Consider the following 71619-nt stretch of genomic DNA (forward strand, 5'->3'; position numbering starts at 1 on the left):
TATTGTTTAATTGTGTATGTTTTCCTCGAGCATACATCATTATATTATTTGATCTGACAAGTGTTACCTCTTTGTTCTCATAATTGTGGAAATCCATCCTAGTGAAACCTTGACGAATTGTCGCTGAGTTCACCAGCCACCTCCTCATCATGTCATTGGTTTAATGATGAACTCATGATTCGGGACTTGCTTCCATAGTTCATTCTTCAAGGATCTTGCAACACCATCTCGTCAAATTGTGTTGCACCCCTTCCTTCTTAGGCATCCTGTGTCTAAGGTATCCGGACACAATCCAGATCTAAATCTCGTTAAATATGATGGTTGGAACATTTTCCAAGCGTTATAACATTGGTCTTCATGTAACCCGGTAAGGTGATGTCATGCCTAGCACACCTGGCTGGAGGACATATTGTTATAGTTTCCTTTTTAAGAAGGTTAATCATTCTTTCATGAGGAAATTGAATGACTTGTTTAATAAGTTTTTCCTGATGGATCCTTTGTGTATCCAAGGACTAATCTTTGCTTGAAGACCTTGTCAATGCTATCTCGAAGCATGTCTGTGATACTCCGATCTTCGATAAGAACATTTGAAACAAAATGTTATGTTTTCTTGCTCAATTATCCAAACACCGTTGTATGGGTAATGTCATGAAATTTCTCTCCCCTTGCCTAAGGGGTTTTCTACATGATATCCTGCCACGGATATCATGCTCTGCTTGTCCTTGGGAAGGATATATCCCTGAATTATGTGTTTAAAACATATTGTCCTTTCCATTCTTCTGTTTAAACCTGATAATCGCATTTTCCTTTCCATTGTCTTGTTAAGCTTTCTTGTAATCTGACTTAACTGAGCAGTGATAATTCCCTGCTTAGTAAGCACCTCGTTGTACAACTCTGTCAGTAAGACCCTGTTACCATTGTTGATAGCATCCCGGTAACCACCGATGGACGAGAACTTTGCCTATTGGTCCGCCTCGTTCAACGAGCAGGAAAATGGTTCTCTTCGCCCCTCGCCCTTGGTATCGATGTTGTTGCCGACATAACTGATAGGCTAGCCTCTGACATGCCTTGCTATCGTGACCATGCAAGATGTCACAACTCCTACTTTTATCCCACATGGTGGGCCCATAACCCACAGTTCCACAGGATCGAAACCTGACTCTCCTGTACACCCTGTTGTCAAAGTTATTCCTCGCGCTTGACTTTGTATGTAATTCACGGGCCACCTGCCTGTTGATCTATTCAGGTATCAGATGCAATGCTTTTCACATTGCTCTAAACCCCTTCAACACTTTGTTTCAGGCATCGAACGATTGCCTGCCCGCTCGAAACTTCCCATGATACCTCCTTACTTTGCTCTCGGTATTTTATTAAGTTTCGATTCGAGAGTTACTTTCCGCCACCTTCCTCGATGTTGTCGACCCGATAGTCAACCCTGCCGAGGTCCGTTCTCCCAGAATGCCAACCCTTTATTCTTTCATAAGTACGATGGAGTTCCTGAGGAAAGGTGTAACACCCTCGATGCGACTATAGCTCCCACGTGTCGAGGCACGACTTAGAGACATAATCGCATTGAAGGCATATGTCGCAAGTTAGGCAATCTTCACAACATCCCATGTAATATGAATAATAAAGGGGAGAACATAGTTGGCTTACACTCGCCACGTCAATCAAGAACATAAATAACATTACATCATCCAAAACACTCATGGCCCGTCTACGGTGCCAAAATAGAAGAGAACCCAACATGCGACACGGTCCCAATCACCCCCAACTGGGCACCACTACTGATCATCGGGAAAGGAAACGTAGTATCGTTGAGAGTCTTCGTCGAACTCCCACTTGAGCTCATACTCGTCACCTGGAGCGGAATCACCTGGACCTGCATCTGGTGTAATAGTAATCTGTGAGCCACAGGGACTCAGCAATCTCGCACCCTCGCGATCAAGACTATTTGAGCTTATAGGAAGGATAGGCAAATATATGTGGAGCTGCAGCAAGCGACTAGCATATATGGTGGCTAACTTATACGCAAAAGAGAGCGGGAAGAGGAGGCAAAGCACGAGCGAGAAGCTAGAGAACAACCTGCGCAAACATTACTCCAACACCGTGTCCACTTCCCGGACTCCACCAAGAAGAGGCCATCACGGTAACACACTCAGTTGATTCATTTTAATCAATTAAGGTTCAAGTTATCTACAACCAGACATTAACAAATCCCATCTACCCATAACCGTGGGCACGGCTTTCGAAAGTTCAATCCCTGCAGGGGAGTCCCAACTTAGCCCATGACAAGCTCTCACGGTCAACGAAGGAATAGACCTCCTCCCAAGACATTCCGATCAGACTCGGTATCTCGGTAACTCAAGACACTTCGACAGGTTAAAACAAGACCAGCAACACCGCCCGAATGTGCCGACGAATCCCGATAGGAGCTGCACATATCTCTTTCTCAGGGCACACTCAGATGAGCCAGACGTCGGGTAAGCCAGCCCAGAGTTGCCCCTGGTAGCCTCGGACATCGCTCGGTGGGACCAACACTCAGAGGAGCACTGGCCCGGGGGGGTTAAAATAAGATGACCCTTGAGTCTGCAGAACCCAAGGGAAAGAAAAGGGGCTAGGTGGCGAATGGTAAAAAAAATGTTGGGCATTGCTGGAAAAGCTTTAATCAAGGCGAAATATCAAGGGGTTCCCATTATAACCCAACCGCGTAAGGAACGCAAAATCCGGGAACATAACACCGATATGACGGAAACTAGGGCGGCAAGAGTGGAACAAAACACTAGGCGAGAGGCCGAGCCTTCCACCCTTTACCAAGTATATAGATGCATTAAGATAACATGGCAATATAATGATATCCCAACAAATAAATAAAAGGTGTTCCAACAAGGAACGGCCTCCAATCTTCACCTGCAACTAGCAACGCTATAAGAGGGGCTGAGCAAAGCGGTAACATAGCCAATCAGTGGTTTGCTAGGACATGGTGGGTTAGAGGTTAGACATGGCAATTGGGAGGCTGACAAGCAAATGGTAGGCATCGTAGCATTGGCATAGCAAAGAGCGAGCAAACTAGCATAGCAAAGATAGTAGTGATTTCGAGGGTATGATCATCTTGCCTGCACAGTTGTCAGAGTTGACTGGATCCTCACAAGCAAACTCAACGGGATCCTCGGTAGCGAACTCGTCTCCCGGCTCTACCCAAACAAGACAAACAAGCAACAAGGATACAATCAACCACGTGCAAGACCAAGCAATATGATGAAATGACGATATACTATGCGGGATGCGATGCGGGATGCAAAATGCAAGATATGACAGGAAATACATGAACCTGGCCTCAACTTGGAATTCCAAGGGTGCCACTGGAAAAATGAGATGAAATCTCTTGAAAACGATATAAAGAACGCCGGAATCGGAGTTACGGTTTGGAAATGGCAAGCGATTTAAGAATAACACCGGTCTGCGATTTACAGCAAATAGGCATCTAAATGCAATGAAATGAACATGCTACAGCACCCAAACATGACAACAAAATACATGGCAGGGATGCACATAAGATGATTAACAAAAGACTAGCACTGAGCCACGGCCAATTCATCCAATAAGAGGTTCAAACAAGCATGGCAAAAACGCAAATGCAAAACAGATTCCAGACAGTGAAATTAACACTAGTCTGAAATCTCAGATCACGAAGCCCTCTTCGGAGCAGCAAAACAACATGATACGGGACCTGATTAAGACAAGTAAGAACATGGCATGGAGATACTCAACAAGCTTAACAAAATACCCAAAGTGACCTGGGGCCAAAAGGGTTCACAAAATATACTAACAAGCCCACGAACATAGCTAAAACACAATCAGTTTTCAGACTTGGTGAAAACTGAGACATGCTGAAACATAACTCACGAAGGCATGTAAACGAGCTCGATGCACTCACCACGGTGCAAGTCATGGAAAGACAATCATACACCCATAAATAAGGCACAAATTACAAGCTAGACATGGCAAGAACAATGGCATAGCATGCACGGAGCAACCACAATAACATCGGCAAAATCGCAAACAAGTTGACGATCTGCCCAGATTCACAACGAAGCAAAAGTAGAGCTTGATTGACTCAATCTAGGGTGCTCCATAATTGCAAACAAAGACATGGATGGATAGAGCATAACATGATTAACAAAACTCCTTTACTGATCATCCTCAAAAGAGGCACAGATCACTAGGAAACAAGCTGAATATGTGGCATCATGAACTAAATAATCCCAGACTTAGTGAAAACTAGTAAGTCCCTGAAAACAGATTTACCGGGTGCCTCACTTTGCAAGCTTGCACAAGTCACCACACACATCCTAAAAATGCATGGGTTGCACCTCTGGATAGATGACAAAATCCTTAACAAAACATATGAAGGACTCACAGGCATAGCATGCACACAACAATCATGGCAAAAATGACAAAAGTCTAAGATGAACTAGCAGATCTGACAATTAACTCACGAAGCCTCCTTCTAACAGCATTTCGGGCATCAAGATGAACTCAAATGAAAATGATGCAATGGAATGAAATGATGTACTCTCTGAGATGAACATTTTGATATGCTATATGCCCAAATCGGAGCTACTGATGCAAAGTTACGGAGCCACGAACATGAGCATGTGAAGTAAAAATTCTGGGACTTAGTAAAAAAACTACCCCGGATCAGATCTAGGGTTCCGGGCACGCAACCCGAGGCGCGGCCGGATCTGCACTGTAGCTCCTCGCCGGAAATGGCGCCTTGGCCGGAGGAAGACGGGCGGCCGCCGGAGGGAGGCCGCGATCGGGGCGGATCCGGGCGACGGAGAGGCCGGCGCGGCCGGTGGCGGCGATGGCGGCGACCGGGCGGCGGGCGGCAACGGCGGGCGGCGCGGCGAGCTACGGCGGGCGGCGGCGAAGCGGCAGCGGCGGGGCGGCGGCCGGAGTGGCGGCTCGGGCGCCCAGGCGGCGACGCGGGGGAGCAGGCGCGGGGAGGCGGGAGCCTCGGGCGGCGGCGGCGACCGGGCCCGCGCGGGCCGGATCTGGGCCCCGCGGGCCGCACGGAGAGAGAGAGAGCTGCCGGGTGAGGTGGCGGGCGCCTATTGGCTTGGAGCGGCGGCGGGGATGACGTGGCGCGATGCCACTGGCCGGAGCGAGGTGGAGGGCGGACGTGTCCGTCGGTGGAAGAAACATCCGGGCGCGAGGTGGAAGAGGACTAGGGTTTGTACCGCGAATGTTTCGGAGGGGATCACATATATATAGGTAGAGGGAGCTAGGAGAATCCAAATGAGATGCGGTTTTCGGCCACGCGATCATGATCGAACGCTCTAGGACATGGAGCAGAGTTTGGTGGGTTTTGGGCCAAATTGGAGGGGTGTTGGGCTGCAACACACACGAGGCCTTTTCGGTTCCTCGGTTAACCGTTGGAGTATCAAACGAAGTCCAGATGGTACGAAACTTGACAGGCAGTCTACCGGTAGTAAACCAAGGCCGCTTGGCAAGTCTCGGTCCAATCCGGAAATGTTTAATCCCCACACACGAAAGAAAGCTAGAAGTGGCCACCGGAGGAGAACGAAGCGCCGGAATGCAAAACGGACAACGGGGAAAATGCTCGAATGCATGAGATGAACACGTATGCAAATGCAATGCACATGATGACATGATATGAGATGCATGACAACGAAAACAACACACGGAGACAAAGAACCCGAGAAATAAATATAACTTAACGCCGGAAACGGCAAGAGTTGGAGTACAAATTGGGAAAGTTACATCCGGGGTGTTACAAAAGGATGCCGGCTTCATCATGATCACTGAAGCATAGGGATGAAGACATCAACGTAATGGATCAACCTCTTCGAGAAGGGCAACCTGGACCGAGAAGATCCGTTAGATTTTTCGTAACCAAAACCTTTCCCCTTTCACTACCTCTTAAATCTTGGGACGAGATTTCTTGTAGTGGAGGAGAATTGTGACGCCTGGATATTTAAGCTACGGTAATCTCTGCTAACAATGCCACATCACCTCGATTACCGTTGTTAATCTCGCGATGATTAAACCCCGTTCGGATTCAAAATTCAAATTCAAGATAAAAAATAAAAGTTTTCAAATATTAAAACCAAAATGTTCTGGATGTGACAGATAATGCATAGGTAATTATGGTGGAGAAACCACACTTTAATAAAAGGTTTAAATATTCAAATGTTAATAAACAGTACCAAAAACTATTATCTAAATACTTTTAAATAATAAATAATTACAAAACTATTTTATTTAGGTGCCAAAGTTATTGTGGTAGAGGTATATTGAGTAATGCAAATTTGGGTGTTAATAACATATTTTGCAAACAAACATAAATTGAGAAATCAAATAAAATCAGTAAAAGAATAATAAACTAAAAAAAGTAAAACCAGAAAGAGAAAAGACCCCGGCCCAACTGGGCCATCTCCCAGCCAGGCCGGCCCACCCCCGGCCTACACATACCCCCCATCGAACCTAACCCTAGCCCCGCACCCCCCACGACCCCCACTCTCTCTCTTGTCTCCACCCCCACTCTCTGAGATCTGGATCGGGAGGCCCGATGCCGACGCCCCTCGCCGGAGCTGCCATGCCATCGCCGCTCGCCGGACCGTCGCGTCCTCGTCTCCTCCCCCAACGAGCTACCACGAGCCTCTCCGCCCCATCCGCGACCGCTCCATCGCCGGATCTCGCTGGACAGCCTCGCCCCCTTCACCCGCGCCGCCGCCTGGACCTCGCCGGAGCCTCCCCACCGGACCTCGTCGTCTCCTCCCCGAGCCCACCTTGTTCATCTACAGGCTCAAAGTGAGCTCCTCCTCCATCCCCCAGCTTGCCCCCTTCGAATTCGTGGCCGTACGCCACTGTTCCACCATGCGCCCGAAGCTTTGCTCCCGCTTGCACGCACCTGATCTCTGCCCTGTACGTGCGCCAACACCGCGCTCACTTCACCCCCGGCCTTATTGGGGATCGTAGCAGAAATTTAAAATTTTCTACGCATCACCAAGATCAATCTATGGAGTCATCTAGCAACGAGGGAGAGAGGAGTGCATCTACATACCCTTGTAGATCGCTAAGCGGAAGCGTTCAAGTGAACGGGGTTGATGGAGTCGTACTCGTCGTGATCCAAATCACCGATGATCCTAGCGTCGAACCGACGGCGCCTCCGCGTTCAACACACATACGGAACGGAGACGTCCCCGTGCCTTGATCCAGCAAGGAGGAGGGAGAGGTTGAGGAAGAGGGCTCCAACAGCAGCACGACGGTGTGCTGGTGGTGGAGCTGCAGTACTCCGGCAGGGCTTCGCCAAGCTCTTGCGGAGGAGGAGAGGTGTTGGGGAGGGTAGGGGCTGCACCAGGGATCTCAGTGCAGCCCTCCCCTTGCCCCTCTATTTATAGGGGAAGGAGGAAGGGGGCCGGCCCCCTCTAGATGAGATCTAGGGGGGGGTGGGGGCCAAGGGGAGGGGGCTTGGCCCCCAAGCGAGGGGGGCGCCCCCTTTAGGGTTTCCCCCCCAACCCTAGGCGCATGGGCCCAAGGGGGGGATGCGGCCAGCCCATGTAGGGCTGGTTCCCTTTCCTCTACAGCCCATTAGGACCTCCGAGAGAGGTGGCCCCTCCCGGTGGACCCCCGGAAACCCTCCGGTGGCCCCGGTACAATACCGATATGCCCCCGAACCTTTCTGGTGACCGTATGACAACTTCCTACATATAAATCTTCACCTCTGGACCATTCCGTAACTCCTCGTGACGTCTGGGATCTCATCTGGGACTCCGAACAACATTCGGTAATCACATACAAGTCTTCCTAATAATCCTAGCGTCATCGAACCTTAAGTGTGTAGACCCTACGGGTTCGAGAGACATGCAGACATGACCGAGATGACTCTCCGATCAATAACCAACAGCGGGATCTGGATACCCATGTTGGCTCCCACATGTTCCACGATGATCTCATCGGATGAACCACGATGTCAAGGATTCAATCAATCCCGTATTCAATTCCCTTTGTCTAGCGGTATTGTACTTGCCCGAGATTCGATCGTCGGTATCCCGATACCTTGTTCAATCTCGTTACCAGCAAGTCTCTTTACTCGTTCTGTAACACATCATCCCGTGATCAACTCCTTGGTCACATTGTGCACATTAAGATGATGTCCTACCGAGTGGGCCCAGAGATACCTCTCCGTTAACACGGAGTGACAAATCCCAGTCTCGATTCGTGCCAACCCAACAGACACTTTCAGAGATACCTGTAGTGTACCTTTATAGCCACCCAATTACGTTGTGACGTTTGGCACACCCAAAGCACTCCTATGGTATCTGGGAGTTGCACAATCTCATGGTCTAAGGAAATGATACTTGACATTAGAAAAGCTTTAGCAAACGAACTACACGATCTTGTGCTAGGCATAGGATTGGGTCTTGTCCATAACATCATTCTCCTAATGATGTGATCCCATTATCAATGACATCCAATGTCCATGGTCAGGAAACCGTAACCATCTATTGATCAACGAGCTAGTCAACTAGAGGCTTACTAGGGACATGGTGTTGTCTATGTATCCACACATGTATCTGAGTTTCCTATCAATACAATTCGAGCATGGATAATAAACGATTATCATGAACAATGAAATATAATAATAACTAATTTATTATTGCCTCTAGGGCATATTTCCAACAGTCTCCCACTTGTACTAGAGTCAATAATCTAGTTCACATCGCCATGTGATTAACACTCACAGGTCACATCACCATGTGACCAACATCCACAGAGTTTACTAGACTCAAAAATCTAGTTCACATCACTATGTGATTAACACTCAATGAGTTTTGGGTTTGATCGTGTTATGCTTGTGAGAGAGGTTGTAGTCAACGGGTCTTGCCATATTCAGATCCCCATGTATTTCGCAAAACTTTATGTCACATCGTAGATGCTGCTACCACGTTCCACTTGGAGTTATTCCAAATTGTTGCTCCATTATACGTATCTGGTATCTCTACTCAGAGCTATCCGGATAGGTGTTAAGCTTGCATCGACGTAACTCTTTACGTCAAACTCTTTATCACCTCCATAACCGAGAAACACTTCCTTATTCCTCTAAGGACAATTTTGACCGCTATCTGGTGGTCCAGTCCTAGATCACCTTTGTACCCTCTTGCCAGACATGTGGCAAGGCACACATCAGGTGCGATACTCAGCATGGCATACCGTATAGAGCCTATGACAAGAGCATAGGGGACGACCTTCGTCCTTCCTCTTTCTTCTGCCGTGGTCAATCTTCGAGTCTTACTCAACTTCACACCTTACAACTCAGGTAAGAACCCCTTCTTTGACTGATCTATTTTGAACTCCTTCAAAAACATGTCAAGGTGTGCGTCCTTTGAAAGTATCATCAGGCGTCTTGATCTATCTCTATAGATCTTGATGCCCAATATGTAAGCAGCTTTATCCAGGTCTTCCTTTGAAAAGCACTCTTCAAACAACCGTTTATGCTTTCCAGAAATTCTACATCATTTCGAATCAATAATATGTCATCCACATATACTTATCAGAAATGTTGTAGTGCTCCCACTCACTTTCTTGTAAATACAAGTTTCTAGCAAACATTGTATAAACTTAAAAGCTTTGATCACTCTATCAAAGCATATATTCTGACTCCGAGATGCTTGCTCTAGTCCATAGAAGGATTGCTGGAGCCAGCATACCTTTTAGCATCCTTAGGATCGACAAAACCTTTTATTGTATCACATACAACTTTTCTTACGAAAATTTGGTAAGAAAACTTGTTTTGACATCCATCTGTAAGATTTCATAATCGAAAAATACAGCTAGTGCTAACATGATTCCGACGGACTTAAGCATCGCTACGGGTGAGAAATTCTCATCGTAGTCAACTCCTTGAACTTGTGAAAAGACTCTTTCCCACAAGTCGAGCTTCATAGATGGTAACATTACCGCCCACGTCCGTCTTCTTCTTAAAGATCCATTTATCTCAATGGCTTGCCGATCATCGGGCAAGTCCACCAAAGTCCATACTTTGTTCTGATATATGGATCCTATCTCGGATTTCATGGCTTCTAACCATTTGTCAGAATACGGGCCCACCATCGCTTCTCCATAGCTCGTAGGTTCATTGTTGTCTAACAACATGATATCTAAGACAGGATTACCGTACCACTTAGGAGTAGTACATATCCTTGTCGACCTACGAGGTTCGATAGCAACTTGATCCGAAGCTTCATGATCACTATCATTAACTTCCTATTCAACAGACGTAGGCGCCACAGAAAACATCTTTCTGTGTTGCATCACTCTCTGGTTGAAGTAAAGGTTCGACAACCTCATCAAGTTCTATCTTCCTCCCACTCAATTCTTTCGAGAGAAACTCCTTCTCGAGAAAGGACCCGTTCTTAGCGACAAACAATTTGCCCTTGGATCTGAGATAGAAGGTATACCCTACTGTCACCTTTGGGTATCCTATGAAGATGTGTTTGTCCGCTTTGGGTTCGAGCTTCTCCGGCTGAAGCCTTAAGCATCGCAGCCCAAACATTAAGAAACGACAACTTTGGTTTCTTGCCAAACCAATGTTCATACGACGTCGTCTCAACAGACTTAGATGGTGTCCTATCTAAAGTGAATGCAGCTGTCTCTAACGCATAACCTCAAAATGAAAACGGTAGATTGATAAGAGACATCATAGATCGCACCATATCTCATAGTGTTCGATTACGACGTCCGGACACACCATTACCTTGTGGTGTTCCAGGTGGCTTCAACTGTGAAACAATTCCATAATGTCTTAAGTGATTGCCAAACTCATAACTCAGAAAATCCCCTTTTGATCAGATCGTAGGAACATGATCTTATTGTTATGATGATTCTTAACTTCACTCTGAAATCGCTTGAACTTTTCAAACGTTTCAGACTTGTGCTTCATTAAGTAAATATACCTATATCTACTCAAATCGTCAGTGAAGATGAGAAAATAGTGATATCCACCGCACGCTTCAATTCTCATTGGATCACACGCATCAGGATGTATGATTTCCAACAAGTCACTTGCCCGTTTCATTGTACCTGAAAACGGGGTCTTAGTCATCCTGCCCATGAGGCATGGCTCGCATGTGTCAAGCGATTCAAAATCAAGTGACTCCAAACATCCATCGACATGGAGTTTCTTCATGCATCTTACGCCAATATGACCTAATCGGCAGTGCCACAAGAAAGTGGTACTATCATTATTAACTCTACATCTTTTGGCGTGAACATGTGTATTACCACGACCGAGATTCAATGAACCATTCACATAGGGTGCATGACCATGAAAGGTATTATTCATGTAAACAGAATAACCATTATTCTCTAATTTAAATGAATAACCGTATTGCAATGAACATGATCTAATCATATTCATGCTCAACGTAGACACCTGATAACATTTATCTAGGTTCAATACTAATCCCGAAGGCAGATGGAGCGTGCGATGGTGATCTCATCAACTTTGGAAACACTTCCAACACACATCGTCACCTCGCCCTTAGCCAGTCTCCGTTTAGTCCGTAGCTTTTGCTTCAAGTCACCAATAATAGCAACTGAACCGGTATCGAATACCCAGGTGCTACCAGGAGTACTAGTGAGGTACACATTAATAACACGTATATACTTTGTTGAAGTTTCCAACCTTCTTATCTACCATGCATTTGGGGTAATTCCGCTACCAGTGATTGTTCCCCTTACAATAGAAGCACTTAGTCTCGGGTTTGGGTTCAACCTTGGGTTCCTTCACTGGAGCGGCAACTGGTTTGTTATCCATGAAGTTTCCCTTCTAGCCCTTGCCCTTCTTGAAACCAGTGGTCTTCTTAAACCATCAACACTTGATCCTCCTTCTTTGATTTCTACCTTTTGCGGTCTTAAGCACCGCGAACAGCTCCAGGATCAACTCCATCCCTTGCATGTCATAGTTCAGCACGAAGATCTAGTAGCTTAGTGATAGTGGCTAGAGAACTCTATCAATCACTATCTTATCTGGAAGTTTAACTCCCACTTGATTTAAGTGATTGTAGCACCCAGACATTCTGAGCACATGCTCATTAGCTGAGCTATTCTCCTCCATCTTGTTGGCAAAAGAACTTGTCAGAGGTCTCACACCTCTCAACACGGGCATGAGCCTGAAATCCCAATTTCAGCTCTTGGAACATCTCATATGTTCTATGGCGTTCAAAATGTCATTGGAATCCCGATTCTAAGCCGTAAAGTATGGTGCACTAAACTATCATGTAGTCATCAGGATGTGTCTGTCAGGTGTTCACAACATCCACAGATGACGTTGTAGGGGTTTGCACATCGAGCGGTGCATCAAAGACGTAAGCCTTCTGTGTAGCAGTGAGGACACTCCTCGGACTATGGACCTAGTCCGCATCATTGCTTACAATATCTTTCAACTTAATCTTTCTCTAGGAACGTATTGAAACAGGGAGCTACAACGTGGGCTATTTATCTACAACATATTTGCAAAGACAATTTAGACTATGTTCATGATAATTGAGTTCATCTAATCAAATTATTTAATGAACTCCCACTCAGATAGACATCCCTCTATTCATCTAAGTGAAACATGATCCGAATCGACTAGGCCGTGTCCGATCATCACATGAGACGGACTAGTCATCAACGGTGAACATCTCATGTTGATCGTATCTTCTATACGACTCATGTTCGACCTTTCGGTCTTCCGTGTTCCGAGGCCATGTCTGTACATGCTAGGCTCGTCAAGTCAACCTAAGTGTTTCGCATGTGTCCCGAGGCCATGTCTGTACATGCTAGGCTCGTCAACACCCGTTGTATTCGAACGTTAGAATCTATCACACCCGATCATCACGTGGTGCTTCGAAACAACGAACCTTCGCAACGGTGCATAGTTAGGGGGAACACTTTTCTTGAAATTTTAGTGAGGGATCATCTTATTTAAGCTACCGTCGTTCTAAGCAAATAAGATGTAAAACATGATAAACATCACATGCAATCAAATAGTGACATGATATGGCCAATATCATTTTGCTCCTTTTGATCTCCATCTTCGGGCTCCATGATCATCGTTGTCACCGGCATGACACCATGATCTCCATCATCATGATCTCCATCATCGTGTCTTCTTGAAGTTGTCTCGTCATCCATTACTTCTACTACTATGGCTAACGCTTTAGCAATAAAGTAAAGTAATTACATGACGTTTAAGTTGACACGCAGGTCATAAATAAATTAAGACAACTCCTATGGCTCCTGCCGGTTGTCATACTCATCGACATGCAAGTCGTGATTCCTATTACAAGAACATGATCAATCTCATACATCACATATATCATTCATCACATCCTTTTGGCCATATCACATCACACGTCATATGCTGCAAAAACAAGTTAGACGTCCTCTAATTGTTGTTGCAAGTTTTTACGTGGCTGCTATAGGTTTCTAGCAAGAACGTTTCTTACCTACGCGAAAACCACAACGTGATATGCCAATTTCTATTTACCCTTCATAAGGACCCTTTTCATCAAATCCGATCCGACTAAAGTGGGAGAGACAGACACCCGCTAGACACCTTATGCAACTAGTGCATGTCAGTCGGTGGAACCAGTCTCACGTAAGAGTATGTGTAAGGTCGGTCCGGGACGCTTCATCCCATGATGCCGCCGAATCAAGATAAGACTAGTAACGACAAGTAAATTGATAATATCGACACCCACAACTGCTTTGTGTTCTACTCGTGCATAGAAACTATGCATGGACCTAGCTCATGATGACACTTTTGGGGATCGTAGCAGAAATTTAAAATTTCCTACGCATCACCAAGATCAATCTATGGAGTCATCTAGCAACGAGGGAGAGAGGAGTGCATCTACATACCCTTGTAGATCGCTAAGCGGAAGCGTTCAAGTGAACGGGGTTGATGGAGTCGTACTCGTCGTGATCCAAATCACCGATGATCCTAGCGCCGAACGGACGGTGCCTCCGCGTTCAACACACATACGGAACGGAGACGTCTCCCGTGCCTTGATCCAGCAAGGAGGAGGGAGATGTTGAGGAAGAGGGCTCCAACAGCAGCACGACGGCGTGGTGGTGGTGGAGCTGCAGTACTCCGGTAGGGCTTCGCCAAGCTCTTGCGGAGGAGGAGAGGTGTTGGGGAGGGGAGGGGCTGCGCCAGGGATCTCATGTGTAGCCCTCCCCTTGCCCCTCTATTTATAGGGGAAGGAGGAAGGGGTCCGGCCCCCTCTAGATGAGATCTAGAGGGGGGGCGGCGACCAAGGGGAGGGGGCTTGCCCCCCAAGCAAGGGGGGCGCCCCCTTTAGGGTTCCCCCCCCCCAACCCTAGGCGCATGGGCCCAAGGGGGGATGCGGTCAGCCCATGTAGGGCTGGTTCCCTTTCCTCTATAGCCCATTAGGCCCTCCGAGAGAGGTGGCCCCTCCCGGTGGACCCCCGGAAACCCTCCGGTGGCCCCGGTACAATACCGATATGCCCCCGAACCTTTCCGGTGACCGTATGACAACTTCCTACATATAAATCTTCACCTCCGGACCATTCCGGAACTCCTCGTGACGTTCGGGATCTCATCCGGGACTCCGAACAACATACGGTAATCACATACAAGTCTTCCTAATAATCCTAGCGTCATCGAACCTTAAGTGTGTAGACCCTACGGGTTCGGGAGACATGCAGACATGACCGAGATGACTCTCCGATCAATAACCAACAGCGGGATCTGGATAACCATGTTGGCTCCCACATGTTCCACGATGATCTCATCGGATGAACCACAATGTCAAGGATTCAATCAATCCCGTATTCAATTCCCTTTGTCTAGCGGTATTGTACTTGCCCGAGATTCGATCGTCGGTATCCCGATACCTTGTTCAATCTCGTTACCGGCAAGTCTCTTTACTCGTTCCGTAACACATCATCCCGTGATCAACTCCTTGGTCACATTGTGCACATTATGATGATGTCCTATCGAGTGGGCCCAGAGATACCTCTCCGTTAACACGGATTGACAAATCCCAGTCTCGATTCGTGCCAACCCAACAGACACTTTCAGAGATACCTGTAGTGTAACTTTATAGCCACCCAGTTATGTTGTGACGTTTGGCACACCCAAAGCACTCCTACGGTATCCGGGAGTTGCACAATCTCATGGTCTAAGGAAATGATACTTGACATTAGAAAAGCTTTAGCAAACGAACTACACGATCTTGTGCTAGGCTTAGGATTGGGTCTTGTCCATCACATCATTCTCCTAATGATGTGATCCCGTTATCAACGACATCCAAAGTCCATGGTCAGGAAACCGTAACCATCTATTGATCAACGAGCTAGTCAACTAGAGGCTTACTAGGGACATGGTGTTGTCTATGTATCCACACATGTATCTGAGTTTCCTATCAATACAATTCTAGCATGGATAATAAACGATTATCATGAACAATGAAATATAATAATAACTAATTTATTATTGCCTCTAGGGCATATTTCCAACAGGCCTCCTCTTCCTCCTGCGACGCCGTCCTCCACTGGACCCGCTACCGCGTCGCGCCCTCCCCTGCTGACGGCGCTCCGCCTCCACCCCCGCGCTCGGCTCCGCCGCCCACCGCCACCCGCTGACAGCCGCGCCCGGCCAACCCCGCGGCGCCCCGCCTATGGACTCCCCTGCCACATTTGCGCGCCATGTCGCCCCGCCTCCCACCTCTACGCCCCACCTTCCGCCTCTGCTCCCCGCCGCCTGCTAGCGCGCCGCCGCCCTAGCACGACTCCGGCAGCTCCTCTGGCCGCCGCCCCAGACCACCAGGCCGCGCCGGCGCCGCTCCTCGCCTGATGCCGGCTCGCGGCGCCCGCTGGTCGTGGCCAGTTGCGCCCCTCCCGCTCACCGTAACGGGCGCCCACGCGCCCGCACCCTTCGCCCGATGCCCGCACCCGCATCCGCCCCTTTGGGTCACAGACAGGTGGGCCTAGCCCCAGAATGTTATAAAAAAGGAAATAAATAAATAATTAATAAATAAAAATATTAATTAAGTTAATTAACCCATTTAATTAATCTAATTAACTAGTTAGTTTAATTAATCCGTAATTAGATTAGTTAAACCCTAATTAGACTAAACAGTCAATGACGAACGGGACCCACACGTGAGCTGACCAGTCAACTCCTCTATTGACTGCTGACGTCATGCTGACGTCAGCATGCACTGTTCTGGATAATGTTGAATTAAATTAATTAAATAAATTCTAAAAATGATTTAGAACTTTAAAAATCATATAAAATAAACCGTAGCTCAGATGAAAATACTTTCTACATGAAAGTTGCTCAGAACGACGAGACGAATCCGGTTACGCAACCCGTTTATCCGCCACGCATCCCTAGCATAGCGAACACACAACTTTCCCCCTCCGGTTCATCTGTCCGAAAACGCGAAACACCGGGGATATTTTTTTGGATGTTTCCCCCCTTCACCGGTATCACCTCGTACCGCGTCAGGTCACCCCTAGCACAACATAATGCCGCATCTTGCTTTTTGTTACATTGATTGCTCTGTTATTTATTGTGTTCCCCCCTCCGTTACTTCTTTCTAGTAGACCCCGAGACTGTCGGAGACCCCTAGTACGACTACGGTGTTGATGACCCCTCTCTCTTGCCAGAGCAACCAGGCAAGCCCCCCCCCCTTGATCACCAGATATCGCCTATTCTTCTCTATACTGCTTGCATTAGAGTAGTGTAGCATGTTACTGCTTTCAGTTAATCCTATACTACTGCATAGCTTGTCCTTGCTACTACTGTTGATACCTTACCTGCAATCCTAAATGCTTAGTATAGGATGCTAGTTTACCATCAGTGGCCCTACATTCTTGTCTGTCTGCCATGCTATACTATCGGGTCGTGATCACTTGGGAGGTGGTCACGGGTATATACTTATACATAATATATGATACTTGTGGTGATTAAAGTTAGGTCGGCTCGTAGGAGTACCCGCGAGTGATTCCGATGTTGGGGGCTGAAGGGGCAGGTGGCTCCATCCCGGTAGAGGTGGGCCTGAGTTCCCGAAGGCCCTCGACGGCTACTTTGTGGCGGAGCGACAGGGCAGGTTGAGACTGAAGGAAATATGCCCTAGAGGCAATAATAAAGTTATTATTTATTTCCTTACAATCATGATAAATGTTTATTATTCATGCTAGAATTGTATTAACCGGAAACATAATACATGTGTGAATACATAGACAAACAAAGTGTCACTAGTATGCCTCTACTTGACTAGCTCGTTAATCAAAGATGGTTATGTTTCCTAACCATGAACAATGAGTTGTTATTTGATTAACGAGGTCACATCATTAGTTGAATGATCTGATTGACATGACCCATTCCATTAGCTTAGCACCCGATCGTTTAGTGTGTTGCTATTGCTTTCTTCATGACTTATACATGTTCCTATGACTATGAGATTATGCAATTCCCGTTTACCGGAGGAACACTTTGGGTGCTACCAAACGTCACAACGTAACTGGGTGATTATAAAGGAGCATTACAGGTGTCTCCAAAGGTAGATGTTGGGTTGGCGTATTTCGAGATTAGGATTTGTCACTCCGATTGTCGGAGAGGTATCTCTGGGCCCTCTCGGTAATACACATCACATAAGCCTTGCAAGCATTACAACTAATATGTTAGTTGTGAGATGATGTATTACGGAACGAGTAAAGAGACTAGCCGGTAACGAGATTGAACTAGGTATTGGATACCGACGATCGAATCTCGGGCAAGTAACATACCGATGACAAAGGGAACAACGTATGTTGTTATGCGGTCTGACCGATAAAGATCTTCGTAGAATATGTAGGAGCCAATATGGGCATCCAGGTCCCGCTATTGGTTATTGACCGGAGACGTGTCTCGGTCATGTCTACATTGTTCTCGAACCCGTAGGGTCCGCATGCTTAAGGTTACGATGACAGTTTCATTATGAGTTTATGCATTTTGATGTACCGAAGGTTGTTCGGAGTCCCGGATGTGATCACGGACATGACGAGGAGTCTCGAAATGGTCGAGACGTAAAGATTGATATATTGGAAGCCTATGTTTGGACATCGGAAGTGTTCCGGGTGAAATCGGGATTTTACCGGGTTACCGGGAGGTTACCGGAACCCCCCGGGAGCCATATGGGCCTTCATGGGCCTTAGTGGAAAGGAGAAAGGGGCAGCCCAAGGTGGCTGCGCCACTTCCCCCTCCCCTAGTCCTATTAGGACTAGGAGAAGGTGGCCGGCCCCCCTCTCTCTCTTTCCCCCCCTTGGGGAATCCTAGTTGGAATAGGATTGGGGGGGAGTCCTACTCCCGGAAGGAGTAGGACTCCTCCTGCGCCCTCTCCCTGGCCGGCGCCCCCCTCCCCCCTTGGCTCCTTTATATACTGAGGTAGAGGCACCCTAGAAGACACAAGTTGATCCACATGATCTATTCCTTGCCGTGTGCGGTGCCCCCTGCCACCATATACCTCGATAATACTGTAGCGGAGTTTAGGCGAAGCCCTGCTGCTGTAGTTCATCAAGATCGTCACCACGCCGTCGTGCTGACGGAACTCTTCCCCGACACTTTGCTGGATCGGAGTCCGGGGATCGTCATCGAGCTGAACGTGTGCTCGAACTCGGAGGTGCCGTAGTTTCGGTGCTTGATCGGTTGGATCGTGAAGACGTACGACTACTTCCTCTACGTCGTGTCATCGCTTCCGCAGTCGGTCTGCGTTGGGTACGTAGACAACACTCTCCCCCTCGTTGCTATGCATCACATGATCTTGCGTGTGCGTAGGAAAATTTTGAAGTTACTACGAAACCCTACAGTGGCATCCGAGCCTAGGTTATTTATGTTGATGTTATATGCACGAGTAGAACACAAGTGAGTTGTGGACGATACAAGTCATACTGCCTACCAGCATGTCATACTTTGGTTCGGCGGTATTGTTGGACGAGACGACCCGGACCAACCTTACGCGTACGCTTACGCGAGACCGGTTCCCTCGACGTGCTTTGCACAGAGATGGCTTGCGGGCGACTGTCTCTCCAACTTTAGTTGAACCAAGTATGGCTACGCCCGGTCCTTGCGAAGGTTAAAACGGAGTCTATTTGACAAACTATCGTTGTGGTTTTGATGCGTAGGTGAGATTGGTTCTTACTTAAGCCCGTAGCAGCCACGTAAAACATGCAACAACAAAGTAGAGGACGTCTAACTTGTTTTTGCAGGGCATGTTGTGATGTGATATGGTCAAGGCATGATGCTGAATTTTATTGTATGAGATGATCATGTTTTGTAACCGAGTTATCGGCAACTGGCAGGAGCCATATGGTTGTCGCTTTATTGTATGCAATGCAATCGCGATGTAATGCTTTACTTTATTACTAAACGGTAGTGATAGTCGTGGAAGCATAAGATTGGCGAGACGACAACGATGCTACGATGGAGATCAAGGTGTCGCGCCGGTGACGATGGTGATCATGACGGTGCTTCGGAGATGGAGATCACAAGCACAAGATGATGATGGCCATATCATATCACTTATATTGATTCCATGTGATTTTTATCTTTTTATGCATCTTATCTTGCTTTGATTGACGGTAGCATTATAAGATGATCTCTCACTAAATTATCAAGAAGTGTTCTCCCTGAGTATGCACCGTTGCCAAAGTTCGTCGTGCCCAGACACCACGTGATGATCGGGTGTGATAAGCTCTACGTCCATCTACAACGGGTGCAAGCCAGTTTTGCACACGCAGAATACTCGGGTTATACTTGACGAGCCTAGCATATGCAGATATGGCCTCAGAACACGGAGACCGAAAGGTCGAGCGTGAATCATATAGTAGATATGATCGACATTATGTTCACCGATGAAACTACTCCATCTCACATGATGATCGGACATGGTTTAGTTGATTTGGATCACGTGATCACTTAGAAGATTAGAGGGATGTCTATCTAAGTGGGAGTTCTTAAGTAATATGATTAATTGAACTTTAATTTATCATGAACTTAGTCCTGGTAGTATTAGCATATCTATGTTGTGGATCAATAGCTCGCATTGTTGCTTTCATGTGTTTATTTTGATATGTTCCTAGAGAAAACTGTGTTGAAAGATGTTAGTAGCAAAGATGCGGATTGGATCCGTGATCTGAGGTTTATCCTCATTGCTGCATAGAATAATTATGTCCTTGATGCACCGCTAGGTGACAGACCTATTGCAGGAGCAGATGCAGACGTTATGAACGTTTGGCTAGCTCAATATGATGACTACCTGATAGTTTAGTGCACCATGCTTAACGGCTTAGAATCGGGACTTCAAAGACGTTTTGAACGTCATGGACCATATGAGATGTTCCTGGAATTGAAGTTAATATTTCAAGCAAATACCCGAGTTGAGAGATATGAAGTCTCCAACAAGTTCTATAGCTAAAAGATGGAGGAGAATCGCTCAACTAGTGAGCATGTGCCCAGATTGTCTGAGTACAACAATCGCTTGAATCAAGTGGGAGTTAATCTTCCAGATAAGATAGTGATTTACAGAATTCTCTAGTCACCATCACCAAGTTAGTAGAACTTCGTGATGAACTATAATATGCAAGGGATAACGGAAACAACTCCCAAGCTCATCGTGATGCTGAAATCAACGAAGGTAGAAATCAAGAAAAACATCAAGTGTTGATGGTTGACAAGACCACTAGTTTCAAGAAAAGGGTAAAGGAAAGAAGGGGAACTTCAAGAAGAACAGCAAGCAAGTTGCTGCTCAAGTGAAGAAGCCCAAGTCTGGTCCTAAGCCTGAGACTAAGTGTTTCTACTGCAAAGGGACTAGTCACTGGAAGCGGAACTACCCCAAGTGATTGGCAGATAAGAAGGATGGCAAAGTGAACATAAGTATATTTGATATACATGTTATTGATGTGTACTTTACTAGTATTTATAGCAACCCCTCAGTATTTGATACTAGTTCAGTTGCTAAGATTAGTAACTTGAAACGGGAGTTGCAGAATAAACAAAGACTAGTTAAGGGTGAAGTGACGATGTGTGTTGGAAGTGGTTCCAAGATTGATATGATCATCATCGCACACTCCCTATACTTTCGGGATAGTGTTGAACCTGAATAAGTGTTATTTGGTGTTTGCATTAAGCATGAATATGATTTGATCATGTTTATTGTAATACGGTTATTCATTTAAGTAAGAGAATAAATTGTTGTTCTGTTTACATGAATAAAACCTTATATGGTTACACACCCAATGAAAATAGTTCGTTGGATCTCGATCGTAGTGATACACATAATCATAATATTGAAACCAAAAGATGCAAAGTTAATAATGATAGTGCAACTTATTTGTAGCACTGCCGTTTAGGTCATATTGGAGTAAAGCGCATGAAGAAACTCCATGCTGATGGGATTTTGGAATCACTTGATTATGAATCACTTGATGCTTGCGAACCATGCCTCTTGGGCAAGATGACTAAAACGCCGTTCTCCGGAACAATGAAGCAAGCAACAGATTTGTTGGAAATCATACATACTGATGTATATGGTCCGATGAATATTGAGGCTCGCAATAGATATCATTATTTTCTGATCTTCACAGATGATTTGAGCAGATATGAGTATATCTACTTGATGAAACAAAGGTCTAAAACATTTGAAAAGTTCAAAGAATTTCAGAGTGAAGTGGAGAATCATCGTAACAAGAAAATAAAAGTTTCTACGATATGATCGCAGAGGTAAAATATTTGAGTTACGAGTTTGGCCTTCAGTTAAAACAATGTGAAATAGTTTCACTACTCACGCCACCTGGAACACCACAATGTAATGGTGTGTCCGAACGTCATAACCGTACTTTATTAGATATGGTGCGATCTATGATGTCTCTTACCGATCTACCATTATCGTTTTGGGGTTATGCATTAGAGACAGCTGCATTCACGTTAAATAGGGCACCATCTAAGTCCGTTGAGACGACACAATCTGAACTGTGGTTTGGCAAGAAACCAAAGTTGTTGTTTCTTAAAGTTTGGGGTTGTGATGCTTATATGGAAAAGTTTCATCCTAATAAGCTCAAACCCAAATCGGAGAAATATGTCTTCATAGGATACCCAAAGGAGACTGTTGGGTACACCTTCTATCACAAATCCGAAGGCAAGACTTTTGTTGCTAAATTTGGAGTTTTTCTAGAGAAGGAGTTTCTCTCGAAAGAAGTGAGTGGGAGGAAAGTAGAACTTGATGAGGTAACTGTACCTTCTCCCTTATTGGAAAGTAGTTCATCACAGAAATCTGTTCCTGTGACTACTACACCAATTAGTGAGGAAGCTAATGATGATGATCATGTAACTTCAGATCAAGTTACTACCAAATCTCGTAGGTAAGCCAGAGTGAGATCCGCACCAGAGTGGTACGGTAATCTTGTTCTGGAAGTCATGTTACTAGACCATGACAAACTTGCGAACTATGAGGAAGCAATGATGAGCCCAGATTCCGCGAAATGGTTTGAGGCCATGAAATCTGAGATATGATCCATGTATGAGAACAAAGTATGGACTTTGGTTGACTTGCCCGATGATCGGCAAGCCATAGAAAATAAATGGATCTTCAAGAGAAAGACGGACGCTGATAGTAGTGTTACTATCTACAAAGCTAGAATTGTCGCAAAAGGTTTTCAACAAGTTCAAGGTGTTGACTACGATGAGATTTTCTCACTCGTATCTATGCTTAAGTCTGTCCGAATCATGTTGGCAATTGCCGCATTTTATGAAATCTGGCAAATGGATAAACAAAACTGCATTCCTTAATGGATTTACTAAAGAAGAGTTGTATACGATGCAACTAGAAGGTTTTGTCGATCCTAAAGGTGTTAACTAAATATGCAAGCTCCAACGATCCATCTATGGACTGGTGCAAGAATCTCGGAGTTGGAATATACGCTTTGATAAGTTGATCAAAGCATATAGTTTTATACAGACTTGCGGTGAAGCCTGTATTTACAAGAAAGTGAGTGGGAGCACTACATCATTTCTGATAAGTATATGTGTATGACATATTGTTGATCGGAAATAATGTAGAATTATTCTGCAAAGCATAAAGGAGTGTTTGAAAGGAGTTTTTCAAAGAAAGACCTCGGTAAAGCTGCTTACATATTGAGCTTCAAGATCTATAGAGATGGATCAAGACGCTTGATAAGTTTTTTCAATGAGTACATACCTTGACAAGATTTTGAAGTAGTTCAAAATGGAGCAGTCAAAGAAAGAGTTCTTGCCTGTATTACAAGGTGTGAAGTTGAGTAAGACTCAAAGCCCGACCACGGCAGAAGATAGAAAGAGAATGAAAGTCATTCCCTATGCCTTGGCCATAGGTTCTATAAAGTATGTCATGCTGTATACCAGATCTATTGTATACCCTGCACTGATTTGGCAAGGGAGTACAATAGTGATATAGGAGTAGATCACTGGACAGCGGTCAGAATTATCCTTAGTAAAATAAAGGATATGTTTCTCGATTATGGACGTGACAAAAAGGTTCGTCGTAAAGGGTTACGTCGATGCAAGTTTTTGACACTAATCCAGATGATTCTAAGTCTCAATCTGGATACATATTGAAAGTGGGAGCAATTAGCTAGAGTAGCTCCGTGCAGAGCATTGTAGACATAGAATTTTGCAAAATACATACGGATCTGAATTTGGCGGGCCCGCAGACTAAATTTCTCTCACAAGCAAAACATGATCACTCTTTGGGTGTTAATCACATAGCGATGTGAACTAGATTATTGAATCTAGTAAACCCTTTGGGTGTTAGTCACATGGAGATGTGAACCAATCACATAAAGATGTGAACTATTGGTGTTAATCACATAGCGATGTGAACTAGATTATTGACTCTAGTGCAAGTGGGAGACTGAAGGAAATATGCCCTAGAGACAATAATAAAGTTATTATTTATTTCCTTACAATCATGATAAATGTTTATTATTCATGCTAGAATTGTATTAACCGGAAACATAATACATGTGTGAATACATAGACAAACAAAGTGTCACTAGTATGCCTCTACTTGACTAGCTCGTTAATCAAAGATGGTTATGTTTCCTAACCATGAACAATGAGTTGTTATTTGATTAACGAGGTCACATCATTAGTTGAATGATCTGATTGACATGACCCATTCCATTAGCTTAGCACCCGATCGTTTAGTGTGTTGCTATTGCTTTCTTCATGACTTATACATGTTCCTATGACTATGAGATTATGCAATTCCCGTTTACCGGAGGAACACTTTGGGTGCTACCAAACGTCACAACGTAACTGGGTGATTATAAAGGAGCATTACAGGTGTCTCCAAAGGTAGATGTTGGGTTAGCGTATTTAGAGATTAGGATTTGTCACTCCGATTGTCGGAGAGGTATCTTTGGGCCCTCTCGGTAATGCACATCACTTAAGCCTTGCAAGCATTGCAACTAATGAGTTAGTTGCGAGATGATGTATTACGGAACGAGTAAAGAGACTTGCCGGTAACGAGATTGAACTAGGTATTGGATACCGACGATCGAATCCCGGGCAAGTAACATACCGATGACAAAGGGAACAACGTATGTTGTTATGCGGTCTGGCCGATAAAGATCTTCGTAGAATATGTAGGAGCCAATATGGGCATCCAGCTCCCGCTATTGGTTATTGACCGGAGATGTGTCTCGGTCATGTCTACATTGTTCTCGAACCGTAGGGTCCGCACGCTTAACGTTACAATGACAGTTATTATAAGTTTATGCATTTTGATGTACCGAAGATTGTTCGGAGTCCCGGATGTGATCATGGACATGACGAGGAGTCTCGAAATGGTCGAGACATAAAGATTGATATATTGCAAGCCTATGTTTGGATATCGGAAGTGTTCTGGGTGAAATCAGGATTTTACCGGAGTACCAGGAGGTTACCGGAACCCCCCCGGGAGCTATATGGGCCTTAGTGGGCTTTAGTGGAAAGGAGAAAGGGGCAGCCCAAGGTGGGCCGCGTGCCTCCCCCCTCCCCTAGTCCTATTAGGACAAGGAGAGGTGGCCGGCCCCCTCTCTCTCTTTCCCCCTCGGGGAATCCTATTCCAACTAGGATTGGGGGGGAGTCCTTACTCCCGGAAGGAGTAGGACTCCTCCTGCGCCCTCTCCCTGGCCGGCGCCCCCCTCCCCCCTTGGCTCCTTTATATACTGAGGTAGAGGCACCCTAGAAGACACAAGTTGATCCACATGATCTATTCCTTAGCCGTGTGCGGTGCCCCCTGCCACCATATACCTCGATAATACTGTAGCGGAGTTTAGGCGAAGCCCTGCTGCTGTAGTACATCAAGATCGTCACCACGCCATCGTGCTGACGGAACTCTTCCCCGACACTTTGCTGGATCGGAGTCCGGGGATCGTCATCGAGCTGAACGTGTGCTCGAACTCGGAGGTGTCGTAGTTTCGGTGCTTGATCGGTTGGATCGTGAAGACGTACGACTACTTCCTCTACGTCGTGTCATCGCTTCCGCAGTCGGTCTGTGTTGGGTACGTAGACAACACTCTCCCCCTCGTTGCTATGCATCACATGATCTTGCGTGTGCGTAGGAAAATTTTGAAGTTACTACGAAACCCTACAGAGACCACCTAGGAGAGAGGTGGGCCTGGCCCTGGTCGGCGTCCGTGGTTATTTTAGAATAACACGCTTAACGAGATCTTGGTATTTGATCTAAGTCTGGCTACTGGCCTATACGCACTAACCATCTACGCGGGGACAGTTATGGGCACTCGACGTCGTAGTATCAGCCGAAGCCTTCGTGACGTCAGCGACTGAGCGACGCGCGCCGGGTTGGACCTTGTAACGCAACTTCCTTTGTAATGGAGGTTGCTAGGTCTGCTCACCGGCCGCGTACGCAACATGCAGGTGTGCAATGGTCGATGGGCCCAGACCCCTGCGCCATAGGATCTAGACCGGCGTGCTGACCTCTCTGTTGTGCCTAGGTAGGGCTGCGACGTGTTGATCTTCCGAGGCCGGGCATGACCCAGGAAAGTGTGTCCGGCCAAATGGGATCGAGCGTGTTGGGTTATGTGGTGCACCCCTGCAGGGAAGTTGATCTATTCGAATAGTTGTGTCCCTCGGTAAAAGGACGACCCGGAGTTGTACCTTGACCTTATGACAACTAGAACCGGATACTTAATAAAACACACCCTTCCAAGTGCCAGATACAACCAGTGATCGCTCTCTCACAGGGCGACGAGGGGAGGATCATCGGTTAGGATTATGCTATGCGATGTTACTTGGTGAACTTACCATCTACTCTCTTCTTCTGCTGCAAGACGGGGGTTACCAGAAGCGTAATCTTCGACGGGACTAGCTATCCCCCTCTTATTCCGGCATTCTGCAGTTCAGTCCACATATGATACCCTTATTCCATTTGATACTAATGCATACATATGTAGTGTAGCTCTTTGCTTGCGAGTACTTTGGATGAGTACTCACGGTTGCTTTGCTCTCTTTTCCCCTTTCCTAGACCCGATTGCTGCGACCAGACGTTGGAGCCCAGGAGCCAGACGCCACCGTCGACGACGACTACTACTACTCGGGAGGTGCCTACTACTACGTGCAGCCCGCTGACGACGACCAGGAGTAGTTTAGGAGGATCCCAGGCAGGAGGCCTGTGCCTCTTTTGATCTGTATCCCAGTTTGTGCTAGCCTTCTTATGGCAAACTTGTTTAACTTATGTCTGTACTCAGATATTGTTGCTTCCACTGACTCGTCTATGATCGAGCTCTTGTATTCGAGCCTTCGAGGCCCCTGGCTTATAATATGATGCTTGTATGACTTATTTTATTTGTAGAGTTGTGTTGTGATATCTTCCCGTGAGTCCCTGATCTTGATCGTATACGTTTGCGTGTATGATTAGTGTACGATTGAATCGGGGGCGTCACACCTCGGGCGGCATAGAATGAGCTCGGAGTCGACAGATCTGGAGGTGTAGGACTCGGATCGGCTGCCCACCATGCCGGAGAAGGGCGGAGATAGCTAGACGGGAGCTTGGGGCAGAGTGGAGAGGAGTGGAGTGAAGTGAAGTGGCTATGATTTGATCCGGTGAGCGGATGGGGACGAATATATGTTGCGTCATGTGAGCCAGCATGGGCCGGGTCCGAAGTTACGGACGCGTCCGGTCGTGTCCGAGCGCCCCTACATTTGGGCTGGATATGCAGGGTGTCGATCAGCCCGGGAGTTTGAGACTCGTTTGAGGTGCCCATCTGGGTCGCTTTTGTGTGATCAGTTCGTCCGACCAAATGTATGAAAAGGGTTTGAGGCGCCCGGCCGATGCTCTAACTCGAATGATGGTTTCGAGTGGCCGTTAAAGGTCCATGTCCGGGTTTATCCATAGCGGCATGCGTCTTGCTTTGTTAAAATCTAGACTATATGACTCATCGGAGACAAATGTCAAATGCAACCGAAAAATTAGATGAATCATATGAAACTTTTTTTGAAACTCGGAAACCTCCTTTGAAACAATGAGTGAATATTCTTTTTCTTGAAATAGAGATTTCGTCCCGCTTTATAAATAAAGCCTACATTCATACAACATGTTCAAGTGCACCGAAGCAACATAGACGGCTTGGGTATAAGCACAGTCATGCCCAGAGAAAGCATAAAAGAAATTAAAAAAAGGCCACCAAGTGCCTACAAACTCAATGATCTTGTTGCTAGGATAGGCGGAGTAAGAAGCACATCCAGCATAAGTCCTAGACGACCGCGGCCCCGCTGCCTAAATACCGGGTGCCAGTGCTGCAAAAAGGCAAAAAAATTGAAGAATGAGTCAAAAGCACGCTTAGGGAGACCCTCTCAATAACCATTTTATTACGCGTTGTTCATAGTGTCCAAGCCAATGCCGTAAACACAAGCCAGAATAGGCGCCGCTACTGCCCGGTCTGGTTGGATATGGTTTCAAGGAATTCCGCTAGGTATAGGGACTCCCAGTCAACCCCTAGGGCCTCACAGACAAAACTCCAGAGGGATCGCACTGCGATGCACGAGAAAAGGACGTGGGGCCTCACAGAGAGGACACATGCCATTACCAACCGTGTCTCTTAAGCACCTCTGCCAGAGGGAAGTCGGTCCCGCAACAATTGCCGCGCAAAAATCTTGATCTTCAGGGGCGACGGGGCTTTCCAAAGAGGAGTAGTCCAAGGAGTGGTTGGCCAATACCACAACGCATGGTCTGCCGAGCCTACGGAGAAGACACCCGAAGGTGAGAGACTCCAAGAAACGGTGTCCGGATAATCCGTGAGCACCGGCGGGAGGACAACCCGCAATAGCCCACTCTACAGTCCCCGTCTGACCAAATTTCGTCGAAACAAGATGTTCCAATGTCCACTCAGTTGGCCATCGAGACAACACCATCAGGTCAGCGCAAATAGCATACAAGCTTGGGAATCACGAACATAGCGGGGCCCCCAGCCCATGGATCAAATCAGAATAGAGTGCCCATGGATCAAATCGTATGTAGTCCGCATTGAAATCTCTAGGAAACTATATTTAGAAACAAAGGGGGTGTTTGAAACAACTTTGTTAGTGAAGCCAAAGTTGCCAGTGAAACTTAGTCTAGAACCGGAGACAAACAACTACTCTGAATCAAGTTTTGCCAGTGAACCTGAATCTGTATTCAGTTCATTTTCAGTGCAATTTGTTGAAGAATCTCAGAGTGTACTTCGTGGAGAAGCTGATCCAGCTTTGCCAAATCCACAGATGATTTGAATCCAATAAAAGTTGAAACAAAAGAAACAACTTTGCCACCGAAGAGAATCCACAGGTGATATCAATTCAATCACATCTGGAACAAACAGGGCCTTAGTGGCGAGTGGCGATACTCCAACTTTTATGTTTCTATAATTGCTTCTGCTGCCTTCATTGATTGGCGCATCCTAGTTTTTAATTTGTGATCGGTGCATCATAATTTTAAAGTTTGTGACTAAGGTCGTGTTTTGTTTCCCTCGGCTCCATGGCTCCGCTCCCGGAGCGATAGTTAAAATCCTTGGAGCCAGCAAATAGCTGCTTCACAGATTCTAGAATTTAAAGGAGTAGGTGGACTGCCGAATGCGTCCTAAATTGCAAATGCATGACAAAGTTCAGTGACTCCAGATGCAGTTTACTCTTTTAGTCTTGAGACCATCTAGAGTTATGGACACCAAAGACATGTGTCAGTATGTCACACTCTTTCATCTAGAGTTTATCCAAATCCAACCAATTGACCAGACCACCGTTTCCACGCGATTTCCCTCCACTAGCACGCCCACAGCACGTTCGACGTAATGCCCCGAGAGGGACGCCGCTGCGCCACCACCCCGCGTGTGGGCCTCCTCCCTCCTCCCCTCCCGGTACCGTCGGGGGGTTGACGTCGCCGCGACCGTGACGCGGAGCGGTGGGCGGATGGGAGTTTGTTAGAGGGGAGAGCCGTCGCTCGCCTCTACCTCCACCCCCAGATTCGCATTTTATTTTCTTGACTCGCCCGTCCATGTCACGCTCTCCTCGCCTCCTTCTCCCATCCGTTTCGCCTCCCTCCTCTTCCTCGCCGGAGCACTCCCCCGCGCCTCTCCGGCCTTCTCCGGCCGACAAGCAGTACGAATAGCCGCGGAGACCGGACACGCGGCGTGGCTGGAAGTTCTTGCGGTTCATATAGCATCCCACACACGCGCAGTTCCAGCCCCGTCCGTGCTCTGCTGAATCCAAGGTCGCGGGCGTGTACCTCTCCTTCCCTGAGGTAAGAGGCCATGGCTTTCCCTTTCTGAGGTTCCAATGCTGTTCCGGGGCTTCTTTTCCATGATCTGATCCCTCTGGGAGCCTACCGTTGACATTTCCACCAAAATATCTTGTCGAGCCCACCCTCAGATGGATAATGAACCATTATCCCGTTTTTTGTGTACCTGCGATGTTCCATTTCAAAGCAGATCTCGCCTAATTGCTTGCTCTAAGTTCTCAATAAATTCTGTGAGTGGCGAACTGGCGATTGTCTAGGAACATGGCACAGCCTTTTGCTTATGTGTTCTCCGAATTTGATAATTGAAAATCACATTTTTCAGAGGGAGACTGATTGCTCTAGGCACGGGAAGTATGAAACAAGATTCCCAGCAATAGTCACAGATATTCAGTAACATATGCACTGTTTGTTTCCTAGAGTATATCAGTGCCCACTATTGAAATCTATACGGATAATGAACGAAATGATATACTAATTGAGATGCAGGCCTAGAGCCTTAAAATCCAACTTCCTCCCAATGCTAGCTTTTAATGCAAACAAGAAACTCAGCTGCAGGTCTCTCTTAGCTTATTTCTGCATGAATTCACTTTTTGCTGCAGGCACAAGGGTCGTCCACCTTCGGATGCACAAAATGAGTCGTCATCCTCCAAGGGATCGTCATCATCGACTGAACAAAATAGATTTTCATCATCGGGTGGACAAAATGGATCTTCATCCTCCAATAAAGAAATACATGGGTTGGCTGAGTAAAGTTGTTAAAAGTTCGGTAAATAAAGTTATAAGAGGACAGTATGACGGGAACTTTAGTGAAGGCTATTCAACCCAGCACGCTACGTCACATGTACTGCCCAATTTTGCCTTTTTCTTCTTTGCTGGAAATAACTAGCTGTAAAATGTTCATTCCTAAAAATGCCTTAATTCTGACTATCATATATTACCATTTTATCATGCGCTTCCTTGTCTGTTTATTACTCTCTCAATTTGAAGTTGCTCTTCTCTGTGACAAATCACATGGGATAAATCAGTCGTGGGAAGTTTAAATTGAATGCTACAGAAGCATAGATAGTGAGGGATCGAACAATTTGTTCTTGATTTTTCAGGAGCCACTGCATTTTTATATAAATCAGGGCACACAACGTGGTACATGATTCCAAGATAAAATGAACAGCTTTATTTACTTCACTGTTGCTAATTTGGTTCCCAATTATACTGTAGGATACACATGCCAGTGACAATGAAGACATAGATCGTGCTATTGCATTATCCTTATCAGAGGAAGGACAAAGGAAGGGAAAGGCCATTGGTTTGTATTATCCCAACTAAACCAGTTTTGATAATCTCTAGTTTAGAGATTCTTTTACCTGGTTGCATGTGTCGTTAAAGTTTCTTAGTTTGGGATAGCAGTTCTAGGTTAATGAGCATGTCCAAATATGTAAAGTTGATAGAAAGAATATTTTTAATGTTTTTGTCATTTGCTTTTACTTATGAACCAGATACTGATGATCATTTAGAAGAAGATGAAGAGCTTGCACGGGCTCTGCAAGAAAGTCTGAAAGATAAACATCCTCTTCGTCAGAAAATTCCGGCGGGGGGGGTTCACTCAGATAGTACTCCAGCAACTAGCCTACTGCCAGATATCTTGCCATCAAGTAGATCGAGGTATTTGTTATAATAGTACATTATGATTCATCTCTAGTTTCACGATAATTTAGTTTGTGGACTTGGAAAAGTTTGTTTTTCTTTCGTTGACACTTGACACCACTGAGTGGCGCTTGCATTGCATGTTGCATTAGTGTGAAACAGTGAATAACAATCTACTGTGTTGGTTTTTCTAACTAATTGATTTTATAGCAAAAAACACATGCATATATATTTGGTTGAGGTGTGCTTCACTTACATCCATTGCTGTAACTTGTTGATCTCACAAAAGGTGAGAACGAATACGATTTTGGATGTTTAACCTCATGTATCAACTTGGGGGATGAAGCAAAATTCAGGACATGTAATAAAATAGCATCAGGGCATTGATTCATGACCAGCTTCATAGCATGATATGAGAAGGTACATGCCTGTGGGATGACAACGAATACTAGGGCATTCTGTTCATCAGGCTTGTGAATGTGTGGTTCATACTCTGCAACCTGCTTTATACAATATAGAAACAGCAGAAACCTTATCTAAACTGCTGATCTAAATCATACTGCTCAGTCCAAGATCAGGGTGTGATTGGGACCGGGGATCAATATTTATGTTTCAAATTGAGTTTGTACTCCACTGAAAAATCGTTCATGTAACAATGATCACTAGTATAGTTTCACATTTTATTCCAAGCGTATGGTTTGTAAAAGTGTAAAGCTCGGAAAGACTTGGGTAGTGTTGAGGCTTACCGGTGGATGCAGGTAATCCAGTTGACTGCTATACGGCGGAACTTTCCCCGATTAGGAACGTTTGATTAGTGTTGGGAGCGTATGCACTGACTTGTTGGTTGGGTTGATTACGGGTAAACAATGTAAACATATGCGTTGTCCCGCAAGTATTATGTATTAGTTACCTTCATTCCATTTTACTTGTTTCCGGCATAAATGTGGTCTCGATAGAGACCTTTGACCATCCATATCCGAGTATGTTAGTAAAAAATATAAAAATTTATAGTGAATGAAATATTTTTTGCAAAAAGGTAGCAATATTGTTACAGGTGACAAATTTAAATACTTTTGGTAGTCACACAGTCTTTTCGAAATTTAACTGCATAGTGACATATATCTTCCGCTTACCTTTAAGTTATGAAACAATTCTCTCTTTGCATGCTGCCATTGTTAAGTCACGCTCTTATACCTGCCATCTGAAATCAATTGTCTCCTCGAGTTCTAATACCCTTACTGTAGAGTAAAATAGCGGAAACCTTGGGTTCTCAGAACTCTATATTATAAGATGGTAGAATCATTGGGTTCTGTCTCCATTTGTTTTCGCCAGGAGCTTCTTTGTTTTGCATTTTTAACAGATATGGTGCATCATATTGACTCATGTAGGGTTTGTGCTGGATGTAAAACTCCACTTGGACATGGACAGTTTCTCAGTTGTATGGATTCTGTTTGGCACCCTCAGTGCTTCAGGTGTTTAGCTTGCAGTGAGCCAATATCAGACTCTGAGGTACAAAAACTAACACATTTGATTTAACATACCTCAACTTGTGATAAAATTATAAATGTCAGCCTTTCTGTTGGCAAGTTTGCAGTACATGAAGATCATTCATACCACAGTTCCTGCTACAAGGAGAACTTTCATCCAAAATGTGATGTTTGCAAGAACTTTGTAAGCAACCGGTGTTTCAAGTTTATGAGTGAGCTTGAGTATTTGGTGGTGCCTAATTTTAATTTATCTGTTGAAATGTGCTGATTGTATTTTTGTGACCAGATTCGAACAAATAAAAATGGTTTAATTGAATACCGGGCCCATCCTTTCTGGATGCAGAAGTATTGTCCTTCGCATGACAATGACGGTACTCCTAGGTGTTGCAGTTGTGAACGAATGGAGGTTGGGGTTATGGCTATACCAATCAGAAATTAACTGGCAGTTTACTTCAGTTACAGGCTTACAGCTGCTTCAATTCATAGTGCAAATATTCACATTTGATTGGTCTAATGAATTTTGCGTCTTCCATTTTTTATCATCAACCCCAGCCAAAGGATATCAAGTACATAACATTAGATGATGGCCGGAAGCTCTGCTTGGAGTGTCTATATACTTCAATAATGGACACAGACGAGTGCCAACCAGTATACATTGATATCCAGGAATTCTATGAGGGTTTGAACATGAAAGTAGAGCAACAGATCCCCTTGCTTTTGGTTGAACGTCAAGGTTTAAATGAAGCCAGGGAAGTAGAGAAAATGGTAAGTGATATGATATTCACCATTTTGTAATGTATGTTGATTAACTAATTTTTTAACCTGCTTGATTAGGGGCATCACCTTCCTGAAACCAGGGGTCTCTGCCTATCGGAAGAGCAAATTGTCAGAATGGTAAGTTCTTACAACATTTTCTTGTATGTCACCTTCATACTTATGAGAATTCATGGTAAATTAACATATACACTACACAGATATCGAGACGACCAATAATTGGACCAGGAAACAAAATGATAGACATTTCTACAGCACCACAGAAACTAGTTCGGCGGTGTGAAGTGACTGCAATTCTTGTCCTATATGCTTTGCCAAGGTAAATTTAGTTATTTTCATACGTTTCCCAAACTGAGCACAGTTGATGCTAATGTTTGATTGATGTTGATTCTGCAACCAGTGTACGAACCTGTTAAGAAGTCCTTTGTTGCGAATGTACGTATGTTTGATTTCCACTGATTAATTGCTTGCAGACTGCTCACAGGCTATATTCTAGCTCATGAGATGATGCATGCATACCTTCGGCTTAAAGGTACTATTGTACGTGTCTATTTTCGTTTTGCAGAATCTTATGCATACTTGTATTTTTGTGCCATCAAACACTGCTGCATCTACGTATTGATATCTTCTCTTTATTTATAGGATACCGAATCCGTAGTCCAGAGGTTGAAGAAGGCATCTGTCAGGTCCTAGCTCATCTCTGGCTTGAGTCTGAAATCGTATCAGGTTCAAATAGTAGCATTGCAACCACATCTGAAGCAGCAGCTGTAGCAGCAGAAGCAGCAGTAGCAGCAGAAGCAACAGCGACACCTTCTTCACCATCTTCCTTGGTGAAAAAGGGTGAAAAGACTGACTTTGAGAAAAAACTTGGAGAATTCTTCAAGCACCAGATCGAAACAGACCCCTCTGCAATATATGGAGATGGGTTTCGAGCTGGCATTCGAGCAGTTGAACGATATGGCTTGAGAGGTACCCTTGATCATATCAAGCGGTCAGGTTCTTTTCCAAGTTGAGGTAGGGTTTTGCATCTTCAGTTTGTGAGCATGGGGCATATCCTATCCTACGAGGGCTTTTTGGTTCAAAGTTAGGCATACCAGCATAAGATGACAGATAGAAGACAGAAAAATGAGGATTTAGTCATCATATACCATAAATTACAGAGATATTTCCTGTTGTGCTTTAGATATGAATTTCCCAAGGTGATAAGCATGAGAAATCTTTGGCAGTCTCATTTTATGATTGTGTGCACAATGTAAATATTCGATATACAAAAAGGAAGTTGAATGTATTTTGATGTCTGAAAGCAATGCCTTTCTGTATGTGCGTATGCAGTTCCATTTTTATGTCTTGCCTGTATTTTCGACATTAGTGACAGAGCTAAACTAAATGCATGTCAAGGGCCAATTGTAAAATATGTATGTTTGAGTATTGAATGAGGAAATCTGATTTTAAAATTTACTAAAAGATACACCTGGCATTATTATTTTTTTGCATAAAGAGGGAAATGGCTGGCCATACAAAGCAAGCAGATGCCCCTGCTCCCATGTCTAGCTAGATCAAAGCCTGAGCTCTCAAGTCTAAAGTGCAAACTTGGAACTGTGACAGCTCCACAATATGACCCTGTTCCAAGATCTGCTGTGACAACTCCACAATATGATCCTGTGCCAAGATCTGCCGCGGAATGTGTCATTGGAATTGTGTCTGTTTTCGGACCATGAACAGTGCTGCTCATTCAATAGTAATTTAAATATATTTAGAATAGATTATATACTGTATTATATATTTATAAAGTATATGATGGGTTAACAAGAACAAAAAGGTACATATATGCCCTGGTGGACACAGAATAAAATATAATAGAAAAAACTACTACAATCCATTGTACAAATTAGTTCGTAGAAATATGTAATGCAGTATTGTAACATCAATAGTATTTTGTAGTATAAATATAAGAAGCACAATATATGTGCCTCATATTAACATTATTTGGTACTCCTTCCGTTCCAAATTACTCGTCATGGTTTTAGTTCATGGAACGGAGGGAGTACATGTCTAGTGCTTGTATCTTATTTATATTTACTTGTAATATGTTATATGTAACACTACATACAGAAATACATTAGTTTGTGTTTGCGCGCTCGATTCTTCAAAGTGCTGAACCAAACAAAACTTAGCTTTGACTTCCCTACTAATTTGGTTTTGCAACTCTGTCGCCATCCATATACCTGAATTGAAATTGATTCCCAATTCTAATTCTCGTTAAACAGGAATTAGTAGTTGATTTTCATTTCTTCGATCCAAACAAATCCTAAAAGACCGATTTCCCCAATGACGAAGTCGAGGTACATTGGATCAATCTCAATCTGTCCAGGTTAATTAGTTATATAATCTGCCTATATGTGTTTTCCATGTACATAAATAGCATTGTCCAATCTGCGTGCAGGAACCATCTGATCATCTATCTATGCTACCGTCTGTCACCGCCGGCAATGTTTCGCTGCTTCCTCCCCACTCCCTTATCCTCCCTTCGGCCAACATAGCCTGCAATGTTAGAAGTTCAGATTAAAGATCTGCTCAACTTCAATCAAGTCAAGAAATAAATTCGATTGAGTCATATCTATAGAAAACAAATCTTGGATTGAGTGATATTAGCATAGCACTGCACCTGTTTCTTCCACTTGGTTCTGAAGCAAATTATGAGAAGTACAACAGTCTGCAGCAGCGTGCCAATGGACATGCCCGCCCAAATTCCCTGCAGAAAGCCAGAAACACATTGTTGTATGTTCAGAGCAGAGGTTAGAGTCCGATTGCCCGTCTCATTTTGGAAGTTGATTTGATTTTGTCCTTACCAGTGCACCAAGTTTAAGCTTGAAGCCAAAGAGGAATCCCAGTGGGATGCCAACCAAGTAGTAGCATCCAATGTTTATGAAGGCAACAAGCGTCTGCCACCCTGCTCCTATCGCCACACCTGCACAAGGACACCGAAAAGTTTGCTGTTCAGATCTTCCAGTTCCCATTGGGAATAATGGCTTGATTTGGTAACTCGGTGGTACGTGCCTGTGAGCACAGGCTGGATGCTGTTGAGGAAGATGGTTGCTGCAAGAAGGTAGCCGAGCTTCGCAGCCTTACTCACCACCTCGTCGTTGTCGCTGAAAACCCGTGGCAGCTCGGTCCTCCAGGCAAGGAACACGGCCAGGAAGACTGCACCGATGGCAGCGGACGTTGACACCGCCATGATCACTGAGAACCTCGCTGCCTTCGGCTTGTTAGCGCCCAGCTCGTTCGACACCCTAACGCTGCATGTCAGACATTTTTTGCATTAGCACAAACACTAATGGATTTCATCTACTTTTGTACAATTGCAGTCTTATGTTGGTGCTGCTATATTTGTGTTGTTGCACGCATTATACCTCACTGCTCCATTGAGGCCTAGTGCAACCATCACGGCCCAGAGCTGGTAGTTGATGCTGTCAATTTCAGATGTAGTCTAATCATTGAATCGATTCTTTACATGTACACAAAGTTCAGTTACAAGTTTGCCAGAGGAAATTTTCTTACCAGACTGACATGATGTCAACCTCGAGTTGAGCATTTTTCAGGAGACCCACAAGGATGAGCACTGCAGTGTAGTACCAGACCTCCAAGCTAGATAACACACACATGTATGAATTTATAAGTACTATTCAAAATGATAGTGCATTTTAAGCAACCTGTATGCTGATCTCAATTAAGTTCGTGTGTCTGCCAACCAGAGCATGGCGGCGGAGGCGAGGGACAGCTTGACGAAGGCGGCGATGTTGCTGAAGGCGAGCATTGAGAACCCCTTCCACGCCTCCGGGAAGCAGCCCGAGACGAGGTAGGCGAGCTGCGCGAGGATGATGATCCACCATGTGACGTTCCCGATCATGGCGGCGCCGAAGAGGCCATGACCGAGGCGCGTGACGAAGATGTAGTTGAGCGCGGCGTGGAGGGCGAGCCCCACGCCGGAGATGAAGGTCATGGCCCAGACCTTGCTCTGCGCCTGTAAGAACTTCTGCAGTGGGAAGTTGGCGGCGTAGGCGAACAGCTGCGGGATGACCCATCGCGTGTACCGACCGGCGACGACGGAGATGGTGGCGGGCTGGTGGAGGGCCTGTAGGATGGGCGTCGTGAAAACGTAGGTCGGCACGAGGGCCAGCGCGGTGGCGCCACAGATGATCCAGGAGCGCTGGATGTAGATGCCCAGCATGTCCACCTGCCCTGCGCCCACCGCCTGCCCGCACAGCGTCTCCAGAGCGCTTCCCATGCCAAGCTGCCAACGCAACCCACACAGTCGATCAGATTGTGTGTTTTCAACTTGCAACATTACATGCGTGCGCGGGAAACAGCAAAATTCAAACGCCGATCCATTCAGATATGAAATCATTTTTTTCAACTCGTTAATCGTGTGATAGCCTTTAGTAGACCTGAGCATGGGCAGTCCGACCCGAAAAACCCATGTGGAGTTGGGCCATACTTGTCGTTCGGGCTAGGCTTGGGCCTCGTTTTGCAGCGCGGATGGTAGTTCAGTCTGGGCTCGAGCTTCCCTTTTTCAGTATTTCAGGTCGGGCTTACACATGTGAACATTGAAAAACAAGATTTTGGCCAGGCTCAGGTTCAATAAAAGAGTGTATTGCGGGCTTCAGGTTAGGCTCAGGCTTGAGAAAAGATGGTCGGGCTTTTACAAGCTCGTCCCGACCTAATGTTTGCCTAGGTTTAGCCTTTAGCCAACAGACACGATCGCACATATGCACACACTGCATAGATATGTGCGGAAGGCTCTAGACAAGTTTACCTCGAAGAAGATATTTGTTGAATTATAGATGGGCCTTGGGCCCATATGAACAATAATTTCTTGTTAATCTCGAAGGCCTATGTCTATGTAGGGTGTCATGAAATGGTCGAAACTTTAATACCATATCGTTAGTGGAAGAGAGTTGAGACCTTTTTATATGAGATTCTATTTTACATGTTATTGGAGCTTGAGAAGATGAGTGGCATACACGTGCTCGTCCGCCGCCGCCTCGCTAATGGAAGTGACACTATCCGAGACATTGGACTGTGAGTTGTTTGCCGACTTGGGCATGGGCCTAAGCCTAAGCCCATGACCCCGTACAGGATGACCTATATATTGGACGTGTTGACACTCCACCCCACACACTCAGTTCCTTGTCATTCTAATGTTCCACTCATGATGCTTAAGGCGATCCCATCCCATCACCATGTTCATGGCCGTTCGGAAGAGTAGGCCTCCAGAACCCCCTACTTTGCGATCCTACACTAGGAGAAGGGCGATAAGGTTTTTGGGGAGCGCCTCGGCGCGATTGCTCCCTATTCATCCCCGTCCTTTGCTTCAACTACTTCCCCGACACCGACGCCATGGCTAATGCCGCCGCCACCAAGAAGGCTACGCAGGAAGCTACGGCCGCTTCCGCATCCGCGACCTTAGCCTGGCCTACTGGAGTATATGATCTGGTCATCCCTATTTACTCGTTCATGTGCTAGTCGTATTTACTTTGTTCATAGATGTTTCGGTTCTATGTTCATTACATGCTCACATGTTTAAATATTTGTATGAGCTTCACACTGTTAAATTAATCAAAAAATGCTAATATATCCCGCAATCCAAAAACCTTATTTGTACAGGCATTGAAACCGGACCCGTTTACAGATACACATTTTAAGCGTTGATAGACCAAGAGCACCTTGTGACTCACAATAATGAACGTATTTTGGGTTGCTGGTGGCTTCCCCACTGGAATGATTGTTCCTGAACATGAAAAGGCATTTAGGGAGGCCACCACCATTTTGTGGGAGCCGTTCTGAGTGTGATCGGAGACATGTTAGTCGATGCATATCTGCATATGTGGGTTGCGAAGAACTTATGGGATGCACTGAAAGCTAAGTGCGGTGCAACCAATGCTAGAAGTGAGATGTATGCTATGGAGCAGTTCCATGATTATGATTACATGATGGTTGATAGTCGTACTGTACTGGACCAGGCTCATGTGATACAGTGGATCGCTAAGGAGCTCGTGCTCTGTAAGTGCGAATTACCGAACAAGTTTGTCATGGGATGCATAATTGCTAAACCCCCTCCTTCTCAAAGGAACTTTGCTACTTCTCTCAAGCACTTGAGACATGAATTCTCAGTTGAGGCGTCATTGGTCATGTGAGGTTGAGCAGATCTCAAGAGCAAATGACTCACACATGAAAGGGGCCAAGAGATCTTCTAGCGCAAATGTGATGCAGAAGAATTTCAACAAGTTCAAGAGAAAGAACACGATCCAACAAAATACTACCTTCAATAAGAAGGGTAAGAAGAAAGACAAGAATAACGTTGGTTGCTTCACTTGTGGTGATGATGGTCACTGGGCTGAAAGGTGACTGAACAAGTTTAAGAAGCCAGCACAGGACTCCAAGTCTGCCAATGTGACCATGAGCAACAATGATAATGGGGGTATCTGGGTATGGTAGTTTTTTATTGTACTTACAGTTTGTTAGTCCATTGATTGGTGGGTTGATACAGATGCAAATATTCATGTGTGTGCTGATGTGTCATTGTTATCTTCTTACCAGGGTACACGAGATTGCTCCGTCCTGATGGGGAATGGCTCACATGCTTCTATTCCTAGTGTTGGCACATTGGGTCTGAAGTTTACTTTGGGAAAATCGTGTAGCTAAAGAATATGTAGCATGTCCCGCTATCAAAAAGGATCTTGTTAGTGGATCCCTTCTATGTAATTAAGGAAGGTTTTAAGTTCGTATTCGAGTATATAATAGAGTAGTCATATCGAGATATGGACTCTTTGTTGGAGAAGGAAATTAATGCAGAAGTTTATTACGCCTTTTCCTAGCGAATTTTTGTAATAAAGTCGTGAACCATATTCATTCGAGTGTGAACGAACCTGAGGTTTGGCACGTCTTTGTCATATTAATTTTGGTTGTATGACACAACTAGCTAATTAAGTTGAATTTAATCTCGAGTTTCACTCTAGCCAAAGGCTCTAAGTGTCATGCGTGTATACAATCTGAGCTACCTCGCAAGCCTCACAAGGCCGTGAAGGAGAGACACTTGCCGCCACTAGAGCTCATACATTCTGATCTCTATGAGATGGATGGTGTGTTCACTAAAGGTGAAAGCAACTTCTCCATGACATTAAATTAATCATAAAAGTGCTACTATATCCAGCAATATCTTCGTCCTTTCCCTCTCCTTCCCAACCATGGTCTGCAGTTGTTACCCCATACTTCCTCTGACACCGTCGTCCAGAAATCAACACGATGGTCTCTGGACCTTATCGTCTTGGGAGTGGATCTTGACCTAATTACTGGTAGTCCCTGCTCCGCATGCCCCCTCTTCGGCATTGGAGTTTTCACGTTAAGCAAGAAGAGCTACGAGTTAGAGGGCTATTTCACCGACCGCCACTTCTCCTTTGTATCGGCCGAAGATGCAACTAGCCCAATGACAGGCTTGTGTGGAGTTGAATGACAACACGCGGAGGTCTTGTAGAGCTTGGAAAAGCTTGTTTTGGACTATTTTTCTCTTTTTTGAGCACCGAACTTCATAGACAGACCGATGAGTCAAAGTAGCAAATTTCTTCTTCCTGGGAGGGGCGGACTCTATGTTGGTAGATCGAACTTTCATGCCTTCCTTCCATTTCATCTGTTCAAGTAGTCTCCTTTTCAAATAGATATGATTTCCCTGCCCGTTGCCGCTAGTCTGGCTCATTTGTTGTGCGGGTGTTGGGCGCTGTGTTGTGTAGTTGCCATAGCCGAGAGAGTCGTGCCATCGCACGCCAGCTAGGGCTGGGCGGCATGCTCCTCCGATGGCGGTTCATGGTGATTGGCCATGCATATAACCATGGCATGGGATGTCAATGGTCTAGGCACATCTCCCTAGGTGCGGACCGTTTCGTACCCCTACCAGTTCTGGAGCTCCATGTCTAGGGAAAATGTTCATATATTAAAGAAAAATGTTCATGTATTAAAGAAAATCATTCATATATTAAATAAATATCCATATATATATATTCATGTATTTAAATCTTAACAGAGATATTCATATATTAAAGAAAAAAGTTAACATTAAAAAAAAGTTTCATCGCATCTCCCCAAAAGAAGAAAAGTAACAAAAATATTGAAGTGTAATAGACAAATGAAACCCCACAGAAAACAGAATAGGAGAATGAAAAAAGAAATATTGATTTTGTGGAAAACGGCATAGAAGTGGAAAATGTAAAAAGAAGATGATAGACATACACACAAAAGTGAAAAAAGGGGACAGAGCACTCACTTGACCGGCCATGCAGAGTGAACATGTGTTAGCGATTGCTTTCACAATAAAAGGCTTTTCCGCATAGAAAAAGTTAGAACATCGTATATTTGCGGCGGAGGGAGTATATTACAGGAGAGAATGTACATCCACAAGTTTTCATAGTCTGCACTACCGTTGCCTACTCCAACACGCAGAGAGTGGAATGGCCAAATGTACGCGCCGTATGTATGTCGGTATGTGTACATGCACCATCTGCATATGTACGAGCATTTGCGTCTATATTATGTTTAAAAAAATCGTAGGTAGCTAATGCCCATGTGTTTGTGGATGGAGTTTGGGTGGTCCATGGATAGACCGGCTGAATGTGCATCCGTCTATTTTGCCCCGTGCACCTAACGATCGAAAACGACCGCCGGAAAATCTGAAATGGTTCCCTTGGACGTGGCGTGGCGTCTCGTCCTTGTCCTTCGTTCGATCATGCATGGGTCGGCCCGAATTTGGCTGGCCACTCGAAGTAGGTGTGGCCGCCGCGGCACGACGAGTGATGACTGATGAGCACGCACCACACGTACATCTGTGTGCGCGCAGCTCCACCCAAAACATTTTTGTGGGAGATCGACCTAGAGAGAACGATTGTCTTCTAGCAAAAGCAGATATCTATACTCAGCTTCACTGTTCAGAAAAGAAGCCCGGCTCTTTACTTGCATATGGATATGGATATGGATGGATGCTCTGCACGGTGCAATGTCGGCCACCACAATTACGAGCCAGTTGTGTGGTCAGGTATCTAGGTTAACACACATGGTTCTCCTTCTCCATGTGCCACTACCGCGGGTCTTGCGCTCATGCATGCTAGCCAAACCTTCCTATGCTTTTTTCTTTAGCACCTCCAACATGGATCATCAAAATGCCAAGTTTCCAAACCCAATGGTCGAACATTTTTATCCATTCAACACGCCTCATCTAATGTTCGCAGATGTGGGCGGACAACTGAAACTCACAAACCGGCATCATATTGGGAACTTTCACGGTCTACGGACATCGCCGACTCAGCCCCATACTCCACCATAAACCCAGTTTTTTCTCTTCCTTCTTTTCTTTCCTCTCTCCATTTGACAATGGGCCAACAGATAGATTTTTTTTGGTGGTGTAGCTATACCTACCTACTAGCTGCACTTCATGCATCTCGATTAGGATTACAACTTTCCAGTCCATGCTTTGCAAATTTTGGAATATAATTAAGAACCGAAGCTAGTCTGAATTGAACACATGATTCAGTTAATCAAGGCGTTTATGAACTCACGTACATACCTTCGTAACCAATGGCGGATCTAGAACTTCATCGCCGGGGTGCCGAGCTTAACACTCATGCGATTGATCACTTCTAATACACATTTGTTAGCCTGATAGTATATGGTAAAATAACTTTTTGCATTTCAGAGGGGTGCCTTGGCATCCATGGAACCCCATTGAACCCGCCCATTTTGTAACAAGCTTGTTGCCGGCTAGAGGGCTTCCGCTTCATTTTTAGCTGTTCTTTTAAGTTTGTTTAGAATTTGCGTCCTATTCAGAATGATAAGGCGGCGGCGGCTGCCTGAATGATGAAATAAGTCTCTTCTTGCCTAGTCCCTGTCCCGGCCGGAGGGCTGCAAGTGTAAGCATATATGCAAGTTGATTGGCTTGTGGCGTGCGTACCAGGACACCGTAGGCGAAGCCCTCGATGACGTTCTGGGCGACGGTGACGGCGGCAAGCTCGACCACGCCGATGTGGCCGACGAAGCCGACGGTGACGAAGTTGATGGAGAACTGGAACACGGCGGTGAGGATCGCCGGGAACGCGATGTGCCACAGCAGCTTCGACTCCTGCCAGCACTTGCCCAGCAGCACCATCTTCCCCATCGATTTGATCGATCCGGACGGCAGGCGTCGACGATGTATCAGGCCGGCGGCGGGCGAGACAAGATAACTACTCCAAATCTAGCTGCCCAACCCTCCTGCAACTCACTCGGTGCGGTGCCTATATGAACTCCCGGCCGGTGTATACGAAGAAGTGTGTTTGTGGCATGCGCTCTTGAGCAGAGGAGGAACATGTGAGACAAGTCGCAGAGTTAGCTAGCTAAAGCTGATGAACCTAGCTTAGCTTGCTGTTATTTATAGGCTTCAGATGCTAATTGACGCCCCATGTATACAAGACAGCTTTTTTTCTTTTGCTTTTTGTAGAAGAAGAATTGAGGCGATTCCTATTTGGCGCCTGGGTAGCTGGATAGCCACACCCAGCGCATACCCTCCTCATGGGCCACTTCCTCGGTATAGGCTGGCCCATAGTGGTTTTTAATTTTTGTTTTCCGTTATTATTTCTTTTTTTCCTTTTACCCTTCAAAAAATATTTTCCCTTTTCAATAATTATTTTATTTTATTTTTATTTTTTGGATTTTTTGATCTATTCATCTTCAATCATGACAGTACAATGAACATCAGAAATAATAAAATTTACATCCAAATTCCAAGGCCACCTAGCGACGACTACAAGAATTGAAGCGAGCCGAAAAAGCGCCGTCGTCATCGCCCCTCCCTCGTCGGAGCCAGGCAAAACTTGTACTAAATAGTCGGGAAGTCGTCATGCTAAGGCCCCATAGGATCAGCGCACGAGAACAGCAATCGCCGTCGATGAAAAGTAGCGTAGATCGGAAGGATCAAACCTGAAGACACATGAATATAGAAGAACGATGAACAGATCCACAAAAAATAGATTTGCTGGAGATACATCTCCACACTTCCACCGACGGTGCTAGACACACCACCGGAACGGGGCCTAGGCGGGGATAACCTCATTCCATCTTCAGGGAGCTGCCGCCGACTCGCCTTCCTGAGCAGAACACAAACACTAACAAAACTGAAAGTAACATCTAGAAACGGAGCACTCCCAAACGACAAGGGCCAGGATCCACCACGCCTCCATGGCCTAAGGCCACTGGAGACGAGGCAGACCGATAGCGGCGCTAGCACGAGGCGGAGAAAACCTAAGCTTAGGAGAGGAGGTGGCGGCTACATGACGAGGCAACCAATCTATTTGCTTTTACTCTTAATTTTGTGCACATTGTTTATGAAAATTGTGACCATTTTTTGAACCTGCGGACATTTCTTCCAATTCGCGATTTTTTTCGAATTCATGGACATATTTTCCCAAGTTCGTGATTTTTTTGAATTCCCAGATATTTTTTGAATTCATGAACTTTTCTTAAAATTTGAGTATATTTTTTGAATTCATGAATATTTTTTTGAATTAGAGAACAATTTTAAGAATTCATCACACTTTCTTACAAACTAGCAATTTGAAGTCATGAACATTTTCAATCTCAGGAACATTTTTCGAAATTCATGATTTTTTTTGAAATCATGAACATTTTGTGGAATCTTGTACATTTTGAATTCACAAACATTATTGGATTAGCAAACATTTTAAAAAAATACACAAATATTTTTGAATCCGTGAATATGTTTTGATTTCCTGAACATTTTTTTCAAAATCGGGACTGAAGAACATGTTTTGAATACACGAACATTTTAGAAAAAAAATCTGAAACTTTTTGACATCTTGAATTATTTAAAAGAAGAAGAAAACAGAAAGCAATAAAAACGAAATGAAAAAACTGAGGTGACTCGCACATCATATTGGTAAGCCCAAAAGTGTGCCAAATAGGAGCTCCAAAGAATTATTAGTTGTTAATACATTGTTTTTTTTGACGAAACTAAGCCTCATGCACGGGTTCACTTAGGCCCAGTTTGGAAGCACAATATTTCTAAAACCATAGTAATCCAAAGCTATGCTATTGTAATGCCTAGGCATTGAATACCTCGGTTTCTAAAAACTGTAGTTTTCCTCTGCTTTAGCAAAACTACAGAGTGTTTGGTAAGCATAGTCTTCTTAAAATCAGTTAGGCATGAGTGTTTCTCAGTTTGGAAAAAAGAGATTAAGACCTCTTTTTGAGACCACCTTTTTCACTTTTCAAGAGGCACAACTCTGCTTCTTGCAGAAATAAATCTGTGCGTTGACAAGAAGCAATTTGTGCTTCTGGTGGAAGCACATTTTTTTTCTTTTCGAGAAGAACATCTATTCTTCTCACGGAAGTAAATATATGCCTTAACAAGAACCAATTTGTGATTCTCATGAAAGCATAGTTTTTACTTTCCCAAAAAACACAGATGTACTTCTCGTGGGAGCACAATTCTTTTTCCATGTGAAAAAAATATCTATGATTTTTTTCCTATCCAAAACCTGGGAAAAACCAGGCGAAACCCAAAAACTAAAGAAAACAAAATATAATAATCTAAAACCTGAAAATACGCACAGAAAAGTAAAACAAAATGAAATCCAAAGAAAGCGCCCAGCATGCTACGTTGACGGTGGCTGGACACACCACTTGTCAGAGTAATGGGCCACGGGTAGGCCAACCCGAGGCCCAGAACCTTTCAAGGCATCGGGGCAGGCTGCGTCCCTCAAGACCCCAAGACGAAGGGTCGCCTTCTAAGGAGCCGACGGCAAGACGGCCGACTGACCACTCACGGCCGAGTCCTAGGGACGACTGCTGGGAGAAGCCGACTCCTGACTGGCGACTTCCAGAGAAGCCGGCTTTGGGGAGTCGGCCTGCGACTCCAACAAACCCCATGACCCCATCGAGAGGGACGGGGCAGGGGAGTGGCTACAGTGAAGCCCACTCCCGCCCCTTACCGAGGGCAGGCATGGCCACAGCACGCCGTACCCTGGAAGATCTCCGTGCGGCGCGGCACTGTTGTCATGCCGGCCCTGACATCAGCACGGCAGGACCGAATCCTGCACCCACAACGGCTTGTCTGTATGGCCCAGAGGCAGCGGGTCCCACCAGTCAGTGGGACCCCAGGAGACGCCAAGAGGATCACCAGCCGGACCCGTCGGGAGTTGGCCCCGGGGAGTCGGCTGAGCCCTCCCCCGGGGCCCACGCGCCATTAATCAAGATTTGATGGAGAGTGGCAATAGTGATTGCCCGCCAAGCGGCGGGGCTGTTGCCACGACCCCATGATCAAGCCCGCGTCATCAGAAGCACGGCTACAGTGATCAGCCGCCGGCAAGACCAGCCCGCGGCGGACGCAGCCTGTCGGCTCCGTACCAGGCCAGTCGGCGGGGCCCACCAGCCGGCAGGCCCCAGCGGTCGACGGAGAAGACGAAGGCCAGAGGCGCTGACGGCTGGGCCCGCGTCCAGCCGGATTACCATTGTACCCCTGGGGGGAAGGCCTATATAAACCCCCCGGGGCACCCATGCAAAGGGTTGGAACCCATTAGCTCTAGGCCAGGTCGTATAGAAGGGGGAGAGCTAGCCTTGCCCTCTCCTACCTCCAGAAACAGCTCAAGGAGCAACCGTGTAAGCACTTTGCCATAGTGATCATGCGGAGACCCCGCAGAGCAGCAGTAGGGGTATTATCTCCCCGGAGAGCCCTGAAGCTGGGTAAGATTCGCCGGCGTGCATGTCTTTGCCTTATCCCGTTTCCAGGCACCGGCGACGTTCTACTCGCCCCCACCATGATAAGCCATCCTTTGGCATATGTCGCACCTAACCCCCGACATTTGGCGCCCACCGTGGGGCCTGGTGCACCGCCGTCCGGAGACCTGTTCTAGACGGGAACCCTTTTCCTCCCTGCACTATTAGGGAAAACCTTATACACAGAATCTTAGCAGCAGGCGGTCTAAAAACAGACGCTACTGCTAATTAGCAGCAACGAGCTTTAGAAAAGAGCGCTGCTAATGACTGAGTAGCAGTAGCGCTCTAGGTGAAAAGAGCGCTACTACTATAATTGCCACGGTGTTGCCTCCACGAAAGATATAGTAGTAGCGCCCTTCCCGTGGACGCGCTACTGCTAAAGAACTTAGTAGCAGCGGTTTTGCTCAAAACTCGCTGCTGCTAAGTATGACCGCAACTAATTAAGTTTAGTCCCATACTGCTAAGCGAACAAGGTGTTTACCACCTTAAATATGTTGCTTCTCAACCTATCTCGAGCACTTGGTCTTCATTGAACTATATCTGTATGATTTGTGGTTGCAATATGAATCCTCGCCTGTACCTATACAGGTACAGTGAGGATTCATGTTGATTATTTAGATTGTACACAAAAAGATCAATAATGACCAATGTATATTTTTGATGTTTTTACTAAACAAAAGAAATAACTGCTTCCATTAGCAGTAGCGGTTTTCCCCAAAACGCGATGTAGATAAGTTAGCTATAGCGCGTCTTCTGTACGTGTGCTACTGCTAGTTCGAGTTAACCACCCCCCGCATCAAAATTTCGCTAAGTCCTCCTTTCCCCCCACCGGCCTGTTCCCCTACTCCCTATCGCCGCCGCCCGAGCCCGAGCGCGCCTGCGCCCTCACCGCCGCCGTCGTCGCCGCCCGCCCTCAACCTCACCGCCGCCGCTCTCGACCACACTGTCGCCGCCCTCGACCTCACCGCCGCCGCCCTCGACCGAGCCCGCCGCCCAGGACCGCCGCCCTCCCGATCCCGAGCCCGCCCTCGCCGCCCCTCCGTCGCCGAGCACCCCCCCGCCACCGTCTCTCCCTCTGTAAGCCCCCCACCCCTCCCCAACCCCCTCTCTCTTTGCTTAGTTAGTAGATGATTTTAGTAGTAGTAGATGTTAATTTAGGGTTCATAGATAATGATTTTTAGAAGTAGTGGATATTAATTACTAGTAGTGATGGTAAACTAGTTGTATAATTAGCAGTAGTACATGTTAATTAGTAGTAGATGTAGTAGTTAGATGTTAATTAGTAGTAGTAGATGTGCTAGTTTCTTTCTATTTATAGTAAGTTTATATTTAGTAAGAACTAGTTGAATTAATAGAACTAGTTTAGTTTTAGTTGAACTAGTTAAGTTTTAGTTGAACTAGTACAGTAAGTAAATTAATAACTAGTTGAACTACTTCATTTTTAGAAAGAACTAGTTTTTTTCTTTTTATACTAAGTTTATATTTAATAAGAACTAGTTGAATTAATAGAACTAGTTGAACATGCCATATTTGGTGTTATTTTTTAGTTTAAGCAATTATTTCATGTTTTGGTTACACCTCCGAGTGGCCTATGTTTTGCCGGAGTGTTGATTAATTTCCGTTCCGGCAAATTTCAGGCGCTCGATATGTCCTTTTTTAGCAAAGGTCATGCCGGATTTTTCCGTGAATTCTGGCATGACTTGTGCTAGAATATGTACAAGTTTAATCTTTGAATTATGAACGTAGGAAATGTCGTACTCGGACGACGACAGTCTCCCGGGGGAGTGCAGTTGGTGCCACGATGATCGAGGTATGTGCGACAGGTTCGTTCAGCTGGATGAAGATCGGCGCTTCAGCATTAAGCTCGAGGAGACCTTCGATGTTGAAACGGTACGCAACAACGACAAGTGTTTTTTTCATAATTAAGCATGACTTCAACTATTTTAACGTCTAATTTTCATCTTTTACAATTCAACTAGCTTATCCCATGCCATGCAAGACGCTATGTCTTGGAGAGGATGGGTTTTGAAGACCATGAAAATTTTCAAACAAAGAAAATACACCTAAGGACCCATCATGATATCGATTTTGAAGTAAATCTGTACAATTCTCAGAGCATAACCCATTTTGGTTGCCAAAATTGGGAAGCACTTTGCAAAATGTATGGTTTTTATGAGGGTATGATTGTCAGCATGGATCTTGGTGATCCTGACATCGAGCAAGACAATATGGACATTTGGGTCCTTGTTGATACGCTTCCGATTCTACCGCAATGTGAGTTTCTCAAACATAGTTATTAACTAATTTATATTGTTTATTTCAAAATAGTTGACAGCTTATTTCCATTGACAGCTTATTTTGAATCTTCAAAGAATGTGCAGAAGATGGTAGACAAAACCCACTACACTGATGGCTCCGAATTAACTTATAAGGAGAAAAATCATCTGATTGCTTATTGTACTTTTTTTGAGAATTACAATACCTATTATCGAACTCCTCCAAATTATGGTGAATATGTGCCACTAGTGCACGTGTTGAACCACGATAACTTCTATGGAGATACCCTTGTAAGATATTTTACTATTACGACATCCGTGCATCTTTTGCATACTTCTAAAACTAGTACATCATTGCTAACTACGAAGTTATTACTATGTTTTTCAACAGAAAATCCCGATGGATTGTGTGCCTCATCTGATGTATTACAATGGTCACCTTGAAGTTCTGAACCTACAGCCAGGTCATCCTACGGATCTCACCTGTGCATATCGAATTTCTGAAACCGGTGAACACATGCTAATCAAAGAGTGGAAAAAATGTTTGGACATTCGTAAGGAGGTTCTTGGAAGCAATATTAAGCGAAAGGCAAGAATTGGAGACAGGATAATCTACATTCTTCATAATGGAGAGCGAGGGGCTATCTTGGTTTTTGCTATTTTACCTTAGAGAATATAGTAGGTCCTAAGAGAATGTAGTAGGTCCTATGAGGTACAATATGTTTATTATGTGATACAATGTGTTAGAGTTGAAGATGTGAGGAGTACTTGTGATTACGACTAGTGACCAATGATATGATGATGATGATGATGATAATTTGTTAATGATATGATGATGATGATGATATTTATTATATCATTGGGTGAAAGAACCGCGGATTAGTTTCAAGTGGATGTCCGTCCACTTGAAACTAGTCCACACGGTTCTTTCACCCCGTGATGTAATAACTCATTATGATGTAAAAACAATTTGTAAATTCCTGTTGTATGAAAATTTATGCAAAGGTGTATGAATAAAACATGAAATAAAAAAGAAATAAAATACGAAATAATAGTAGCAGCGCGGGCAGAGAGAAGCGCTACTACTAATTACCAGTAGCGCTCCTCCTGGAACTCGCTGCTACTAAGTCGATTTAGCCGTAGCGTGGGTGGAGGCACGCTACTGCTATTCGTTAGCTGTAGCGCCTTACAATAGCGCACCACCCCGCGCTACTGATAGGTCTAAAACCCGCGCTGCTGCTAGCCTTTTCCCTAGTAGTGCTGGCGAGCGCAGCCAGCCAGGCACGCCAGACGGAGTTTGCGCCGACGCGCTGCGCGGCGTTGAGATCGCCTGCGCAGCCAGCTGCCTGGCCGAACTTGTTGGCGAGGTTCGCCTCTCCGACGAACCTGCATCCAACGCAGGCACGGGCGGCTCCGAGATCCTCCTCGCGGGCCTCCTCGATCAACTCCACGTTTTCGGCGAGCCTGTCGTAGACTTGGAGTCCGTAGGCTCCACCGACCTGATGCTGGTCCACTCCGACACCGCGTCGCTCGACGCATTCCCCACTAATGTGGTGGTCTACGACGAACCTCTCCCTCGCGCGGAGAGCGACGGAAGCACCGTCACCGAGGTTCTCGTCATCAGTCATGACGAGCTCCCCGGCGGAGGAGCGCACGACTCACTCGGCGCGGCGCTACAAGACCTAACTGCGCCTATTCCAGAAGACGCTGAGGCAGAGATGTTGGAGGCGCGCCGCCTTCAACTCGTTGAAGGCGCGAAGAAGCTGGCCAGCATGAGACACTTGTCAGAAGCCTACCAGCGGGAGATGGATCGCGCCGTCGGCGGCTCGCCGGCCCCGGCGGGGCCCAGCCGCCTTGGCACGGTCCAGCAGCGCGGCGTAGCCATCGCCAACCTGTTTGGGGCAAGCCGCCCTGTGTACGCTACACCAGCGGAGAACATCCGAGCCGCTCAGGCAGCGGCGGACGAGCTGGAAAATTTCAAGGGCGAAGAACGCCGCCTCATGATGGAGCGAGTCCAGCGGCTCCTCGACGCGGCTGCCGCATGGAGGCACCGCAGCGGCAAAATGACGACCTTCGCTGAGATCAAGGCGCGATGTCTCAGACGCCGACTGGCGGCGCCCGAGGAAGAAGAGACAAGGATCCGGCTGTCAGCCACAGTCGGACTCACATTACCATAGAGCGCGACCGAAACGGCCGCCCAAGAGCAGTGGAACGACGGGACGACTGTCCGCCTCCCCCTCCTCGCAAGGAGAGGCGAGTCTCCCCGCCGCCTGTTGACCATCCGACTCTCGGCGACCGCCTTGGCCGCCGAGAGGGAGTTGGAGAGAATGAAGCCCGCCACCGGATCGACCGACTTCACCGATCCCTAGCGCTGGAAGAAGAAGACGAGCTGGGTCCGCCTTGTTTCGGGCCCCGCATTCGGGACGAGCCCTTTCCCAGAGGGTTCACGCTCCCAAGAGACACGCCCAAGTATACCAGCTTCGTGAAGCCGGAAGACTGGCTAGTCGACTACTCCATGGCTGTCAGCATAGCAAACGGCAACAAGCGTGTCGCCGTAAAGTACGTTCCGCTCATGCTCCAGGGCACGGCCCGGACATGGCTGAACAGCCTGAAGCCCTGCAGCATCAACAGCTGGGTCGACTTCACCGAAGCGTTCGTCCGCAACTTCACCAGCACGTACAAGCGTCCTCCCAAGCCTCGTCAGCTCTCCTTGTGCGTGCAAGGCCCCGACGAGTGGACTCGCGATTACCTCACGCGTTGGGCCGAGCTTCGGAACTCCTGCGAGGGCGTGCACAAGGTGCATGCCATCGAGTATTTCACAGCCGGGTGCAGAGAAGGCACCCTCCTCAAGCACAAACTCCTCTGCGACGAGCCAGAAACCCTCGACGAGCTGCTGATCATAGCGGACAAGTACGCCACGGCCGACTCCTCCATGAAGGCGGAGATTCAAATCAGCACAACTGGCAAAGTGGCCCCTCAAGCTCCAAGAACTCCGGCGGGAGACGCCAACCGGTGACAACAGTAGGGCGACCACAAGCGCAAGGCCCTGCAGCCGGCTTCCGACAGCCGGCAGGTCGCGACCGTTGAAGCCCAGTAGCCGGATGAGCAGCCTCCGCCCAAGCGACAGAAAGGCGGCAAACCAAACTGGTTGCCGGCCTTCTCCTACGAGCAGACCCTGGATGGACCTTGCAAGTTCCATAGCGGCGCGAAGCCGTCGAATCACACCACCCGGAAGTGCCACTGGCTCACCAGGATCGCCAAGGGAGACGGCCTCCTGCCACCCCCGCCTTCTGGGCAGCCGCCTCCGCCTCCGCCCCAGCAGCCGGCTGTCAGGCCAGTCGGCGCAGTACAAGACGAATACCCTGAAGAACACAGAGCCTACGTGGTGTTTACCAGTATGGCCGATGATCGACGCAGCAGGCGGCTGCAGCGACAAGAGGTGAATGCGGTAGCATCAGAGACGCCAGAGTTCATGCACTGGTCCGAGAAGCCCATCAGCTGGAGCAGGGCTGACCACCCAGAGGTGATGCCAAGTCCGGGCTCCTATGCCTTGGTCTTGGACACCACCTTTGCTACGGATAGATGAGCCATGCGTTTCTCGCGGGTTCTGATAGACGGAGGCAGCAGCATCAATATCCTGTACAAGGACACCATGGAGAAGTTAGGAATCAAGCAAAGACAGCTTCAGAGCAGCCGGACTGTGTTCCACGGCATTGTTCCTGGGCTTTCCTGCTCACCAATCGGCAAGATCCTGATGGACATCCTCTTTGGAGACAAAGATCACTTCCGCCGAGAGTCTGTTTGGTTTGAGGTGGTGGATCTCGAGAGCCCATACCATGCGCTACTCGGCCGACCCGCCTTGGCCAAGTTCATGGCGGTCCCCCACTATGCCTACCTCAAGATGAAGATGCCTAGTTCCAAGGGAATTCTGACTGTGGCCGGCGACTACCGGAAATCGTCTGCCTGTGCGGCTGAGAGCAGTCGACTGGCCGAGTCCCTGGTAATCGCGGACGAGAAGCGGCTCCTTGAGCGAGTTGTGGCGATGGCCGGCAAGCAGCCAGAGGTATCGCCCAACCCAAAGGAGTCAGAGGCTGAAGGTTCGTTCAAACCGGCCAAAGAGACAAAGAAGATACCCTTGGATCCGGAACACCCAAAGAGGTACGCTGTCGTAGGTGCAAACCTCGACATCAAATAGGAAGGCGAGCTCATCGATTTCCTCCGTGAGAATCGGGACATTTTTGCATGGTCCCCCAAAGACATGCCAGGTGTACCGACGGAATTCGCCGAGCACAAGTTACATGTCCGATCTGATGCAAAGCCGGTCAGGCAGCCCCTGCGCCGCCTATCAGAAGAGAAGAGAAGAGTTGTCGGAGAAGAGATAGCCCGACTCCTCGCAGCCGGCTTCATTATGGAAGTGTTCTTTCCAGAATGGCTAGCAAATCCGGTCCTGGTACTGAAGAAGAACAAGCAGTGGCGAATGTGTATTGACTACACGAGCCTCAACAAGGCCTGCCCCAAGGACCCATTTGCTCTACCAAGAATCGACCAGGTGATAGAGTCCACAACTGGATGCGAATTGTTGAGTTTTTTGGATGCATACTCAGGATATCACCAGATCAAGCTGAACTCGGCTGACAGACTGAAGACCGCCTTCATCACACCGTTTGGAGCCTTCTGCTACCTCACCATGACGTTCGGCTTGAGGAATGCCGACGCCACCTTTCAGCGTTGCATGCAGAAGTGCCTCCTCAAGCAGCTCGGCAGGAACGCCCACGTCTATGTGGACGACGTGGTGGTGAAGACAGAAAAGCATGGAACACTGCTGGAAGACCTCAAGGAGACCTTTGAGAACCTGCGCCGATTCCAGATCAAGCTCAATCCTAAGAAATGTGTCTTCGGAGTACCAGCCGGCCAGCTCCTTGGCTTCCTGGTCTCTGAACGCGGCATATAATGCAACCCAGTAAAGATCAAGGCCATTGAGAGAATGGAGGTACCCAGCCGACTGCTGGACGTGCAAAAGTTCACCGGCTGCTTGGCGTCCATCAGCCGATTCATGAGTCGGCTGGGCGAGAAAGCTCTCCCCCTATACCAACTCATGAAGAAAACCACTTTTTCGAGTGGAACCATAAGGCGGACGAAGCTTTTCTCCAGTTGAAGAAGATGTTGAGTACTCCACCCGTCCTGGCGGCTCCGACCCCCAAGGAACCTATGCTCATGTACGTTGCCGCCACCAGCCGGGTGGTCAGCACGGTCATTGTAGTGGAACGCAAGGAAGAAGGCAAGGCGCTACCTATTTAGAGACCGGTATATTACCTGAGTGAAGTACTGTCGACCTCCAAGCAGAACTACCCCCACTACCAGAAGATGTGCTATGGCGTACACTTTGCTGCCAAGAAATTGAAGCCTTACTTTCAAGAGCATCCAATCACGATGGTCTGCACGGCCCCGCTTGCCGAGAACATTGGTAGCCGAGATGCTTCTGGCCGAGTGGCCAAGTGGGCCACAGAGCTGGCTCCTTACACCATCCACTACCAGCCTCGCACCGCTATCAAGTCACAAGCACTGGCCGACTTCCTCGTCGACTGGGCCGAGACCCAGTACCTGCCTCCAGCGCCTGACTCCACCCATTGGCGGATGCATTTCGACGGCTCCAAGATGCGCACCGGCTTGGGAGCCGGCGTCGTCCTCACCTCTCCTAAAGGCGACAAGCTCAAATACGCACTGCAAATCCATTTTGCCGCCTCCAACAACGTTGCCGCGTACGAGGCGCTCATTCACGGGCTCCGGCTTGCCAAGGAACTTGGCATCCGCCGGATCTTGTGTTATGGCGACTCGGACTTAGTCGTCCAGCAGTCATCTGGCGACTGGGACACGAAAGACGCAAACATGGCGAGTTACCGTTTCCTCGTACAGCAACTCAGCGGGTATTTCGAAGGGTGCGAGTTCCTCCATGTGCCAAGAAACGACAACGACCAAGCAGACGCCTTGGCACGAATTGGCTCTACCCGCCAAGCAATACCATCCGACGTCGCCCTTCAACGCCTCCTCAAGCCGTCTGTCAAGCCTTCACCAGAATCAGACTCCATTTTTGTGCCGGCTCCTCCCGAAGACGTCGGATCCGACTCCAGAGCCCCGGCGGTCGGTACGGGGATTTTGGCAGATGGCTCCAAAGCCGCCACTGTCGAACCCGGCCCGGGGACTGCAGCGGCGGACTCGAAGACTCCAGAACTCGACCCAAGGGCCGCGCCAGTCGGCCTGGGGACTTCATTAACCCAGCAAGTGGTTGTTGACTCCAACCCGCCGCCTCCCAGCCCAACCACCCTCGTCCAAGTCGCAGTTCTGGCAGTCGAAGAAATAGCAGCACCCTCATGGGCCCAGCCCATCCTCAAATTCCTGGTGAGCAAAGAGCTTCCGACTGATGAGACCTCAGCTCGGCAAATACAACGCCGAGCGGCAGCCTACACCATAATCAACAGAGAGCTGGTCAGGCACAGCGTCACTGGTGTCCACCAGCGCTGCGTAGAGCCAGAGCAAGGCCAAGCAATTCTCAAAGACATCCGCCAAGGCGAGTGCGGCCACCATGCGGCTTCAAGAGCACTCGTCGCCAAAGCCTTTCGACACGGTTTCTTCTGGCCGACTGCCCTAGAAGAGGCCAAGGAGTTGGTCCAAAAATGCAAAAGGTGCCAGAAGTTCAGCTCCAAGCCGCACCAGCCGGCTTCTGCACTCAAGACCATCCCCATTGCCTGGCCTTTCGCAGTTTGAGGTCTAGACATGGTGGGACCATTCAAGACAGCACGAGGTGGCTTAACTCACTTACTTGTCGAAGTGGACAAGTTCACCAAGTGGATAGAAGCGAAGCCAATCAAGAAGTTGAACGGTCCGACTGCCGTGACTTTCATCGCCGATATCACAATTCGGTACGGCATACCACACAACATCATCACCGATAACGGCACAAATTTTGCCAAAGGCGCCTTGGCCCGTTTTTGCGCAACACAGGGCATCCGACTGAACCTAGCATCTGTTGCCCATCCACAGTCAAACGGCCAGGTGGAGCGAGTAAATGGCCTCATCTTGTCCGGCATCAAACCCCGGCTGATCGAGCCTCTGGAGCGCTCGGCTGGCTGCTGGCTCGACGAGCTACCAGCCGTCCTCTGGAGTCTGCGCACGACTCCAAACAAGTCAACCGGCTTCACGCCTTTCTTCCTCGTGTACGGTGCCGAAGCCGTCATCCCAACGGACATAGAGTTCGACTCCCCACTAGTCACCATGTACACCGAGGAGGAAGCAGAAGAAGCACGACAAGACGGTGTCGATCTGCTAGAAGAGGGACGGCTGTTGGCACTCAGCCAGTCCAGCATCTACCAGCAGAGCCTGCGCTGATACCACAACAGGAAGGTCAAGCCAAGATCTTTCCAAGAAGGCGACCTTGTGCTCCGGCAGATCCAGCGAACAGCTGACCAGCACAAGCTGTCGGCGCCTTGGTAAGGCCCTTTCATCATTAGCAAAGTACTGGGCAACGACTCCTATTACCTGATTGATGCTCAGAAGCCCCGAGCACGCAAGAGGGACGACTCCGGCAAAGAGACAGAGCGGCCGTGGAATGCAAATCTCCTCCGAAGATTTTATAATTAATGCAGTATGTACCACGCTACCCTTTGTATTAAAGTACCAAGACTTCGGGCCCCCCGAGACGATCTTGGGGACTGCCCTCTTTTGTCTGTATGATAAAAATTATGCCTACAAGTATGTTACTCTTTGTTATGCCGTTTGGCACCGGGCTCGACAAGTCAGCCCGGGGATTTGCCGCCTTGCACTATGAAATGCTTCCTACAGTCGGACAAGTAGTGTGTAAACGCCTAAACCGTCTCCTGTCAAAAGCAGCAGCTCGCAGAGCGACTGTACGGTGGGCAGAAGTAAGGTAGAATGGGCATTTTCATGAAAAAGGGCTAAGGATTCAAAGCATAAAACATAGCTCAAGACGGCTTCCAACCCTTTTTCACAAACCGACTCTCGAATAGTCGGATTGCCGCTTTCTATTCAACTTGCTCAAAAAACTCTTAAAAACTTGCCTTCCCAAAGTAGCCAAGCATTTGATCCAGCGGCAGTCCGCAAAGCGGCTGTCCGATTGGCAAGGCAGGCAACTAAGAGAAAGCGGCAAAGGAAAAAAGCCAAAAGAGCAATGAGCAAGAAAAGATAGAACTCGGATAAATATATTTACATAACATAGGCCCTTGGCCGAATCTTCGAGCAGAAGTTCAAAATACACCCCGCGGGTGGAATTGTGCGTAACAAGTTCTTCAAAGACTACTGAAGCAGATAAAATAAAGATAAAGCGGCAGCTTAGGAAGCAGCAGACAGATTTGGAGGGTCGGAGGAGGCGGCAGCGTCAGGCATCGGGGCGGCTGGCTGGGTAGTCTCGGCCTGATCGCCTCCGGCGGCGGTCGACTCGGTCGCACGCGGCTCGTTGCTGGAGGCGTGGTCGAGCTGAGGCTGGCCGTCTGCCCCGTCTTCTGGTGCCTCTGTCTCGCCTCCGTCCTCCGCCTCGCCTTCCTCCTCGACGCTGGAGCCAATCACCTCCGCCGAGTCCTCGCCGTAGTCTGGGTTCATCCCAAACCACTCCGGCGGTACCTCCAAGCCGTCTTCAGACCGCTCGGGGACGAAGATGCTGGTGTCGGTGTACTCAGCGATCGTCGTAGCACGCTTGATGAGGGCGTCTTCCGCAGCTGCCAGCTCCGGCTGGGCCTCCGACCGAAGTGTGGCCAGCCGGTCTAGATCCAGCCCCGGATACCACGCCTTGACGAACTCCAAGGCCCGGCGTGCTCCAGCTCGGCCGAAGAGCCTTTCCAGGCCTCAAGACGACCAGCCGCGACCTCTAGCCAGTCGGCCGTCAGGCTGGGGGTGCGTGGAGCCTGCATGTCCGGCCACAGGGCGGCAATCGCCTGGGCACCAACACGCTGAAGCCGGCGCAGCATCCGGTGAGCTGGCCGAAGGCGAGCCTCGATGCTCAGGATGTGCTCGTCAAGGGTTCAGGGGGCGTCGGCGGCGATCTCTGCGCCCTCCGCCCTCCGACCTTCATGGTCAGCCTCGATGGCTTGGATGGCGGCCTGCGAGTGCCCAGGAAAGAAGTCTGCCAAGATGGAAGAAACGAAGAAGCAAATCAAAAACCAGGAGTCGGCACGACTTATAATCGGCAGCTCGAAGAAAGAAAGTAAAGAAACTCACCATCAATGATGTCTTCAATCTCATGGAAGCCGGAGTCCAGCATCGCCTCCTTGTCAGACCAGGAGGAGTGCTCGCTCGCGAACTCGGCCAGGAGGGCGGTTTTCGTCTCTTCCGCCTCCCTCTGCGTCTTCGCAAGCAGCTCCTTCTACTCTGCCAATTGGGTGGCCAGCAGATCGTGCTCCGTGGCGAGCTTGTTGCACTCCTCCCCTTTGGCGCGCAATGCGGAGTTAGCTTCGCTCAGCTGCTATTGAAGGGCAGCGTTGGCTCCTGAAAAGAAGAAAGAAAGAAGGCGTTAAGTCATCAATAAAGAAGATCGCTGGGGAGATCCGGCCTGACTGCTCAGCAGTCGGCCCGAATCTCGGGGACTATAGCCCGCGGGTGCGCCAGCGCGCCCCCGCAAAGAAGGAAAAGGACTTACTCCGGCTCCCCAACAAATCGGCGGTCCGCTTGCCCAGCTCTTCAATGTTACGGTTGAAGGCAGTGACGCGGAGGTTGTGGTAGTCCTGCATCAAGTGTTTCAGACAAAAACTTAATACCCAGAGTTCATCAACTGGAGTTCCGGGCCGCCTGCTCAGCAGCCAGTCCGAAACTCGGGGACTACACCCAGTGGGTGCGCTGGCGCGCCCCGACAGAGAGAAACAAGGAAACAAGAACCAAAGGAAAAAACATACCCGGACGGCTGCCCGCGACGCCAGGTACGCCTTGGTGCAATTCTGGAGAGCGTCGCCCTCAGCACGAAGCTTCGCCTGGACGTTCAGGAGCACCTGGTTCAGCGGCCCTGTGCCGCCTCCTCGCACCCACCCAATGGGCGCGGCGCTCGTCGCTTCGGCGTCTGGGATCGCCGAACTGGCGGTGCCGGCCTCCAGGGGGCGGGGTGCTGAAGTCGCCTTCTCTAGACGGCGGCGCGTCGGCGAGCCGACTTGGAGAAGTAACCTCGCCACGGCCTCGTCCTCGGTCGGCGGCACCGGAGGGTCCGCTGGCTGCTTGCCTTGCGCCCTCTCAGACGGCGGCGGAGGCGGCGGCGGAACGATCACGTCCGGTGTAGAGGAGCCGCCGCCTTCCCTCTCCATGACGGGGTTCTCGCCGCCGGCTTCCCCAGTCTGCCCCGCGACCTCCGTAGGCGGCGGCGCAGAGTTTAGCAGGGTGATGAACACCGTCGATTGACGGCGTGCCGCCTCCTCATCCTGCCGCTTCGTCGCGGCGGTGGCTTCGGCCTCCGCCAGTTTTTTCTTGGCGGAGGCCTCCGCCTTCTCCAGGCGAACGGCCTCTTCTTCGTTGCGCTTCTCCTGCGCATTCCGCTCTGTCGCCTCCCGGAGGTCAGCAGCGGGGTCAATCCGTCGAGTGGTGGCGGACGTCTCCGCTGACCCCATGACGGAGGCGGCGGTGGCCCTCTCAAGAGTGAGGGGAGCCCTGAAGTAAGGGAAGCAAGCAAAAGACTCAGGCAAAGTCACAAAGAAAGAATAAAGCATCGAGACAGAATACTCATGCGGAGACCAATGGCGGCTTCTTCACCTCCTTACGAAAGCGGATGGCCTTCGCAACTGCCTCGTCCCGCTGGGTCGCCGCAGCCGAACCCTTGGGTTTTTTCGGCCGACTGCTGAACAAGGTCGGCACGGCCCGGCGCTTCTTCCCGCCGCCTGAAGCACCCGACGCGGCAGAAGAGCCCGCACCAGGCTGGCTGGCTCCTGGCCGATGGCGGGGGTGACTTCTCCCTCGGCGTCGTCGTCAGGCCAGTCGGCGAAAGTGGCCGAAGGCCTGAAGTCGCCTGCCGCTCCTCCTCCTACCTCGGCGTCGTCTTCCAGAGCCGCCGCCCCCAGATCGGGGTCGTCAACGTCGCTCTCTGCCCGGTCGGCAAGGAACTCGCGGGCCGGCCCCGAGGTGCCGGCTGCTGGATGGAGGAGGGGATTCTGACCAAAGCCGACTGGTCAAAACAGACTTGGCGAGAAAGAAGACAATTAAAAGAAAGAAAGAAAAGGCAACTCACCACGGGCAGAGGGTTGGCGCGGGAGTATGGCTCCTTGCCGAACCGCCAATCCTCCAGGAGCTTGCTGTCCGAGAGGTAGTTCACCATGAAGGCCACCTCCTCGTGAGGCATGTCCTTGGTGCACATCCGACTCGGGTCGCGGTGCCCGCTCATTTGGCATATCATATGGGGCGGCCTTGGAGCGGGAGAACTCGGCGCGCCACAAAGGCGGCCAGTAGGTCTGGACCAGTCAAGCCTTCCGACTGCGTCAGCACTCGGAGTCACGCGATGGCGCCGGCTCCCGCAGGCGTCAGCGACTTGGCCCGGTACGACCAGTTGGGCAGTCTCCCAGCCGGCGGGCCGGCTTCGAAAGCCGGCAGGTTGACCCAGTCGCCCCTCGCGGCGACGCTCCTGACGTAGAAATACGATCTATGCCACATCTTCATCGACTTTATCAGCGAGATGGAGGGGAAGGGGTTGTCGGCCCCCGACCTTCGCACGGCGATAAAGGCGCCGCATTGAGCCGGCACGCCTGCAGCCTGGGTGCCGAGCTTGGAGAAGAAGAACTCCCCCCAGAGCTCGAGGGTGGGGAGGACTCCGAGGAAGACTTCGCACAAGGCCACGAAGGCGGACAGCAGCACCATCATGTTGGGGGTGAGGTGGTGTGGCCGGAGGCCGTAGAACTCCAGGAAGGATCGGAAGAAACTGCTCGCCGGCAGCCCCAACCCGCGCAAGCAGTGCGAGCGGAAGATGACCCGCTCGCCCTCCTGCGGCGCGGGGGAAATCTTCCCCTTCGGCGCAAGACGCACCCGCACGTGATCCTCGCCGGGGAGCCGACGAGTCCGGCGGAGGAACTCGACATGGTTGTCGTGAAATTCGGAGCCGTCCCAGGTGCCGGAGCGCACCGGGGGAGGCGCAGCGGCAGAGGAAGAACTCATTGCAGGCTGATCGCCGCGGCGTTCGTCGAAGCTTGGGCGCACGGCGAAGCGAAGAAGAAGAAGGAGGAGGAGAGCGAGAAGAAGAAGAAGGAGGAGAGCGAGCAGTAGTGGGAAGGAGGGGCGCGCGTACCCCCCTCTTTCCCCTACTTATAGCCTCGTGGGCTGCGAAGCCGAGGGGGCGGTCGTGGGATTTACTGCGCCCACGGCCCCACGACCCCATGTTCCACGACAAAGTTACTGCGCGCAGTAACTCCACGGGAATCCCAACCGTCCGCCGGGGGCGTGGCGGATCCGCTCGGGCGCCGAGGCGCGGTAGTGGCGGGCCCCGCCTATGGGCCTATCCCATCGCACGCGTAGGCTGGCAGAATGGCCCAGCCACGTGTCATCGCATGACAGGCCTAGAACGGGCGGCGGCCCGGAGGCTTAGCAAGCACGCTACTTGGATCCCGCCATGACGTTTGAAATATTGAGCGAGTCAGAGTTGGGCGAGTCCGACTCCTTCTAGCCGGCCCGGCGGAAGTCAAGCAGGAACGATGTGTTGAGGACTCGGAAGGAGAAACTGCTGAGGCTTCTCGGCCGATCGTCCGCGGCGCCTCATCAGCTTCGAGGAGTACTGTCGGAGTAATGGGCCACGGGTAGGCCAACCCGAGGCCCAGAACCTTTCAAGGCATCGGGGCAGGCTGCGCCCCTCAAGACCCCAAGACGAAGGGTCGCCTTCTAAAGAGCCGACGGCAAGACGGCCGACTGACCACTCACGGCCGAGTCCTAGGGACGACTGCAGGGAGAAGCCGACTCCTGACTGGCGACTTCCAGAGAAGCCGACTTTGGGGAGTCGGCCTGCGATTCCAACAAACCCCATGACCCCATCGAGAGGGACGGGGCAGGGGAGTGGCTACAGTGAAGCCCACTCCCGCCCCTTACCGAGGGCAGGCATGGCCACAGCACGCCGTACCCCGGAAGATCTCCGTGCGGCGCGGCACTGTTGTCATGCCGGCCCTGACATCAGCACCGCAGGACCGAATCCTGCACCCACGACGGCTTGTCTGTATGGCCCAGAGGCAGCGGGTCCCACCAGTCAGTGGGACCCCAGGAGACGGCAAGAGGATCACCAGTCGGACCCGTCGGGAGTCGGCCCCGGGGAGTCGGCTGAGCCCTCCCCCGGGGTCCACGCGCCATTAATCAAGATTTGATGGAGAGTGGCAATAGTGATCGCCCGCCAAGCGGCGGGGCTGTTTCCACGACCTCATGATCAAGCCCGCGTCATCAGAAGCACGGCTACAATGATCAGCCGCCGGCAAGACCAGCCCGCGGCGGACGCAGCCTGTCGGCTCCGTACCAGGCCAGTCGGCGGGGCCCACCAGCCGGCAGGCCCCAGCGGTCGACGGAGAAGACGAAGGCCAGAGGCGCTGACGGCTGGGCCCGCGTCCAGCCGGATTACCATTGTACCCCTGGGGGGAAGGCCTATATAAACCCCCCGGGGCACCCATGCAAAGGGTTGGAACCCATTAGCTCTAGGCCAGGTCGTATAGAAGGGGGAGAGCTAGCCTTGCCCTCTCCTACCTCCAGAAACAGCTCAAGGAGCAACCGTGTAAGCACTTTGCCATAGTGATCATGCGGAGACCCCGCAGAGTAGCAGTAGGGGTATTATCTCCCCGGAGAGCCCTGAAGCTGGGTAAGATTCGCCGGCGTGCATGTCTTTGCCTTATCCCGTTTCCAGGCACCGGCGACGTTCTACTCGCCCCCACCATGATAAGCCATCCTTTGGCATATGTCGCACCTAACCCCCGACATTTGGCGCCCACCGTGGGGCCTGGTGCACCGCCGTCCGGAGACCTGTTCTAGACAGGAACCCTTTTCCTCCCTGCACTATTAGGGAAAATCTTATACACAGAATCTTAGCAGCAGGCGGTCTAAAAACAGACGCTACTGCTAATTAGCAGCAACGAGTTTTAGAAAAGAGCGCTGCTAATGACTTGAGTAGCAGTAGCGCTCTAGGTGAAAAGAGCGCTACTACTATAATTGCCACGGTGTTGCCTCCATGAAAGATATAGTAGTAGCGCCCTTCCCGTGGACGCGCTACTGCTAAAGAACTTAGTAGCAGCGGTTTTGCTCAAAACTCGCTGCTGCTAAGTATGACCGCAACTAATTAAGTTTAGTCCCATACTGCTACGTTGACGGTGGCTGGACACACCACTTGTCAGAGTAATGGGCCACGGGTAGGCCAACCCGAGGCCCAGAACCTTTCAAGCATCGGGGCAGGCTGCGCCCCTCAAGACCCCAAGGACGAAGCCGCCTTCTAAGAGCCGACGGCAAGACGGCCGACTGACCACTCACGGCCGAGTCCCAGGGACGACTGCAGGGAAAGCCGACTCCTGACTGGCGACTTCCAGAGAAGCCGGCTTTGGGGAGTCGGCCTGCGACTCCAACAAACCCCATGACCTCATCAAGGGACGGGGCAGGGGAGTGGCTACAGTGAAGCCCACTCCCGCCCCTTACCAAGGGCAGGCATGGCCACAGCACGCCGTACCCCGGAAGATCTCCGTGCGGCGTGGCACTGTTGCCATGCCGGCCCTGACATCAGCACCGCAGGACCGAATCCTGCACCCACGACGGCTTTGTTCTGTATGGCCCAGAGGCAGCGGGTCCCACCAGTCAGTGGGACCCCAGGAGACGGCAAGAGGATCACCAGTCGGACCCGTCGGGAGTCGGCCCCGGGGAGTCGGCTGAGCCCTCCCCCGGGGTCCACGCGCCATTAATCAAGATTTGATGGAGAGTGGCAATAGTGATCGCCCGCCAAGCGGCGGGGCTGTTTCCACGACCTCATGATCAAGCCCGCGTCATCAGAAGCACGGCTACAGTGACCAGCCGCCGGCAAGACCCGCCCGCGGCGGACGCAGCCTGTCGGCTCTGTACCAGGCCAGTCGGCGGGCCCCAGCGGTCAGCGGAGAAGACGGAGGCCAGAGGCGCTGACGGCTGGGCCCGCGTCCAGCCGGATTACCATTGTACCCCTGGGGGGAAGGCCTATATAAACCCCCCGGGGCACCCATGCAAAGGGTTGGAACCCATTAGCTCTAGGCCAGGTCGTATAGAAGGGAGAGATCTAGCCTTGCCCTCTCCTACCTCCGGAAACAGTTCAAGGAGCAACCGTGTAAGCACTTTGCCATAGTGATCATGCGGAGACCCCGCAGAGCAGCAGTAGGGGTATTATCTCCCCGGAGAGCCCTGAAGCTGGGTAAGATTCGCCGGCGTGCATGTCTTCGCCTTATCCCATTTCCAGGCATCGGCGATGTTCTACTCGCCCCCACCATGATAAGCCATCCTTTGGCATATGTCGCACCTAACCCCCGACATTTGGCGCCCACCATGGGGCCTGGTGCACCGCCGTCCGGAGACCTATTCTGGACGGGAACCCTTTTCCTCCCTGGCGAGCGCAGCCAGCCAGGCACGCCAGACGGAGTTTGCGCCGACGCGCTGCGCGGCGTTGAGATCGCCTGCGCAGCCAGCTGCCTGGCCGAACTTGTCGGCGAGGTTCGCCTCTTCGACGAACCTGCATCCAACGCAGGCACGGACGGCTCCGAGAGCCTCCTCGCGGGCCTCCTCAATCAACTTCACGTTTCCGGCGAGCCTGCCGTAGACTTGGAGTCCGTAGGCTCCACCGACTCGATGCTGGTCGACTCCGACACCGCGTCGCTCGACGCATTCCCCACTAATGTGGTGGTCTACGACGAACCTCTCCCTCGCGTGGAGAGCGACGGAAGCGCCGTCACCGAGGTGCTCGTCAACAGTCATGACGAGCTTCCCGACGGAGGAGCGCACGACTCACTTGGCGCGGTGCTACAAGACCTAACTACGCCCATTCCAGAAGACACTGACGCAGAGACGTTGGTGGCGCACCGCCTTCAGCTCGTTGAAGGCGCGAAGAAGCTGGCCAGCATGAGACGCTTGTCAGAAGCCTACCAACGGGAGATGGATCGCGCCGTCGGTGGCTCGCCGGCCCCGGCGGGGCCCAGCCGCCTTGGCACGGTCCAGCAGCGTGGCGTAGCCATCGTCAACCTGTTTGGGGCAAGCCGCCCTGTGTATGCTACACCAGCGGAAAACATCCGAGGCGCTCAGGCAACGGCGGACGAGCTGGACAATTTCGAGGGCGAAGAACGCCACCTCATGATGGAGCGAGTGTAGCGGCTCCTCGACGCGGCTGCCACGCAGAACAAGGACGGCTGCCGCACGGAGGCGCCGCAGCGGCAAAACGACGACCTTCGCCAAGATCAAGGCGCGACGTCTCGGACGCCGACTGGCGGCGCCCGAGGAAGTAGAGACAAGGATCCGGCTGTCAGCCACAGTCGGACTCACATTACCATAGAGCGCGACCGAGACGGCCGCCCAAGAGCAGTGGAATGACGGGACGACTGTCCGCCTCCCCTTCCTCACAAGGAGAGGCGAGTCTCCCCGCCGCCTGTTGACCATCCGACTCTCGGCGACTGCCTTGGCCGCCGAGAGGGAGTTGGAGAGAATGACGCCCGCCACCGGATCGACCGACTTCACCGATCCCTAGCGCTGGAAGAAGAAGACGAGCTGGGTCCGCCTTATTTCGGGCCCCGCATTCGGGACGAGCCCTTTCCCAGAGGGTTCACGCTCCCAAGAGACACGCTCAAGTATACCGGCTCCGTGAAGCCGGAAGACTGGCTAGTCGACTACTCCACGGCTGTCAGCATAGCAAACGGCAACAAGCGTGTCGCCGTAAAGTACGTTCTGCTCATGCTCCAGGGCACGGTCCGGACATGGCTGAACAGCGTGAAGCCCCGCAGCATCAACAGCTGGGTCGACTTCACCGAAGCGTTCATCCGCAATTTCACCAGCACGTACAAGCGTCCTCCCAAGCCTCGTCAGCTCTCCTTGTGCGTGCAAGGCCCCGACGAGTCGACTCGCGATTACCTCACGCGTTGGGCCGAGCTTCGGAACTCCTGCGAGGGCGTGCACGAGGTGCAGGCCATCGAGTATTTCAAAGCCGGGTGCAGAGAAGGCACCCTCCTCAAGCACAAACTCCTCTGCGACGAGCCAGAAACCCTTGACGAGCTGCTGATCATAGCGGATAAGTACGCCACGGCCGACTCCTCCATGAAGGTGGAGATTCAAATCAGCACAACTGGCAAAGTGACCCCTCAAGCTCCAAGAACTCCGGCGGGAGACGCCAACCGGCGACAACAGCAGGGCAACCACAAGCGCAAGGCCCCGCAGCCGGCTTCCGGCAGCCGACAGGTCGCGACCGTTGAAGCCCAGCAGCCGGATGAGCAGCCTTCACCCAAGCGACAGAAAGGCGGCAAGCCAAACTGGTTGCCGGCCTTCTCCTACGAGCAGACCCTGGATGGACCTTGCAAGTTCCATAGCGGCGCGAAGCCGTCGAATCACACCACCCGGAAGTGCCACTGGCTCACCAGGATCGCCAAGGGAGACGGCCTCTTGCCACCCCCGCCCGCTGGGCAGCCGCCTCCGCCTCCGCCCCAGCAGCCGGCTGTCAGGCCAGTCGGCGCAGTACAAGACGAATACCCTGAAGAACACGGAGCCTACGTGGTGTTTACCAGTATGGCCGATGATCCCAGCAGCCGGCAGCTTGGCGTCCATCATGTCTACTTCAAAGGACCATACGCCCCAACAGCCGGCTGTCAGACCAGTCGGCGCAGTACAAGACGAATACCCTGAAGAACACGGAGCCTACATGGTGTTCACCGACATGCTTTCAGAGGACCAAAAGCGATCCCTGAAGTTCCCCTTCAAAGGGTAACATCTAGTTACTTGCTCTCCTAAGTCTCGCTCGTACCGATTCTAATAAGCACTCATCTGTGGCAGATGACTATGGGCCGGTCCATTAGCTGTGTTGCCCGATGGCTTTGCTTGCACTGCGTCCGGTGGGAGTTCCGTCAGTGTTTTTTTTTCTTTCCGTTTTCTATAGTGTTCATTCAGTTTTCTTTGTTTTGCTGATTTTATCTTTTTATTCATTATGATTTCAGTTTTCTTTGTCACTGTGATGATTTTTTTGGTTTTATTTATTTTTTCTTTATACTTTGTTTTCTTTGTTTCTTTCTTGGGGTTTTTCATTTTTTTTCTTCGCTACTCTTTTTGTTTCATTGTTAGCTTTTTCTTTCTTTTGTAACACATGTCTACTTTTTAATACATCTTTTATGTTTTTCATATACATGCAAAAAAATTATACACATTTAATATATTTTGAATACATGTTTTATTCAAATACATGTTGATTTTTTTGAATGATTAATTTGTTTTGAACTATGCAAACATGTTTTTTTGAAAATGTGATGAACACATTTTTCAAACTTGTGAATATATATTTTAAATGTGACATATATTTTCCTGAATTAATGAAACATTCTTTAATACTAGAATAAAATGTTCCAACAATTTATAAAAATGATTTTGTAGTATTTATATAGTATGTTTTTGGAATATTTCGGAATATAAATAAAATTACTAAAAGCTAAAATAAAAAAGCGAAGGACAAACCAAAAATAAAAACAAAATAAGGCATGCCATCAATGTGATGCGGCTTGTGGTTACTGGGCCATTCCAGTTCGGGCTCCTGCAGGTGAGCCATCTCGCAACAAGCTACATGATGTACTGAGCCAGGAGGAGTACACTGTCTTGGTGGTGACCTTATGGGCCATTTGGCGAGCAAGACGCAAGGCGATTTATGAGGTTGTATTTCAGAGCCCTCAGTCCACAGATCAGTTCATCAAGTCTTACTTGAGAGATCTCAAAACCATAGCAGAACCAGGGCCAGAGAGGAGGCAGCAAACTACCGTTCGGCCAACCAGCTGGATCCCTCCGCCGAGTGGTTGCAGTAAGATAAATGTCGATGCCGCCGTGGCTCGAGGCAGAGGGGTGGCGGCTGCCATATGCCGCGACCACAATGGTGGTTTCCTGGGTGCATCAGCGATTGTGATCAGGGGCATGAGCGACCCTCCAACGTTGGAATCTCTCGCGATAAGGGAAGGGCTAGCACTTGCTGATGATCTGAATGTGCAGTACTTTCACCTTGCTTCTGATTGTAAGGTTGTAGTTGAAGATCTCAAGCAAAGGAACCCCACTAGTTATGGAGCCATTCTACTTGAAATCTTGGAGCACGGTGTTTCTTTTGCAGTTTGCAACTTTGGACATGAATTTAGGAGCTCGAATTTCCAAGCTCACAATCTAGCGAAGCATGTCTTGAAGCTAGGGGTGGGCCGCCGTGTTTGGTTAGGACACCCCGGCAATCTATCTTTTATCTCTGTAAACATTGGTGCAGTTTAATAAAGCTTCGCGAGATTGCCTAAAAAAAATCTCGCAACAAGCTGCATCAACGCGCCCTGGTTACAGTTAAAATTCCTATTTGCGGTTATCGACAATTGAAAAGCTGCATAAAGTCACACATTTCTGTTTTTCTCTTTTCTTTCTTGTTTTTGTTTTTAATAATTTCTCCTTTTGAATTTTTTTTCGAAAATATTTTGGGAATTTCAAATATGGCCTGAGAGTCAAAAGAGGTTTCTACTTTCACAATTTGGTTCTTAAATTAAAAAATAATTTAAGTGTTTTTGGAAAATATCCATGAATTTCGAAAAATATTCGTGTTTAAAAAAATCAAAATGTTATCATTTTCATTTTCATATTCTTTATTTTGTGTTTGTCTTTTCAAAAAATGTTTGGAAATTTCAAAAAAAATCCCGTTGAAATGAAAATCAGAAATTCAGAAATTGTTCATCTTTTTCAAAAGTAAAAAACGTTCGTGTTTTTCAATTTTTGTTGATAGAGTCAAAAAACATTTATGTTTTCAAAAACTATTCAGGAATTTTAAAAAAATGCTCGTGTTTTCGTAAATTGGCCGAGATTGATTGAAACCAGTGTTGTCGAAAATTGTCCGGTCCCAGCTTTTGAATAATCGTCTGTTTCAACTCGTTGGCCACAGTTTTCTCTGTGGCACCGCCCCTTTGTCAGTTGCAGCTCGCCGACCGCTGTATTTTTTTTATTTTTGCAAATTGTTGCGATGGGCAAGCACGTTTTTGCAGGTGGCGGGAACTACCAGAGGTGTGATGGTTTGAGCCATGGAATGGTTTGAGCCATGGATTTTTTCTCTTTGAAAAGAAGGTTGAAACCCCCGGCCCTCTGCTATGTCAGAGTTTTTTTTCCTTCATAATGGAGTTGGTACAATTAGTAATTTAAATATATTCAGAATAGATTATATTTTATATATTTAAAGTACATGATGGGCTAACAAGAAGAAGACAAAGTGCATATATGTGGACATACAATAAAATATAAGGGAAAAGCTAGTACAATCCACTGTACAAATTAGTTCATAGAAAATATATAATGTATTATTGTAACATCAATAGTAATTTGTATAAATATGAGAAGCACAATATATGTGCCTCATATTTATGCATAATAATAATACTATATATTCAAAAAATATTATTCGGTACATGTCTATAGTACTTGTATTTCATTTATATATCTACTTGTAGTGTGTTTGCGTGCTCGATTCTTCAAAGTGTTGAACCAAACAAAACTTATATTTGACTTCACTACTAATACGGTTTCGCGGCTCTGTTGCATGCCCAATTCTAATTCTTGTTAAACATGAATTAGTAGTTGAATTTCATTTCTCCGATCGAAACAGATCCTAAAAGGCCGATTTCCCCAATGACGAAGCCGAGGTACACTGGATCAATCTCGGTCTGTACAGGTTAATTACTTCTATATATTCTACCTATATGTGTTATCCATGTACATATAAATAGCATTGTCCAATCTGTATGCAGGAACCATCTGATCATCTATATATGCTACCGTTTGTCACCGTTGTTGTCGCCGCCGGCAATGTATCACTGCTTCCTCCCCACTCCCTTATCCTCTCTTCGGCCAACATAGCCTGCACGTTGAAAGTTCAGACATTTTTTATATAAAGATCTGCTCAACTTTGATCGAGTCATTATGTATAGAAAATAACTGTGATCGACGGATCGGGTGAAGTTAGCATTGTACGACACCTGTTTGTCCCACTTGGTTCTGAAGCAAATTATGAGAAGTACAGCAGTCTGCAGCAGCGTGCCAATGGACATGCCCACCCAAATCCCCTGCAGAAACACATTGTTATATATTCGGAGCAGGTTAGAATCCGATTCCCCGTTTATAATTATGCATCAATCTTATTTCTCAAAAATAATAATTACGCATCCATCTTGGAGGTTGATCTGATTTTGTCCTTACCAATGCACCATGTCTAAGCTTGAAGCCAAAGAGGACCCCCAGTGGGATGCCAACCAAGTAGTAGCACCCAATGTTTATGAAGGCAACAAGCGTCTGCCACCCTGCTCCTATCGCCACACCTGCACAGTGACAACTTGTTGTTAAGATGTTCCAATTGCCATTGGATTAATTTGGTAACTCATCAGTGTTAGCGGTACGTGCCTGAGAGCACAGGTTGGATGCTGTTGAGGAAGATGGTTGCTGCAAGAAGGTAGCCGAGCTTTGCAGCCTCGCTCACCACCTCGTCGTTGTCGCTGAAGAAGCGCGGCAGCTCAGTCCTCCAGACGAGGAACACAACCAGGAAGACCGCCCCGATGGCGGCGGACGTTGACACCGCCATGATCACCGAGAACCTGGCTGCCTTCGGCCTGTTGGCGCCCA

The 71619-nt window shown here is 48.4% G+C and overlaps 3 protein-coding genes across 5 annotated transcripts in view; 1 reads left to right on the plus strand and 2 right to left on the minus strand.

The window, feature by feature from the left end:
• The first annotated feature begins 29464 nt into the window (after positions 1-29464).
• LOC125550577 (protein DA1-related 1-like) lies at positions 29465-35037 on the plus strand. The gene is made up of 12 exons (XM_048713599.1): positions 29465-29831; positions 30428-30669; positions 31044-31131; positions 31322-31487; positions 32858-32978; positions 33057-33140; positions 33243-33362; positions 33509-33721; positions 33791-33850; positions 33931-34049; positions 34204-34262; positions 34373-35037. Exons 2-12 carry the CDS (start codon positions 30451-30453, stop codon positions 34741-34743), a joined length of 1620 nt encoding a protein of 539 aa, XP_048569556.1. The 5' UTR covers positions 29465-29831; positions 30428-30450; the 3' UTR covers positions 34744-35037.
• A 952-nt stretch (positions 35038-35989) lies between these two features.
• LOC125550578 (protein DETOXIFICATION 31-like) lies at positions 35990-44174 on the minus strand. 3 transcript variants are annotated; one of them, XM_048713600.1, is made up of 8 exons: positions 43722-44174; positions 37480-38021; positions 37289-37375; positions 37141-37197; positions 36788-37026; positions 36580-36698; positions 36396-36482; positions 35990-36271 (listed from the first exon to the last, which is right to left on the minus strand). In XM_048713600.1, the coding sequence occupies exons 1-8, from the start codon at positions 43923-43925 to the stop codon at positions 36185-36187; spliced, it is 1422 nt and encodes a 473-aa protein (XP_048569557.1). In that variant the 5' UTR covers positions 43926-44174; the 3' UTR covers positions 35990-36184. The 3 variants fall into 3 exon arrangements, with proteins under 3 accessions (XP_048569557.1, XP_048569559.1, XP_048569558.1); XM_048713602.1 differs by lacking the exon at positions 43722-44174 and adding an exon at positions 43338-43702; XM_048713601.1 differs by lacking the exon at positions 43722-44174 and adding an exon at positions 42045-43290.
• Positions 44175-70608: 26434 nt separating this feature from the next.
• Positions 70609-71619, minus strand: part of LOC125550579 (protein DETOXIFICATION 29-like) — a 5312-nt gene continuing 4301 nt past the window's right edge. Inside the window, exons 5-8 of the mRNA XM_048713603.1 lie at positions 71401-71619; positions 71200-71318; positions 70980-71066; positions 70609-70861 (exon numbers count right to left, since the gene is read on the minus strand). The exon at positions 71401-71619 is cut by the window's right edge and continues 20 nt beyond it. Coding sequence (XP_048569560.1) covers positions 70763-70861; positions 70980-71066; positions 71200-71318; positions 71401-71619 — 524 coding nt within the window. The 3' untranslated portion in view covers positions 70609-70762. The remainder of the gene's footprint in view (positions 70862-70979; positions 71067-71199; positions 71319-71400) is intronic.

This window comes from Triticum urartu, chromosome 4, assembly GCF_003073215.2.
Source record: "Triticum urartu cultivar G1812 chromosome 4, Tu2.1, whole genome shotgun sequence".
Lineage (NCBI taxonomy): Eukaryota > Viridiplantae > Streptophyta > Magnoliopsida > Poales > Poaceae > Triticum > Triticum urartu.

Bases quoted from the DNA above. Each gene is read 5' to 3' on its own strand.
- LOC125550578 (XM_048713600.1), bottom strand. From the start codon at position 43,925: ATGGGGAAGATGGTGCTGCTGGGCAAGTGCTGGCAGGAGTCGAAGCTG. The intron at 38,022-43,721 runs GTACGCACGCCA...TTGCGTTGGCAG, and splicing joins GCTTCGCCTACGGTGTCCTG to CTTGGCATGGGAAGCGCTCT. The intron at 37,198-37,288 runs GTAAGAAAATTT...TGAAATTGACAG, and splicing joins GTTGACATCATGTCAGTCTG to CATCAACTACCAGCTCTGGG.
- LOC125550577 (XM_048713599.1), top strand. From the start codon at position 30,451: ATGCACAAAATGAGTCGTCATCCTCCAAGGGATCGTCATCATCGACTG. The intron at 30,670-31,043 runs GTACTGCCCAAT...ATTATACTGTAG, and splicing joins CCCAGCACGCTACGTCACAT to GATACACATGCCAGTGACAA. The intron at 33,363-33,508 runs GTTGGGGTTATG...CATCAACCCCAG, and splicing joins GCAGTTGTGAACGAATGGAG to CCAAAGGATATCAAGTACAT.